This window comes from Opisthocomus hoazin, chromosome 13 (assembly GCF_030867145.1).
Source record: "Opisthocomus hoazin isolate bOpiHoa1 chromosome 13, bOpiHoa1.hap1, whole genome shotgun sequence".
Lineage (NCBI taxonomy): Eukaryota > Metazoa > Chordata > Aves > Opisthocomiformes > Opisthocomidae > Opisthocomus > Opisthocomus hoazin.
Window position 1 is genome coordinate 19360839 of NC_134426.1, and position 70228 is coordinate 19431066.

At 45.1% G+C, this 70228-nt stretch overlaps 3 protein-coding genes and 1 long non-coding RNA gene across 7 annotated transcripts in view; 3 read left to right on the forward strand and 1 right to left on the reverse strand.

Moving 5' to 3' along the window:
* The first annotated feature begins 19284 nt into the window (after nt 1–19284).
* On the forward strand, nt 19285–39296 carry UBE2L3 (ubiquitin conjugating enzyme E2 L3). The gene is made up of 4 exons (XM_075434773.1): nt 19285–19380; nt 27901–27996; nt 32044–32230; nt 36484–39296. The coding sequence occupies exons 1-4, from the start codon at nt 19354–19356 to the stop codon at nt 36636–36638; spliced, it is 465 nt and encodes a 154-aa protein (XP_075290888.1). The 5' UTR covers nt 19285–19353; the 3' UTR covers nt 36639–39296.
* Nucleotides 39297–40370: 1074 nt separating this feature from the next.
* Nucleotides 40371–55350, reverse strand: YDJC (YdjC chitooligosaccharide deacetylase homolog). Of its 2 annotated transcripts, none has more exons than XM_075434889.1 (6): nt 55266–55350; nt 54623–54795; nt 45877–46036; nt 45019–45118; nt 43869–44046; nt 40371–41840 (listed from the first exon to the last, which is right to left on the reverse strand). In XM_075434889.1, the coding sequence occupies exons 2-6, from the start codon at nt 54778–54780 to the stop codon at nt 41510–41512; spliced, it is 927 nt and encodes a 308-aa protein (XP_075291004.1). In that variant the 5' UTR covers nt 54781–54795; nt 55266–55350; the 3' UTR covers nt 40371–41509. The 2 variants fall into 2 exon arrangements, with proteins under 2 accessions (XP_075291004.1, XP_075291005.1); XM_075434890.1 differs by lacking the exon at nt 55266–55350 and adding an exon at nt 54927–55040.
* Nucleotides 55351–55714: 364 nt separating this feature from the next.
* Nucleotides 55715–58806, forward strand: LOC142363039 (uncharacterized). 3 transcript variants are annotated; one of them, XR_012765441.1, is made up of 4 exons: nt 55715–55901; nt 56373–56566; nt 56746–56916; nt 57593–58806. It is a non-coding gene; the product is annotated as an uncharacterized LOC142363039 (long non-coding RNA). The 3 variants fall into 3 exon arrangements; XR_012765442.1 differs by having other exon boundaries at nt 55718–55901; nt 56483–56566; XR_012765440.1 differs by having other exon boundaries at nt 55720–56566.
* A 10062-nt stretch (nt 58807–68868) lies between these two features.
* Nucleotides 68869–70228, forward strand: part of SDF2L1 (stromal cell derived factor 2 like 1) — a 7128-nt gene continuing 5768 nt past the window's right edge. Inside the window, exons 1-2 of the mRNA XM_075434868.1 lie at nt 68869–69076; nt 69878–70074. Coding sequence (XP_075290983.1) covers nt 68908–69076; nt 69878–70074 — 366 coding nt within the window. The 5' untranslated portion in view covers nt 68869–68907. The remainder of the gene's footprint in view (nt 69077–69877; nt 70075–70228) is intronic.

Sequence of the window (70228 nt, forward strand, 5' to 3'; positions counted from 1 at the left end):
CAAGGTTAACATCTTCTTTCTCAGTTCTTTAAAATCTTGTGCCTCCTTCCCCAAAGGAAAGAAATGTCAATACATGAAAGCGGAAGAGAAGTTAATGCAACATTCAGGTTGCAGAGCCAGAGATTTTGGAAATGCTGAGGTAAGATGCCTGTATCAGTGCTAACTCAGCCACATTGCACACAGAGAGTATAGCAGCCTTGCTTTATTGGGCACATGCATAGATTAATGCAATTACCTTTATTAAAATATATCCCAAAGTATTGCTTGTTACTAATCTGTCAAATTGTAGATGTGGTCGATGACTGCACCGTGGTAGCATCTGTAAGCAGCCACATAGCACAGTGCTCAGGACTGCCGTTCTCTCAGTCATGGGACCTATAGATTGACTTGTATGTGTCTGAACTAGCTGCAAGCCCAGTGGCACTTGCTGGTTGGCAAAGGAGATTTTAGCTGAGAAAATGCTTTTATTAATATAAAAAATTAATGCATAATGTCAAATATTTCACACTCAAGCCGATACTGGCAAAAAGCCAGAAATACTCTGGTTTCGCTTGGGGTGTGAATATATTTGATCATCTGTAATTCAGAAGCTTTTATTTCAAAGGAAAGAGACAGTGTGTTGCAATAGACTTTGTAGTGATAAACATCAGCTGTGCCACTTCTCTCCCAAAAGGGGTTTCCCACAGTTCTACAGTAATATACAGTTCAAAAGGCTGCACTGAGATTTATACAGCTATATATTCAAAAAATGGCATACAAGTCGCTTTGCTCGGCTAAAGTGGATTTGACTTGCAGCCTTCACAGTTCTGCACAACTGGAAAAGCAGCCACAGGTCCAGGGTGCCAGCAGACCCGAGTGATTCGTGGACGTGGGCAGCTGGGTCACTCAAATTTGTACAAGCAGTTAATCTAGCAAGTCCTCAGTTGTGTGACTAGATATTCTGGAAGCTTTCAAAAGTATTTGGCCAGGAGATCCAGCCAGGTTGGAATAAAAGGACAGATATTTATTTAAATCAAGAGAATCAGAGCAGCTGACGGCAGCAGTGAACTTGGCCCTCTCCGCGCATATATTATTGTTATAAACTGCTCTTACATTGTCCAAAGAGCATCTCTTTCTTCCTTTAGATTCTATTTCTGTCTATCCTATCCTATCCTATCCTATCCTATCATATCCTATCATATCCTGTCCTTACTCCATTTCAAGCCTCACCCAAGTTCTAACTCACTGGTATAGCAATAGCTTTTGCTTGTGAATGTCCTTTGAATGCCCCAAAATGCTTTCTCTGGAGACAGTAGGAAAATTTCCACTGATTTTATTAGGGACACTGTTGGGCCCTGAATGATGGGAATTCATGCCAAAAGATTCATTCTATAATAACCTTAGCAAGTGTGTTTGTGTTTGAAGCCTCTGGATGAAGCGCCATGTCTTGAAGTCATTGACCAGTTTGCACTTGTTCAGAGATCAATGGAAGCTTTGACCAAGTAAGAACTGAGGACTGCTGGTGTTGGCCCTACGATGCATAGTCCAAACATAATATACCTGCTCTGTATTCGAAAATGCAAACCTGTCATTTTCTTGCAAACAAAAATTTTTCACAACTTTAAAAGCATATGGATATAATAAAAGTATTTCATTAAAATCCATTACTGACCTGAAAGTTATTCTTGGTCCTGCACAGTTTAAGTCTTCAGTAATGGGGTTTTCTCCTATCAGCAACCACTGTTTACCTTGCTTTTTACAGGGTTCTGCAGAAATTGAGACAATTACAAAGAAAAATAACTTTATAGACTTGCCTGCATTTTCAGCTTTGTATAAAGAATATACATTGATCCATTAATGTTCTGCATATCTTCTATTGTTTAAAGATTTACCCTTACAGATAAATGCAGTATCTGGCTGCATCATTTACAGACTTCCCATCCAATTTTAACTGTGTGCCCTGAAGGACCTGGAGGTGCAAGAATTTGGGAACCATATGGAAATGTTAGATTAGTTAAATGGATTGGAATTAGTAGCAGTAAGTTTCAATGGCAAATGTGTGAATTCAAGCACGAGTAAACAAAAGCATGCACCTAGATTTTCAGTCTGTAGATTTTCAGACATTGGAACGTGTAGAAGAGCAACAGAAGTTTTGTTATTGAAGAACTTCCCAAGAATTTCATACATAAAAGACAAGACATAAAACAGGACTGCATAACATCTGACCCATGAGCTTATGTAGCCTGCCAAGAACTTTCTTTGACCCGTCACAATGCTCTAGTAAACAGACTTCTCTGGACTGCCTTCTTACACTTACCATAGTACACAGCTGGAACGAAGCTGAGCCTGCTCAGGGCGGCACACATGGAGATTTGCTACCCCTCAGCCATATAATTAACTTTAAAATCGAGAATACTTATTCCTCTTGGTTACTTGCAGCAACACTTCACTTCTCCATCAGATAAATGCACAGGAATGTAGTGGGTAAGTAGCTGGATGGCATGGTGTCATCTATCACAGACTGGATGTGGCTGCCGAAAACACATATGGAAATCGAGCGTGATTGCTCTGCTCAGCTTAGCACTTGTGAGACTTGAGCCAGATTGCTGTATCTGGTTCTGGACTCTGCAGTTTGAAAAGAGCAAAACTGGGGAGAGAGGTGGGGGAGAGAGAAAGAGAGTGAGAGCTAAAGCGAGAAGAGGTTAGGAAACATGACCTGGGAATAAAGGTTGAAAGAACTGTCTTGTTAATTTGGAAGAGTAATGAGGGAGGCTACAAGTCTCCAAAAATGTAAGTGGCGTTCTTATTTTGTGTTTTAAAATATCAATCAGTCACTCCTTATGATCACTAACACAGAATAAGAAATGGTTGGTTAATTTGCAGCAGGGGGTATTAGGTTAAATAGTAGGGCTTCATTTCTGAGTGTGCAGATAGCACACTGAGCAGTGGAACAAGTTATCAGGAGAGGATGTGGAATCCCAGAAAGGGAAAATTTTTAAATTAAACCAGTCATTTTCCAGGTCTGAGCTAACTAGTATTTTTATTATCCTGTTTTCCCCACTCTCTTTCTCTGTCTGTTTGTACAGGTAGGTGTGATATGGAAAACCCCTTCTTGCGTCTCAAGAATCACCACTGATCAGAGCTTACAGAGAGCTCAGGTCGTTGATATCTTGAGGATCCATCCAGCCCAAAGTTCTTAGAAGCCTTTGAAAAATGCCCAGACAGAAGTACTTGTGATTCACAGGATGGCATAGATGGAAGAATCAACAGAGGTCTGCAGAAAATTTGATGATTGGTTAGTACTCAAATAGTTATTTAAACTGTACTGTTGGGAAGACTGAAGTTTCACGACCAAATCTAGCCCCCAAAAAATTAAAGGAAAATCTTGGTGAGACTACAATTTGAATACATATAGCTGCCATTGCTTTTCCTCTCAAGAAAGAAGAGAAAGAGCAAAAACAAATAAACAAACCCAAACTGCTGCCTTGAGCCTGAATTTAGACACAGTCCTTTCTATGATATGCAGAAGATAAACACAATCTCATTTTTATGTATCTGTCTTTGTCTGCTGAAACTGGTGAGGTCTTCGTGGCTTATTAATGGGCTTCCTGAAAGTGGCCTCAGCTTGCATGGACTACCCCACAGTAGCTAGAAATGAGTTAATCAAATATCCCCAAGTGATCTAGAATGAGAACAAATTTCTTCAGACACAACAAACGTAAATACTAGTCATAGTTTAAATATTAAAAACACTTTGGAAATTCAGAGGTTTTGAATGTAGGTATCATCCACCACAAATCTTTATTCAAGTATTTAATGTTAAGAAATAACCAGTTAATTGTGGGAGTTTTAAAAGCTGTTTCACATCCATTGTAGAATTCCTGTAAAGAGGCATGGGGGAGAATAGGTGAGTCAGCACAGCAAGAAGCCATTCCAAAGTGTCCAAATTCCAGGGAGAAATGTTTCAGGTTAGTTTCTCTTTGGTAAACAAATAGTAATGCACTGAATCTACCATGAATAACACAGTTAAACTATTTTTCACTTTTTGGCTCTCAGGTTTATTGATTTCATTCTCTGGGTTCTTTTCAGTTTACATGTGTAGGGTTTGATATCCAGAAAAGCTGAGCATCGCCAGCAGAGAGCGGGATGTGAAGCACTTCACAGTTTTCATCTTCATTTATTTTCAGATGTTGCCGTCTTTCCATTTCACTTGAGACAGCATCCAGCAGAATTCCTATTCTTTCAGAGATTTTGAAAAGCTTGCTGATGCTCCAGTGTCCTGTTTTCTAACATTGTAAATGAAGCCTGTCATGAAAACTCCAAAGCAATGAGACAGCTGATGTTCGAAATTGTGCTTAGAAAAAGACGTTTTAGAAACACGTGTCACCCCCAAAACCACAGGGAGCAATGCTTTCTCTGCAGTTGGCAGAAAAATGAGATTATTTTATGAGTGTCAGTGTTATGCCATTCCACTCCTAGATGCACTCATATCTATTGGCTTGGTTGCTTTATTCTGATTATGCCCTTTCAGAATCATAAAGATATCATATTTACAACACATGCATGCCATCACTTGAAAGCATACGCAGTGATGTTGGGAATAATGTATAAAATGGTTATTGCCATAAAACTGAGCTTATTCCCACTCCTCAGTAACAAGCGTTGTAAAAAGTACTTTCAAAAAGCAGTCTATCAGTCAGCTCTCCTTTCACAGTGACTCTGAACATTTGAAGTCAATAATTGAAATAAAAATGAAATTTCTTACAAAATTTATTTTACAAAAGAAGTTTGGCATTTTTATTCACAGTATCTTTGATTTCCAGAGCTGTTTTTACTAAAAGGCATTCAGACAAATACCAAAACCCTAATATTGCAGGATAAATCATATTGGGCACAGATGAGTAATGCACAAGGATTAAAACAAATTTGCCACTGTTCCAGGCACTGAGGAAGAATCCTGGTCTGACTGAACTTGCAAGTAACAGGCCCCTGGATTTCAGTGAGACAATAATTTGATCCATGCGATTGCTTCTGTCTCTTTCTTTGATATTGCTGTAATTGCCGCCTCTTCTTTAATCCAAAACAACTGAGATGATAGAAAGGAAAAGCCACATATGTTTTTATAAGAAAAGGACAATACATAATGTTAAAAAAATGTTTCATCAAAGGTGCAACCATTTAATATGCAAAACTGATACTAGAGAGGTGACAAATTCAAGTTCTTCATGTTTTTATTTAAGATCTTTCAAGTATTCATTTGCCAGGAATACTTGTTTAAATTCTTTAATGTATTCAGTTCGTCATATTCGGTTCTCTTTTATGTCCACTTCTCATGAATCACTTGACAGATGGGCTGCTACAAGCACATCCCTTTGGGGAAAGTAAATTTTAAGTCATAATAAGAACATAAGACCTGCCATACTGGATCAGAGCAAAGGTCTATCTAGTCCATAGCCTGATTCTAGCAGTAGCCAAGAGCAGTATATTAGATTTTAACGGTAACGGCTTTGATCTTTCAGTGAGTATTGAGTTGGTGACTAAGCAGAAAATGAAAAGAAATCCCAAGAGCAGAGTATTCCAAAACTCAGAAGAAACAGCAAGTGGAACCGTTTCTGCCTGTGCGTCAAGCCCATCTCCATGTCTCCGCCTCGCGAGAAGCAGGTCTCAGGCTGATCACCCTCACGGGGAGCACGGGAGTTGCTCAAGCTGGAACAGAGCGTTGTGTGCCAACGGCAGTCATTTGTTTTGTTCTCTTGCCCAGCTAGAAACAACTGCTTTGGGGTACTATGGCCAGTTTTTCTGTTGCAAAATGCAAGTATGTAATTAAACTGTAGCAACATGAATGAACTATGGAGGGAAAAGAAACTGCTGGAGAAGTGAAGAACGCAGAGCAGGCACCAGGAGGTCCGTGGGGGTGCAGTCTGAGTGCTAGCAGTGGTGAGCAGTTCTGCCAAATGGCATAGTTTGGGTTTAGAGATCTGGGCTTGCACATAGTACACCGGCAATACCTAAAACCTGTTCTGCTCTTGTTTAGAGTAAGAGCTCTATTTGTTCCAGTGAGCCTGTAGTTAACAGTTCTCAGGGTTTAGCTCATCTTTTTAATTGCTGCTGTCTCAATTAAATTGCATCTGTGATAACAACAACCCTCCTGGAGACCCAACAGGAACTTGAAACACATTGTGACTAAATTAAATAATTGCGTAAATTATAAAGTTTACATCTACTGGTTATTGCATAAAAAACTACATACAGAGCACATACGTTTTTTTGTAACCTTCCTGCTTTAAGAAATCTTAGAAACAAAGGTGTTTAGCCTGCCAAAAATCTACAAAGATCGCTGATAATTTGTTAATTGGCATTAGGTTCATTAAGTCTATGCACTTCATTATGTGATTAATTCAGAGGCAGGTTTGTAATCAGTGATGAAATGTTTAAGATTCTTCTGCTCTGGCCTCCACAACCTCCTGCAGCTCATTAGAAAAGCTAATCAGATTGAATTTTCCACCATGCTGTTTATTGTAGCCCTAATGGAAGACAATCACTTTAAAATTACACACTTGGCAGGTAATTTCTAACAGCTATAAGCTATAGAAGCTCTCTTCTCCCTGGGCTCTTTGTCTTCCTTTACTAGGGTAAGGTAAGTAGTGGTGATTTCTGTTAGAATTTGGGGGACTATTTTGCAATATTGAATGTCATGTAAATGCTGCTGAAAAGATGTTTTTGTCTTTACTGTGTTTCTTGTCACCTGGGAGCCCTTTTGGAGATCATCAGTAACATGTGATGAGTTTGTTTTGAAACTTAGATGGGTTTCCTACTTTGCGATTTGATTATTCAAAGTATTAAGAACTTTCTTCATGTGTTCTTATCTTGGGATGAATAGTATTAGTAAAAAAGCTAGGACAACTTTTGGTCCTCATGTTTCACAGATCATTTATAAGCTCTGTTGTGCTGGAGCTTTCTGAACTAGGTTGCTAGTCTGATCTGAAGGAAAATCATGACAACATTTAGTGATGAAGAAACAGAAATGAAGGTGACCTAAAAAATATAGAGTATTCTTAAGTTTTTAATAATTGAATTTCTGTGAATTATGAGAAGTGACAGTAGAAGTTGATATTCATCTCTCGTGCTAGCAATACTCCCACTACTTCTCATCTGTTTTTCTGAAGGGTAGCTGAATTGGGGAATGCAGCAGGGACAGTCAACAACTAGGTGAGAAACACTGTTATTCCCTCTATTTTAGAAAAGACCCTTTCAGTAAAGTGAGTGCAAGGAACCACAGACTGGGAGACAGATCCAAGATGGCACAACAATTCTTTAGGCCAGCTCTACTGTATTCACCATCATGTGGCCAGAAGTCCACTTGTGGTTCAACTGTCATATCTGTTAATCGTTTCCTTGACACATGAAAGGACGAGTGTTCCTGTAGCTGGATGGGCACCCATGGAGACTTGGGCTGAATGCATTTGTCCCCTAGCATTTAACCAAAAATTAACCCGTTCTATAATGGCGGATGCCTGCATTTTGACTGGGGACATGCTTTTGGCTATGTGGTGGAGGAATAAGCAACATAAGGAATGATTTCCTTTAGTGATTCATCATAAGATCATCCCAGACTAAACCTTCCCTGAAAAACCACGTTCATCACATCTTTACCCACGGGCAATAAGGGGTGAAGACATATCCATAGAACACTATGAAGAAGGTGCAAAACTAATACAGATGAATCTTTTTGTCAACCAGCATGTTCTAAATGTGCCAGCCTCAAGGGCTGGATCTTGCTTTTGGGGTCTGCCTTCTTGTCACAGGCCTTACTTGATCAATAAGCAGCAAGTTGCTAATGCCAGCCCTACTTCCTCCTCCTATGTGCCTGTGACAACTGGAATAGCAAGCACTGGCTGTGCTTGGGTCATAAGAATGAAATGTGCTGTGCAGGAAAGGTCGGGGTAAAAGTCATAGCAAAATATATCCCCTTCAGGTGGATGACACTCCTGCTTTTGATTCGTTAGAATAACATCAGGGGTTTTGAAATACTGAAATCTAAGAAAACTAGACTTGGCTCAATGTTATGTTGTTCCACGGGGTCTGCTCCATCGCATATGTGCAGAGGTAACCCAGCTAAGAACAGAAGAGCATTGCAAGCCTTGCTGGGGAAGGGCACCTATCGGTGCATCTCCAGCCAGTGTCAGATTTGCTCCAAAAGAGGATTTCTTGCCGTGAGGCAAGCACGAGTGTTCACGATCCATTTTACGGGATTGCCTTGTAGATGACCCTGTGGAGTCCTCTGTGTGTGTCTGGCAGAGCCACTCATCCACCAGTCATTTTTCGTACCTGCGTGCTCGAAGGGCTGAGTTTCACCCATGTCTGAGCCCATGCTCAGAAGCTCACAGCCTGTACAGCAAGCGAATTGAGTTTTGAGGGTGCAGGTATAGGCAAAGCCTCAGCTTAGGAGTCTGAACCATTTTGTCTGACTTTGTGCAGGAAGTGTGGTTCCTAAGAGATGATGCCTTTCTTCAACACTGATTTATTGAAAACTACATTCAGCATTCTGGTTCATTCTATTACCCCTCAGCAGTTCCTCAGTTTAAAAGCTGAGTGTCAATGAAATACACCTTTAATATAAAACTGGGGTTTTATGGTCCTATTTAAACATAGAAATTAGACACAGAAATAATAATCAGTCATCTAATGCCCCCTCCCTGTGAACATGCAGTTGCTTTTGTAGTATTTTTAGTCCTTTTTACTAGTCTGGCTTCACGCATCTTGAGGAAATTTCAGTTGTTTTAATTAAAAGCAACACCTCCTGGGGTGTAAGACATGCCAGTTATCCTCTGAACACCCTTGAAGTCCTTTGCCAAATGATATCATCTTTGTCCTTCATCTGCCTAATCTTTCAGTGAATTTACAGGTCACGTGTGGATGGTGATGTCCAGGACAACTGTACTTAGTGGTATTTATGATGCCACAGGGAAGCCCAGTCTTGCATCTATTACTATGTTACTTTCTGATTCAGCCTGGCTCAGCACCACTCGGTGTGATCTCTGGCTAATGAGCCAGGATGCGCCTTCCACAAGGGCAGGCGGCCCAGTTCATGCCGAATACCCGACAGAATGGAGCCTGGCTCACTTTCCTGCTAGTTGCTGCAGGCTGGTATCTAATCTGGTTTGTGGCTGATGGTCCATAAGGTTATGGCTGATCCAGGCTTTCAGCAGCTGTGCAGTGCCCTCCTCTCTTCCCAGCGGGTGCTGCTAAACATGTCAGCTTCCCCAGAAACCACGCAGAAGTCACCTCCAAGTTGTCCCTGATACTGCCCCCACTTTTCTTCACCCATGACTTCACCATGCCTGTCTTCAGGACCCTTGCTAGCTCTAGACTACTACATGATTCCTTTATCTGTTGTTCCCCAAACTTCTGTCTATACAACTAGGACAAGGGGTGACGGCTTCAAGCTGAAAGAGGGGAGATTTAGATTAGACGTAAGGAAGAAATTCTTTACTCTGAGGGTGGCAGGGCACTGGAACAGGTTGCCCAGAGAAGCTGTGGCTGCCCCCTCTCTGGCAGTGTTCAAGGCCAGGCTGGACGGGGCTTTGAGCAACCTGGTCTGGTGGAAGATGTCCCTGCTTATGGCAGAGGGGTTGGAACTGGATGGTCTGTAAGGTCCCTTCCAACCCAAACCATTCTGTGATTCTAAGCAGAGAAACAGACTTTTGATAGTTCCTTCAACCTATTGTGGTAAAAGAACATGTCTCTACACCTTTTTTCAATTAGAGCAGTGAGATTTAAACTGTTTTCAGTCACAATGAAACATATTTTATAGCAGCAAAGGCAAGTATCAAAGTATTTTAAGGATTGGAAACAATCTCTCTAGAATTTATTTGCTGTAAAATCTTCACTTTTGCTTTTAAGTGCCTTGAGTCTTGTAATCTGGTCCCTTTCATTATCTCCAGGTTTAGATATTTCTTTGTAACATTGCAGGCATTAAAAAAGCAAACAGACCAACCATGCAAAAAACCCCACCCACCCACTGAAACAAACAACGAAACAGAAACAATTTAACCTTTTAAGTAAGTAACATTTCTGTAACGAAAGTTTCCTAAATAGACGTGTCTGAGGAATGAATGCTAGCAAGTCAAGTTTGGCTCAAAACTGAGGCTTGCTTTTCACCAAGCTTTTCCGAGCTGGAGGCAGATGTGCAGGTGTGTGAACTCAGAGGAAGAACAATCACTGCTCCTGGAGTAGAGATTCGGTCACTGCTCCGGTTATCGGAGCCGTGAGAAATACAGAAAGCCGTGTGGCCAGGGATGAAGAGCAGGGTTCTGGGGGGAGCTCCCTTGGAAACCCGCCGGGGGCACGGCTGGAGCCCTTCGGGGCGGGAGCGGAGCCCAGCCCGGACCCCGCAGCCCCCAGCGCGGGGCCGTGCCGCCGGCCGCGCACGCGTTCCGCGGGCTCTGCTGCCCCCTGGCGGCTTCGGGCGGGCGCTGGGCGCGGGGCTCCGCCCGGGCAGCGCTGCCCCAGCAGCAAGGGTGGGTTTTTGTTTTCTTTGTTTTTCCTCCTTGTAGAAATCTGGAAAATGACGAGTGTCGGGAAGGAATGCCGTTTCTGCCAGTCCCAGGGCGGAGCCGGTAGGTTAGAGCAGGGAGTGAGCAGTAAGACAGAAAAGCAGTCTTACGCCAGTAGAAGGTGAAGTTTTCTGTACTCATACCTGCCTGTGAATTAGAAACAATTACAAACTGAAAAGATTAAAAAAGCATATTCTAAATTACTGATGGATCTTTAGGTACTTGTACAGGCAGGACAAAAGTCAGAACAGTTTCTGGGACAGTGTTAGCTTGTGCCATGTAATTGGCCCATGACTGTCCCAGCATCCAGGAGGTGCAAACTCTTGTATCCCCAGAAATCAGCAGTATCCACACGACACCTGTCACCTTACATCCGCAAAATCCCCCTCTCATCAAAGCGATTCATTTATGAGTTAGCCATGGAACTATATACAATACAAGGGCAAAATAACTTCAATAGGGTTTTCCAAGTTTGTCCTTCATTGAACAGTGGTTTTAAAAGCAAATTCTACTGCAATCAAGGCTTACTTAAAACAAGCTATCATCTCTACATCCATGTTTTCAAAAACAAACAAACAAAAATCTAAAAATTCGTATCTGAAGACAAACAATTAAATAGGTACAGAAGCCTACACTATAAAACAATATAAACAATGCTATAAGAAAAACGGTAAACCTTCCACTGGTCTAAACAAATACCCATCTTAAATAAAGTTCTTCAAATTTAAATATATGAATATTCACTTATTTAAAAATATTCCACAGGTAGTTTAGCTGTGAGCCACCCTTTACAGCATGTATAGTCAGAGCCAATCATGCACTAGAAATAAGGCAAGTATTTATATACAAAAAAATTTGAAGTTAACAGGTAAAATAATGTAACATTTCAAGCAAACAAATCTATACAGGGAAAAATATTTAATCAGTTACAGAAGACAAAAACATTTTTATTATGAAGTGCACAAAAGGTGACTGATCCTGGATGTAACTTGGTGTGGGGACACTTCTGCACATGGGTGGGATCGCTGCGAAACTGGATCCTCAGTACTAGCAGAGCAGAATCCTTTCTTTTAAAATCTGTGCTAAGGAAAACTCTTTCTTGAGTATATGCAGTCCTTGCAGTGTGTAAAGTTATTAAATTAATGTCTTAGCTGAAGAATGTTTTTGGCAGTCACTCATCTGTGCAGTATCGATTGACAGAGATATTTATGGTACAAATGTCTGTATTTAGATCTAGAGATAGAACGGAATTGGTATATTAATGCTGCACTTTAGAAGTCAATGAAAAATTTCTTAATTCAATTGAAACAGAAAATGGTGCGCTAGTTTGATTTTCTAAATACAGATATGTGCTATACACACATCTAATGGGGGAAGAGACGTCTGTGTGCTAACAAAGTCAAAGAAAGTTCTATTTTGTGGGTTTTTTAAATTAAATAACACATTTCCTAAGTTTCATCCAGATGAAATGAAATTTAGTGAGAACAACTATGTGAGATTTTCGTCTACTGATTGAAGAAAGGACTGTCTTTCACAATATTAAACTCTCAGATACAGCACCAGTGTACTTCCAGTGTTGGAGATGCCACTTCTGTCTCTCTCTCCACTGATGCAGACAGCAGCTGTATTCCTTTGGGAGATCCTCCAGCACTGACTGTCCCTGATAGTCAGCTGATAAGCAAAATGTCCACTGATGGCCAGGCTCCACCTGAACGTCAAGCGGAGCATGAGGTAGTTGTGCAGATGGAGTAACAAATCTCTTTGTTGCTGAATTTTGCTCCTGCTTCTCTTGGTTAATGTGCCATTTCATGTCTTTCGGCCACACTTTCACTTTTTCTTCTTGCTGAGTTTTGGGTTGCAGACTTTGGAAAGTAGACCAGTAGAACTCTGCCTTTGCTGCATCATAGTCTCTTTCATTAAGATAGACAGCATGTGAATAATTGCTGGTTGGTATCCAAGTGACCTCTGTTTGAAATAGGAATGATGCTGCTAAGTTTCAAACATTTTGGAGCTATTGGAAGTCTACCCCTACTAGGACAGTATGCTGCCTCTCATCTAAATTTCCTTTTTCTATTATGTTCAAGTCTTCAATCGCTGCTTGAGTCTCTGAGCTAAATCTCACATTCTGGCTATAGAAACTACATTTATGTTGTAGTTCTGCACCTCCTCCCACACAGCGAGCACAAGCGGAGGCCCCTGACCAATAATAATACTTCTTGCAAATTGTTTGATTAGAGTGAGATTTCTTGGATAAGGTACTGCTGCATGATTAAGAGGAATCTCCGTGTCTCCTAGTGTATCGGCCAACACAATGACACAGATTCCTTTGTCAAGACCACCCCCTTTTCCTCCATTGCGAATGCTTCTGCTGCAAAATCTCACATGGTGATCTGCATTCTGCCAGAGCTCACTTGGCTCTGGAGGCTCATTTGTTGTCATGTCATCCTTTGAAACTTCTCTCACATTAGAGAGGACCTGTCCTCCTCTGCCATCAGTCAGCTCTCCCTCAAAGAAACCATCCTCATCCATGTCTCAAAAGATATTCCAGTAGTTAGAGGAAGCTCTTCTTCAGGGTGCTTGTTAGGACTATCAAAAGGGTCACAGCTATGTCAAGCTAAGAATACTCTAAATTTTGCAGGCGGTTGTCTTGGAGACTCTAGGATTAAGGAACATTTCTCTGTTACCGATTCCTGTGTCTCATTTAGTGTCCTCATCTGAAAGAAGTCAAGAGCTGGTTGCCTTGCAAGCGGTCTCGTGTATTGCCAGGATCTTTCTTCCAGTTGCTTGGCAGTGGAAGCAGTTCAGCATTCTTCTGCTTGAAGAATTGCCTCCTGCCACACTGCCAGAGACCTTCCCTTCCTCAGAAGGCAGGTCTCATTCTGAAGGACGTTGCATAGCCTCTCCAGGCCCTTCAGGGTGCTCTGGGGGTGGCTGTCCATGCTGTCCTGCTGCCCGCACGCTGCCCTCTCCCACAGACCCGCTGCTGTCTGCCCTTGCTTCTGGCAGAGACTGGGCCACGCAGCACCATACCTGTACCCACAGTCTCTGGCAGAAACTCTGTGCTGTTCCCTTCCTCCTGGAGGTGAGCATCTTTTAAACCCTTGCAGGTTTCCTACTGCTCTGTACTGTAGCCTGGGAGGGGGAAAAGGCAGTATTTTCTGTAGCACTGACTGGGAAGACTGACTTTTTCTTTTTTTTTTTTTTTCTTTCCTTCCTCTTTCCTTTGCTTATTAAATTGTCTTTATCTTGACCCAAGAGCTTTCTCACTTTTGCTTTTCCTATTCTTTCCACCGTCCTGCTGGGGAGGGAGGGAGCAGCCATGCAGGTCCTTAGCTGCTGCCTAGGGCCAAGCCTCAGCAACAGTGTCTTCAGGCCCAGTGCCCACCAGGGACAGAACCAGCGCAGAGGGAGAGCAGAGGTGGGATGTGATGAATCTTTAACAAGTCCAGGTAGTGCTGGGTAGTGCCCGAGTATGGGAGTCTTCGTGAGCCTGGATATTAAATTTAGCCCAGTATTGGTGAACTACTGGATCTGCTGTTGTCTCAACCCAGATAATTGTACTACTGATTAGTATTTGTTACTGTGTGCTCATTTAGAGATTAACAATTTATCTGAGGAGCCGATGGTCTGCTGTTTGTCACTGTATCCTGAACTGTAACTCAGCAGGGTCACCTGAAACCCTTACGTCGAGACTGCCCTTCCAGCCCCCCAAACTAAGGCAGGGGTGCTGCTACCTGCCTGGCCTCAGCGTGCAGAGAAGGCCCCAAGATAGCTGCCGTAACATGCAATTCAATGGTCTTCCAAGAAATCACACACATTTATCAGCTGTCTTATCTCCTGGGTTGTTCTGAGAGGGATGCACCACTGGCTTCTCAGGTTCTTTCAGTGAGAGATGGTCTTTTTCAATGTCATTGTTTCTAGCTCCACGAGACCCTGTCTCTGGTTCAGGCTGATGGAAGCTAATGCAGCATGAAGAGAAAACTCACATACTTGCAGCGTAAAGTTCATAGTACAGTTGCTGTAATACTTTGTACATTCCCCTCGCCATCTGTACATCAGTTTCCAGGAGCACACTTAAACATTTGCTGTTGAAACACAGTGTAATTTGGCAATGATTTTATTAAAGCTATTTTTAAATGTTTTCCTACCAAAAACAATCACACAGTTATAAGAGAATGTTTTTCGAATTGTTTCATAGCTCTGAGGAACTTTGGAGATGCTGGGCCCAGGTGAGCAGAATTGCTCAGCATTCTGAGCTGAGCTCTCACCTGCTGAGCAATTCTCCGTATTTGCTCTGCTTTGTGCCTGCTTGTGCCGTGCTGACCAGGGCCTGGGTGCAGGCTCACCCGCTCTTTCATGCTGCTGTGTTTCATTACAAGGCAGCTAAAACACAGTGACACGCATGACTTTTCTACATAAGCAAATTCCTACATAGTCCATTAGGAGTTATGTGATCACTGATGGAGGGGGTAGCAGTTCACAGTTAGGAATGAAACAAATCAGTCATGAGCTGGTATATCCATGGGAATAAAAAAGCTGGAGAAACTGCTAGGGCTTGTGCAGTGTTGACTTGAGCTGGGGTTTGATACGTGTTTACTGTTAGGACAAAGGAAAGGAACAGAACTCCCTTTTTGTTCTTTTTCTTTTTTTTCTTTTCCCTTGGAGACAAAAGGGACTTAATGTATTTAGGTTTTCATAAACAGTTAAGAAATACTGCATTCAAGGGGAAAGGAGCCTGCGTAGGACAGAATCGCTTTAATAAAGTACATGACATAAAATGCAGGAAGAAGAAAATGAGTTTATAATTCTATACTGGATAGTTACCTGATAGAACAAATGTCAGATAATCATGATACATAATTAATTGCTTTAAAATGCTTGTCATTAGACATCTAAGAAACTGAAGGAACAAGAAAACCTATATAAAAACTTGTTGGCAATTTTACGAGGATATAGAATGAAGGATTGTCAACAAAAAATAAATTAAGCCTGTCTTCATTCTTTTTTTATACATTTTACCTTTAACGGGTTCAATGGAGAGGCATATAATGTTTTAAGGCATTTATTATTTTTATAACTTTTTATCTTAATTGCTCCTAGAGATGAGTTCTGGCCTTGTGGATTACAGGTAGATCCCTTTAACGTGTTTTGAATCAATTAGAATTTGTTTGAAATCTGAACTCTGTCTACATTCTGCAAATGAGCATATCCAAGGAAACCCGAACATGAGGAGTGTGCTGTTGGACCAGAACCGAGGTCCGTCTAGCCCCCTGCTCTCTCTCTGTCCATGGCAGTAAGGGATGCTCTGTTTAGGGACCAGCATGCAAGCCCAGTCTGTTCATCTCGTACTCCCAAGCATCTTTAATTATGAGTGGGCATCAATAAGAGATGTTAAATGATGATTCCATGGCTCTGTTTTATCTGTTTATAGATCTGTTACCCAGTTTGACTGGTTTCTTTTTGAACCTGCTGACTATTGCCTTTACTACAGCCTGTGGTAGGGAGTTCCAGGCATTAATTACCTGCTGTGAAAAAAGGTACTGTCTGTGGCTGTTAGTAATGCCCAATTAGTCTCACTGTGTCTACCTTCATTCTAGTATTGTAAGATCTGATAAATAACAACTTGTATTCACCCTAGCCACTGCCTTTATGATTTTGTAAGCCCTGTTCGTATCTTTTCTCAGCCTGCTCCTATGCAGGTGGAAGAGCCCCAGCCATTTTAGTCTTTCTTAATATGGCACTATTCCACCCTCTTGATCATTGTGCCTGCCCTCCTCTTTAGCTTCCCTAATTCCATTGTATTCTTCTTGAGGTGTATAGACCTGTTCATCTTGTAAGCAAGATATGGGGGTGCCAAGGTTTCATACAGCAACAAAATCATTCTTATACTCTTTCCTCCTCCCCTTCAGTTTTCATGAGTCGTTTTGTTTTCTTTGAAATGGCCATGTCATAACAGTAAATAAGCAAGGAGAATTTTTTTCTAAAGTTTTCAAGGCTTGGGCTGTGTTGTGGCTCAACAGTTCAACTTCAAAAAAAAAGAAACTGTGTAAACAGACTTTCTGAACAAGTGCGTTCCTTAGAACAGTGGAAATGTGTATTCTGGACACTCTTTGTGGTCAAGTAAAATAATGGATACAACCTGGAAACTGCACCAAACAACAGGTTAAAAAATGCAGAACCATCTGCAAAATTCAGTATAACTAATGGCCTGGGTCCTGTTGCTAACAGGAGAGTGAGAGGCATAATTGATGAAAATCTGTCTGAAAGGAAATTCCTGCTGCTTGTTCAAGACTGTACGACAGCATGTCACGACTGCCAGCAACCGGCATGCAGGCAAGAGCCAGCAATGAGTAGGGTTGGACAGCCCTGGGTCATAAACGAGATATGCCTCAGTGTTAGCATCATAGGATCTGCCCTGGATCCCATCCGAAACGAGACGCTGGAAGGATCCAGGATACTGGCAGCAGGTAGTGAAATGTGCCTAGTTCTGTGTAAACTTCTGAAACACCCTGCTGTAATAAAGGATTTCAACATTCAGTGGCAATTTGTGAGGACAGCTACACTCCACAAGGATTTCTTAAGAACTGGCTGGGTTATTGTCAGTTGTAGTGTGAGTGGTATTTTTTCTTGTCAAAGGAAATGCGGATTATCTTATAATTGTCACAGATACCTCTGACACTGTCTTACAAGTTATAAAATTCATGGATTAAAATTACAGATAGTAAATTCAGAATTCCCTGTGGTGCTTCTAGTACTGTCTTTTGTGCGTGGTGGCTGTGTCTCAGTGAAGGTATAGGCAAGGGCCTGAATAGCTGTATTTTGAGGGGAAAAAAATGTTTAGCGAATACTCAAAGACATATGGTGGTCTTGGAAAATTATGTAGTCAAATAAAAATGAGTTGAAGATATGAATAGGGTTTTGGCAAATAAAGAAGTCAAGATAACATCTGAAGCAGCTTGTTTTTCATATTTGTAGACATCTGGAAAATAAGTTGTAAGAACCGTTCTTCCAAGTTACCATGGTATAACATTTAGGTATTTCTACATTTCAGAAGCATATAATCTGAACTAGCCCTTTTATCAGATGACAACATTTTTAAATCTTCACCACCAGCATCCCATTTCAGCAGCACATCACAAATCTTCAGAGTCTCTGCAGCTTCTGTTTTCACATACTGCGTACCTGCCTGGCACGTGTGTAACTTTTCCAGCCAGTCAGCAAGCATCCTTGCTTTGCATCTGTCTGCTTCTTCACCGGGATGGGCTGCCTTTCTTGTTTTCAGTTTCCTCTGCCTCCGTTTTCCTTGAGTAAAATGGATGCTATAACCTTTAAATATCTAATAGAATAAAGTTATCATAATATTAAACATCTTTGAAGATCATAATATAATTATTTACGAACCATTTAATAATACCCATATGAAGTAGGTGAGTATTAAGTAGGTTCCTGTAGGTGCTCTATAGCTTACTTCACTAACAAATGTTAATTGAGTTTTGGAGCAAGAAGAATTATATTAATGCAAAATACTGATTATCAAATAGCTCTTCAGGGAATAATTTTAAGATAGCGCACTAGAATCTTGTGCTTCATAATTAGCAAGTTTTGTTGCATTTTTATGAGTTTTTGAAAGCCTGTTGTAATAACCACAAGATTTCTTTTTTTGGGTTGTTTCAGTCTGTAAAGCTTTTTTTTACAGCTTAGAACTTTTTCAGGTGACAAAAGTAGCTTTTCCATAGAACAAGTGTTGGATCAAGTGAGGACATCAACTGACATGTGGGAAGGGGAAAGGGGGAAATAAGGCCGCTCCTCAATAGAGCAGATCTTGGAGTAATTCCTGAGTACGCTGAGTCACCAGAGAATGTTTTAGGGAGCAAGTCAGGTGCCTGGACACAGATGTTTGGTGGCATTTTTTATGTCATACAGCATAGTACCCCACGTCCCACGACGTCTCTGCTAGCCCTGTGCCTTGGCTGCCCTGTGGCACCTGCGACGGCCCCGGGCACCGGTGGTCGGACATCCGAGCGGCTCCCACAGCGGCTGCTGGAGGCCAGCTGGGCAGGATCAGAGCTGGGCAGCAGTTGCATTTAGAGCTCCGTTACAGAGCTAAAAAGCACATGGCAAATTACAGTTTTGATTAATACTGACAGCGATGCTATCTCCTCTTCCCCAGCTCTCCTTTCTCCAGGAGGCCACGGTGGGCTGGAAGCTCGGGGGCGAGGCTGGGTTGAACTGGGCACGGCAAGGCCAGCCATGGGCCCGAGAAGTGGGCTCGGGTGCCTGGGCTGGAACCAGAGACTCCCTCTCCTCTCTTCTCACGGACTCTTTGAAGAAACTAAGAAATAAAGGTTGCGAAGGGCTCTAAACGTAATGTGGGCTTATTTGACGAAACCCATAGCTGAGGGTCGTTGTCTTTTTTCCCCCCAAGGAGGACGATACCGAACTTGGGGTGAGGCACGGTAAATAAAAAAGCACACCGGCGTTTTCAAGCACTGATCGATGATTCTAAACCACCCTCGGCCAAGGGAGGGAGGAGGGAGCAGCAGCCCCCGGCCCGCAGGGCGGGCTCCGGCCGCCGCCGCATGCTTCCCGCGCCCTCTCCCCGCGGGATGAGGTCGCGCGCCCCGCACCGGCGCTGCCCGAGCCGCTGAGCTACAGCACCGGCCCGGCGCGGGCAGCGCCGTGAGGGCCCGCTCCCCCCCCAGCCCCGGCGCTGCGAACCGAGCCGAGCCCGCCCCCGCCCGCCGCCCCAGGAAGCGCAGGGCTCCGGCGCCCGGCCCGCCGCCGCCGTGCATTGTGGGGCGGCAGCAGCAGAGCCAAGATGGCGGCCAGCAGGAGGCTGATGAAGGTAACAGGCAGCGCCGCGCCGGGAAGGGCCGGCCGGCGGGCGGGCGGGCGCGGGCATCGCCCCTCGGCCCCGGCGGCCCTCCGGGTGCTGGGGGTCGGCTCGCCGGCCGCGGCCTGGCGGGAGCGGCCTGCTCCCCGCGGGGGCACCCCGGGCTGGAGCGACCGGAACGGGAGCAGCCGGCACCTAGGCCGCGGCCGTGAGGGGCCTCGCTGTCTCCCGCGCCGCCGCCCTGGGCTCCGGCAGCGCTGCGCGGCCCCCGTGGCCGCCCGGGGCTGGGCGGGGGAGCTCGGCGGGCGCCGCGGGCCGGGCCGGGCCGGCCCCCTCCCTCGGGGGGCTCCCGCGGTGACTAAGCAAAGAGGAAGGACCGTGGGGGGGGAAACGCCGCTGCCGGGGCGCCTCGGCCCCCGCCCGGGACCGGGGCCATCCCTGGGCGGCGTGAGGGGTCGGGCCGCTGCCGGCGGTGCCGCGGCGCGGTCCCCGGGCCTGCCCGCGGGGAGGGCTCGGCGGGCGGCGGGGACGCGGCCTGCCGGGGTGGGGGGGTGTTCTCCGCTCCCTCCGCGGTTTCCGGGGTCAGGAGCCTTCCCCAGACGCCCAGGGGTGAAATAATTTCGTTTTCGTTGTTTTGGAGAGCGACCTCTTCCTTGTATGAGTAAGAGGTTTGCCGCGCTGAAATGTGGACCTGGGTTCAGAAGTTTCCTGTCGCTGCAGACGTGGTGATGTTTTTGTCTCTGTTCTGGTTGCTCTGAAGCATGGCTGTACGTGCAAACTCGGCTTCAGCTGGGTTTTAACCAGGAGCGCGCGTAGTACGCTGTGACGTACTGCTCGGGACTGTGTTCCTCATCATTTTGCTGGAGAAGTAAGGTACTTCTGAGAAAGAAAGTGATAACCATTACCCCCAAAGCATACAAGTTTATTTTATGTGTTGTGTATAATTGTCAGTTAACATCGCAGACTGTATGCGGTGGGATTTGCCTAGGACATGCGTACATAGCGACATAAAACTTAGTCGTCTGTAAAATGCTATGGTAATACCCTACAGTATTTGCATGCAAAGTGCCTGTAACATAAATCAATGGACTTTACCAGCTAGTCCTGTGAAACACAGGGGAAAGACCCTGTTAACTGTTTTAATCTTATTAAAAAACCTGTGGGGTGCAACATAACCACACACTAGGATTTGACAAGTACGTGGGCCATTCTGTTAATCTTTTAATATCAGTTTTAGAGCTGGCTTCCAGGACATGGACCTCTAATAGGGCTGGGATTTCACTAGGGCACATAGATGGCAGGCTTTGAAGTTGCATTTCGTTAATTGCACAGATATATTATTAACCATTAGAACTTGGTCATTTTTGAAGAAACCAATAGCAGAGCAGTGCTTTCATAAGGCTAGTTTTGTTGTTTTAAATGTGCTATGGAGTGATTAAACATTGAATGGTAGATGCATTGTGTGTGGAGTCATTCATATATGTTAAATCAGTAGACATAAACCTTTGATTGTCCTTAAGGATCCTGATGAGACTGGATTCATTTTTTTATTTCTTTTTCTTGATAGCTGGTATGTTTTGTCACAGCTTTAGTATCATAATCAATATGTCTTGGTTCATACTCAGATAAGGTTCCCCTTAGTTTCAGATAGTAAACAACCATTTAATTTAATCTTTTCGTAAGGCAGCTCTTCTGCCTGTTCTGAAAAAATCCATTAATTGTTCAAAAGCACATCACTGCTACTCTGGTAGGAAAAAAATACATTTCCAATTATTTTTTTCTTTTTAAATTTAAAATGGAACATAAAAATCTGAAGGCCAGAAAAATTGTTCTTAGTATCTGTAGTGCCTCTTGCTTTTCAGCTCCCCCACCTCAGTTCCTCTATACTTCTAAAGTGTTAGTACTTTAATCTTTCACTAAGATGTCATAAAAGTGGTTTTTGACAACGTGACCTCCTTCTAGAAAAGCAGTGTGGCAGTTGCTTTTCAGAGGGAGTGGTGTAGGAAGGAAGGAAGTATCGATAGCTCCCTTCTTACATTTTTACTTTCATTTTTATTGCATGATGTTTGTGGGTTGTGCGTGTTGTGTGCGGGTTTGGTGCCAGCTCGAGAGCTGTGAGATGCTTTGTCACGATTTGTAGAGGCTATTAAGTAAGCAGCTACCTTCGTGCCTGTTGGAGAGTCGAGTCAGCCCAAATGCCTTTGAGTTCTGCCATTCATCTCAGTAGGAGCAAAGTAGAGCTCTGGTACAGATGATGTAATCTGGATTACTGCAGCATGATATTTGGAAGGTACAAACTCGCATGTGTGTCAACCTAATACCATTATTTTAAGTTCCAAATTCACAGATCCACTTTAAAAAGTCTTTCACTGTTGGGAGTTTTGCAATACAGAAGAGTCGGTGTTGTGTCTTTCTTGGGGTCGCAGAATGAGGAGTGATTATAACTGAGGGAAACAAAAGGTTTTCAGTGTGTCACTCATGTTTAAAATAATTTAGGATAAGCATTAACTGTATTTGCCTTGAGCTAAATGTCGAGTTTGTCTTTGGTAATTGAGAATAAACTTTGAACCTTTTATAGGTCACATAAAGCAATTCCCATTTCCTTAAGGTCTTGCCAATGTTTTGAAGTACTGCATTTTTTCTGGACTCGTGTCATGCATCATAGTTATTCATATTAATCACAGTGGCTCAAAGAGACGGAATGTAGTAAATTCGTAATAAGACACTGTCTACCTGTTGACAACTGGGAGTATGGGTGTAGTTTCCGCTTTCCAGGTGGAAATGGGTGTCCTTTTCATATTGTGGAAGCCATTTGTATCTTCAATTTGCAAACCTCCTTGTGAAAGAAGTATTACGAATTTTGTCATTGTACTTGTACAGTTCGATTTTAAACATGAAATCAAGTTATAACAAGAAGATGGTCTTGTTTTCTCAGGCTCTGAGTGAATTACGTTTCCTCGGCCAGGACCTTATTTATGGCCTGTTTTTGCAGGCCTGTTATTCAGATAGTCTAACTGAAGTTTTCTCTACTGATTTACAAAAAATCAGCAGAGGTGTGCCCATCTAGGAGCACACCTAGGTTCGCAAAAATGTGAAGTAAACACAGCTAATGAATCATACTCCAGCAACATGTGAGGTGAAGTGTTGATCTGTGAGCCACCATTACACCTCTTCAGAGAGCCACAGCTGTCAGATCTTGACTCCTCATGAAATGTGAGAGGTGGAATAAAGCAGCCTTTGTCAAGGATATATTGTTGCAGACAGTTTCTCAGGGTAAAAACAGGCAAATATGGAGTAATGATATTTAGGAAAGGATCCAAGGCTTCTGTTTTAAGGGAGCTACTTTGCTTCACGACCCTTTCTCGTAAAAAGCAAATTGTCTCCAAACATGTGTGATAGGGAACATAGATTTGCAAGAGACATGCCAGAGATTTCAATGAGACGCTTTGCACAGTTGCCACCCACTAGTGTAAAACAAGCCGTCTTCCGTGCGAGATCCGCAGCTGAATGCTGTGTGGTGAGGTAGTGGGTAGTTGCAAAGGGAAGGCTATTTTGGTGCTGGATAGCCATAGTACTTACTTGGTGGTGTAGTAACACGTGGTACTGAGATGCACCTTCAACAGGCGGCTTCAGGTAGGGTTTGAGAAGGCTGTCGTGTCCTCAGTGTGGAGCTGCTTCTGTTTCCTGGTGTTCAGATGTTCAGAAGTATCTTTAGTGTTAAAAACTGAAAATGGATTTAAGGAGTAAATAACACGTCACATATGAAGTGAGGTATGTAGACAGTTGTTTTAATCTTACTGTTTTTACTCTGCTTCCATAATTGCATAGTGAAACATTTATCCCACTGTTGAACTCCATGATAAAATACAAACACAAGGTCACACCCAGGCACTTGCTGTAGATGGCCTGCAATCTCCAGTATGCTGTGGTCTTGTAAACACCATAACCCTTCCAAATAAAGGGGTTGTAAACTACTTTGATATTTGAAAAACAATTCTAAATTGATCCAAACACTGGCTATCAGTAACAAGGGAAATGTGGTTTTGAGCAATGCATGATTGTCCTTACAGGGAAGTGAGAATACTGATTCATTTTCCTTTTTTGAAACTGAGAATTGACAAAAGGATTTTTAATCAAATGAAAGTAGTTTTGCTGTTAAGTAGCATTACTCAGTGAATAAAAGGCATGTGAGTATACAGGGTTGTAATGTTGCAGTGGAAACTTAATAATAGTTCATAGAAGAGCTAGAATTTTGTTGTGTTTTTTGGTTGGGTTTGTAGTGTTTTGGGGTTTGTTCGTTTGTTTGTTTTCTATTAAATTTGATTTTAAGGTGTCCTAACACTTGTCTGTACTGTATAAGATTCAGAAAGTAAACCTGGCCAGTTCCTTGTCAGTGTCTTGGAGCCTGTTGAACTTTGTCACACTTCTCTTAGATAATACATTTATGAACAGGTAAGCATAAATTGTAAACAGTAGAGAAACACGATTTAGTATTATTTCAGTAGACTTTTGTTTTTCTTTGTGCATATAATAGCATTTTGGGCTTGATGCAGAAATGTCAGTGTGAGCTCTTACACTTATTGCCATATTCTTGAACTGCACTCTTACAAGTGATTGTCTTCACTGCATTTTCCTGTCTGGCTTGGGATTTTTTTAGAGACATCCCAAAACTTGAAAGATGTGTGGGCAAACAGTTGCAGGGCTTTTAAAAGACTTAGTACATTTTAAGTTGATGCCACTAACTTTTCTTTTTTATTTCAAACGTGTAATTTTTGTTTTGAACAGCGCAAATGATTACACAATATTGAAAATCAAAATTTTAACTCCTTATTGATTATACATGAGTAGTATGTGTTTTTGTGACTACCTTCAGCATTGTACTTGAAGACCAGATTCTACTTGTGAAACAGTATTTTCTCCATTTCATGTGCTCTGTATAAGACTTTCTTTAAACATATCCAAACTACAAACATCACATCTCAAGAGAGCCTTGTGAAATAAAAAGATGTTCTATTTTACAAGTGGGAAAACCACTGCAGCAAGGTCACGTGCAAGGTTGATAACAGAGTGGGGAATGGAAGACTGATTAAAATTTGTACGGTAGTCTTCTAACCTTTAGTTACACTCCTCCTGTACTCCCTTAATTATGTTACTTGACAAAATTAAGGGGTGGAGGACAACAAAAGGAATTAATCTATTTACTGTCTGCCTAGACTCAGAAGTATTATTGTGAAATAGATATCTGGACTATATCCTTTTACCTCATAAAGTAATTTTTGTCCCTTTGGAATTGCTCAAGCCCATATTAAATGCAGTATTAACTTTTAATCAGTGCTGTTTGAAAGTATTTAGTAGCTCATTCACTTTAACAGTACTTTTATACAGTAGTTGTGTCTGCCTCTGTAGCTCTGAGGCAATTACATCTTTATTATGGGTTTTGGCAGTTGCCAGAAAAAAAACCAAAACAACCCACACACCCCCTTAAATTGTGCATGCTGAATCTCTTACTGATGCAGGAAGGCACAAAAACCCTAAAAGCCTGACTTTCGAGTTCAGTGTTACATTGTATTTGTGCGGATAGGAGAATGAAAAACCCACCTATTCGTAAATAAGCCTAGCAGGGATTCAATTAATATGGAGTGGTGTATGAAGTCCTAAACACTTCTAGTATAAGAAGAGTAATTTCTTTTGTAAATTGGAACCCGTCTTGAGCAGCAAGTCCTCCGCTAAGGTAGGCTTGATTCTCCAAGACCTTTGCAGCCATGCCTGTGTGTGCCGAAAAGAATTGCCCGCTTTATCCCCATCTGTTCCCCTTGTTGGTTGTCAGTCACCGCAGGACCCAAGGCGGCAGAAGGAGAAGCACGCGATATAGTCCTGGTACACTGCAGTAATTTACCACTCTTTGATTTTGAAAGTGAATTCCTGCAAAGGCTTCACATGTCAGTTTAAGGAGGAAGACATCCTGAATCATTTTCTACTAGTTTTTTAGTGTCTTTTAGGCTGTTTAATTCCCTCTCTCGTGTGGTGAACTTGAGGAAAAACAGGGACCGATTTGCTTTTTTTAAAAAAAAAAAAATTTCTTTGCTTTTGGATAAAGTTTTACAATTTTGTAGTAATCTCTGTACTGGATTCTGACATTTTTTGGTTCAGCATCCAATTTTTTAACCTGAATCTAATTATATGATGTAGGTGTTTAATATTCCAGTAATGTGAAGCCATGCTTTTCTAATTTGTTTTATTACCTTGATAACATACCTAAATTGTAGTCATAGTCCTCCCTTTCTGTGTCTGGGCAGTTGTTCTCAGGGCCAGGAGCAGCGTAATGCTATCATCTGAACCTGTGATAAAAGCTTCTGCAGGGAAGCTGCACTCCCACTGGGACATTACAGGGGAGACTTCTGTCGTATGCGTGATGTTTTTACTATAGTAGCTAGAAAATTGTCTAAACCCATTTTCCTCTCCTTGTTTTGGAGTGAAGGCACTTGTGATGATGTTTATTCATGCTTAAATACGTACTGGTTAATTAGCTTATTTTGTTCCCAATGTTTGATGTGTGACATCTAGTGTGGAATGGGATTTATCCTTTTTATGTGCTGCGGAGTAGTGGTTTGCCAGGACTTGGCAGTTTTGTACGTGTAGAGCGTGAGCTGTTCAAAACCCTGTTCGGAGTGAGTTGCTCTCCTGACCCTGGCAGGGAAGAGCCGTTCTGGTACCAGTCGGACGCCGCCGGAGCTGCTGCTTTGTGCACTGAGCCAGCTCGACAGCGCGCTGTGGATGTGCAGGTTCAATGCTTGTAAAGGATCTCGCAAAGCTGAGATAATAAAGATTATTTTCTTTTGAATATTTTGGGTTGCTATGTATCCCTGTAAAGGTGCTTCATGGGATTATTTTTATGTGATTTTTATATGTGTTCCTGCTTTCAGGAAATACGATAATCCTCTTAGCCTTTTTTAGAAAACAGCCCAAACTGTCTGTGATACTGCATAAATCAAGCAGCAGTGGAATTTCAGGATTAATCCACAGGCCCAGACTAAATAGTCGGTGTTAGTGTCATGCAGACTGTGTTGGGCATCAATTCAATATCCAGGACTCCAAGGTTAAACTTGGGTATTCTGAGTACTCTCTTGCTTTCATAGGTGCAGTGGGTGAGAATGTAAATGTTCGTCTTCTCATGTGTGGCTGTCATGTGATTTTTGCTTCATGTGCATTTGGAAATCTCATTTTCCCTTTGGGTTTGCATTTTATCATGATGCTAAGTTTATGCAAGAGATTACTGCGCATATTAAATCTCTGCCAGTCAGATGCAGAAAGGTTTGATCTAAGATGAACACAGAGCTATTTTAGGGGGAAAAAAAACCTGGACAGTACAGCACTTGTACCAGGAAAACTGATCTTTTTTGTTTTTCGTGTATAGTGCCTTTGCTTGTACTTGATGTTTTTATGCTAATAATATTCAGTCTGGTTTTGCAAATACGCTAGCACCCAGCAAAGAACTGTGTGCTGGCAGGGGGCACCAGTGTTGCTATATAAGCAACATTTTTCCTAGCTTGTGTAGACACACAGGCATGTGCTTCAGTTTTGAAAGCACTGGGAAAGTTTTGTGGTTTACTGTGGATGACTTTTGAATTTGAATTCAGTTAAATTCTCTTTAAAGATACAACTTCTAAATTCAACAGCAAAGGGCTATAATTGTTAGGGGAAAATGTGGAACCTTGAGGTGTGGTTTTTTTTTCTTTTGGTCTTATGAAATAGTCCAGGAAGCAGTTGCTACACTAGGGCTTATACATTATTTTAAATACAAAATGCCTGAATACTTGTTTTGGTGATACCTAGATCACTAGCTGATCAAAAATTGTTTGACTGGTGCAGAAAGGTACCTTGTTCAAGAGCAGTAACAGCTATAAAGAGAGGTATCTTAATATATTCTGTTAACTTTGAGGTACTAAATGGAGATAAAGCTGTTCAAGTTATTGGTCTAAATAAGGCTAGTTTGGCTTAGATTGATATTTTTCTGTGTCTGCATCAATTTAAGTTGGTAATGCAGGAACTTGTTAGTTTTAAGTTAAAACAGTTGGCCTGTTGAGTGACTTTATCTGTGTTTAAAACTGTTTTCAAGTAATTCTTCCAAATCATTATTTTCCTTCAGACAAGTCCTAAGATGCCCTTTATTTCTGTGCTTTGCAGAGTTACTAGGAGTCTGTTACCAAAGCTACTGATTTGCATTTGAGATATGAAAACATGCACTTTTTAAATACTTCCACATAATTGTATCTGTAATGATGTTAATAGCAAGGCATTTTTGTCTTTTCCTGATATACCAAAAATAATGGGGTTTTTTTAATACCTTGTCTCAGAGAATTTTACTTCTTACAGGTGCAAAATTTTCTTTCTTATTTGTGTGGGTTGCCACCACTCTAACCTCAGGCTTCTTTAACATTAAAGAAACCCGCATTGACCTCTAAGCATTTTGAAAAATAAATATGAGCATCTTGCTTAATACTGTTATTAACTTACACTTTGCTTGATTTTCAGGAGCTTGAAGAAATCCGCAAATGTGGAATGAAAAACTTCCGTAATATCCAGGTTGATGAAGCTAATTTATTGACCTGGCAAGGGCTTATTGTTCCTGTGAGTATAGACTATTCCTTATTCTAATGAGCTTTAAAATAAAATCGGAGTTATTTGTATCTCGTAAATCCACGGTTTAGTAGTGCTGCTAGCGACCGTTAGATAATTTTTGCACCCTGACAAGAATCTGTTTTATGGTTATAAAACCTGGCTTTCAGAGTTGCGGGTTTGTGCAGGAGCTAGTCATTTATAAATATAACGTAAGTTTATGTAGATTATACTGCAGCATCTTAAACATGCTCTGAGCGGTTGAAGTGTGGTCCCAGATTTAATTCTTGTCTCTCTTCAGACATCTTGTGTAATCTTGGGCAAATGGTGTAACTTCCTGTCTCATTTTGTTCAAGTGTCTTCTGTGTTTTGTTTTGTCAAAGTTTGATAATGTTAGTAGGTGTTTCTTATAACTAGTGTGAATTAAAATCCATATGTAATCAAAAGGTGTTCTAGACTTCTGATCAATACCTGCCTGGATGCCTCATCATTGCAGGCCCGGTCTGACGCATGGCTGCAGCTGGCAAGGGCTGGGGACTCAGTGGTGGCACTGGGTTACTTGGGAGAGGTGTTGGGAGGGAGAAGCAAATGAAGTTTGTAGTTTACAACATTAAGCTAAAAGTACAAAATCTACATTATCATAGGAAAAAGCCTGAGGTATTGAATATTTTGTTTATTCCTGAGTATATATATTTTTAAATCCACTAGATTTACTTCTAGGATAAAGTATTGAGTATTGGGAAAAGTTTGAAGCAAGGAAAAGGTTTGGATTTTCAGAATTTTCAGAGCTCTTTAAAAGAATGTCTCTTTATGTAGGCATTAATTATTGCCACCCCCCCACCACCACTTTAATTTTATAAAACTCTACTGTGTTTCAAGAGAAAGTTTAATAGAAGTAGATAACCACTGTATTAGTCAAATAGAGAGGGATTTATTACTGAGGGAAAGCAGGAAATCTAGTGTGTTGAATTCCTTGGTTGAAGTCACTTTGAATTTCACCCTCTTTGTTTCCCACTGCCATGGCCCATGAGTCATGTGAGCTGCTTTTGAGTCTGCAGCAATAGAGGCTGTGCCATTAGGGCATCAGTTGTGCTTTTCCTTGGGTGCTAAGGAAAAGGGCCCCTGACCAGAGTAAATCTGTCTTTTTGTAAGACTTTGGAACATCTCTTTAGCACTTTCTCTGCTTTGTTGGTTGGAGACTGTTCCCGAGTTCAGATCATACAGGCTGAGATAATGGCTAGGCCTTTGCACTTTAGATACTGTAGAATACGTTTAGTTTATTGTTTACTTATGTTCCTGCAAGTAATTTCTTTGAGTGGTTGAGGCTACTCTTGCAAATAAAGCAAGCAGGATTTGACATTAAAATTTGACAGAGCTGACAAACAATATACTTTAATAAGCCACTCTGATATTTGTGGTTCGTGTCTAACAGTTTACTGCTTGATAATACTTTGAAGCAGTATAAGGTTGGTAAATAGGAGTAGTAAAGCAAAGCACCAAAATGCTTGTTTATTCCTGTTAAAATCTGCACTATGTGGTGTACAGCACCAAAATGCTTGTTTATTCCTGTTAAAATCAGCACTATGTGGTGTACAGCGTCTATTTTTAACAGTTTTTGCTCACCAGAGTATGAGCTTAGAGTTTGTTTTGCGAAGGTTCACAACGTCACAAGTGTTTAAACATTGCTGCAGTGAACGGGGCTGCATACCTGTGTTTTGCTTTATAATGTACCCTTTTCCAAGGGAAATAGCCTTAAATTCATTACTGGTATGGTTAAGAGGGAATTTTGTCATGAAATTATTGTAATAATGAATAAAGCGGTGTGTGTTTAAAGAGTAGTATGGTTATTTTGAGGATACACTAGAGAAGGTGCTTTAGTCTTAGCATAATTTTTTTAGCTATTGCAATGCTGGAGTTGACTTAAAAGTGTAATACACAAGCTGGTTGCAAGTTTAACTTTTTTGCTGAGTTTTTGCTTTTGAAGTTCTACTATTTCTAGTATTTCTATTGCAAGTTCTGCTATTTCCATTTTAGAAAATGTTCTTGCTTAGGATTTAAAGACATATTACTCAAACTTTAGTAGGACTAACCAGTTACTGGTTATTAAACTCTATAACTAGACATTGTTTTAGTCAGCTTCTTAATGAAGGTGTGAAAGATACAAAGGTTAATACTTTTAGCAGTGTTCATGCAGAATTACTGTGAAAGATACTGCTTTAAAAGTCTTCCTTGTATGTAGTGTATTTTCTTCTTCAGAAAAACTGTTAGTTTTCAAGGGTGTTTGCTCAATTGAGAAGCAGTTTAAAGATAGCTTGTCAACTTCTTTTCTTGTTCTTAACTGTAGAATAAGATAGTTGATGTACTGTATGTTGAAAATGTACACTATTTGTTTGATTTCAACATCAAAATGAGACTATCTACCCCAGGCTCCTTGCTCTTGTAAGAGGTGTTATTGGTGTACCATGAATTTCATTTCAGTTAATCAAAACAGTTTGCTGTGGATAAACTTTGGCAGAGCAAAAATACTCCAGGTGAATGTGAGTTGTGTTTGTCATTTCTGTTTAGTATTTGTAATTCAGACTCTCTCCCTTGTCAGTGTCAAAATAAATACAACAAATTATTGAAAATTAATTGCTTGAATATTCTGTGTTTTGTCTATTTAAAACATGAGCAACCCTTTACATACGCGTTCAGTTCAGTATATTGGTGAGTTATAGTGAAGAACTGTTCTGACTGACAGTCAAGCAGAAAATGGGCGTTTTTAAGCCAGATCAGTTTCCGTCCCAGTTCACTGAACGGCCTCACAAATTACAGCATGCGATGGAGGTACAAACAAGTGAGCCGTGGGGGGAGAGGGCACTAGCTGCTCATGTTGTCACCACCACCAAAAAGTTATTTGTTAAACTTCCAAAGCTTTTAGGATTGCTTGGATCGAGAGTGATTTTAAAGCCACTCTATTTACCTCTTCCCATGACTGCAAAAATTCTGCTGTTCTTCCTAGAAACACACAACCAGACTTCTCCATATGGAGAATAAATGTTTTCTGTTGAGTAATATTTTAATAGAGCACTCCCCACCCCCAAATATTAGTAAACCTTGTTAAACTTCTGGAGTGGGTTTGATTGCAGGGAATGGTCTGGTTGCTAATGAAGAATGTGTGTGATGATACTTTACACCAACTGGAGACTCTCATCCTTTTATTCTTGTTCCCAGAGTATTTGCAAAGGCTTCATGCTGTAGTTACTGTTTTCAGTGCAGAGTGGTATTTTCGTAAGCTTTTAAATGTAGCAGTGGTTTATTTTTTCTTCTGCAGTTAGTATTTGAAGCAGTATCAATAGTCTAACAGGTTTTTTTAAATGAAATTCTGGGTCTTGGTTTTTCTGTTTCAGCATAAAGAACTATGTTGCTTACTTCATGGTTCTGTCATCACGCTCCTTCAAAAATGATCTGATAAGAGTGTGTGCTAAAACTGCATACGAATTCAGAATGTTCTCATCAGCAGACGCAGTGAATATCTATTTTTAGTACCAATGAATGCTCAGCAGATTTTTGTGTAGTCAGCACAAAAACGTCTTGGAACATACAGGGGAATCTGACAAATCAAATTTCTTTGCTGTTTGTACTACTGTGTTCTGAGACACCTAAAATAACTAGGTTTAGTGAAACCATTTTTCCTTGTCAGGCTTCCTGTTTGTATCTCAGAAAGGGTTTACAATGGTTTTTGAAGTACAAAGTTGGGAGTAAAGCTACTTGTTAGGTAGGACCTTGAGCTTGGAGTAAATGGGATTGGATGCTTTCTTACTAGTAGAAATGTCTGCCAACTTCAGAGCAATGGTAATCTGCTTTTTCCAGGGTGAATACAAATGTTGTAGAGGTTGCATTGCCTCTCTCTCAGCAAACAGGCTTTGATGTTTCCTGACACACAGATATGGCAGTAAGTGTTGGAAAAAGGTGCCTTTAAAAGACATCATTTGATAGATCGAAGTCTGGAGTGTGGTTTTTCTTCATTGTAGCCGTTGGAACATGCCAGATTCTTGACATTCTGCCTTCTTGTTGCAGGACAATCCTCCGTATGATAAAGGAGCCTTCAGAATCGAAATCAACTTCCCAGCAGAATATCCATTCAAACCTCCTAAGATTACATTTAAAACAAAGATCTATCACCCTAACATCGATGAAAAGGGGCAGGTTTGTCTGCCAGTAATTAGTGCTGAAAACTGGAAGCCAGCAACCAAAACTGACCAAGGTAGGACTCCATGTGAAGAAGGAACTGGGTATCAAGAAACTTCGTGCTGTGTTTAAATGTAGAGCTAATAGCGTTTCAGCTTGTCAGCTGGTCACTGCTCTTACGGTATATTAATTGTCATACAGTTTGTGTCATGAATCGCGTGTTGTGAGCACAGTGTGCGGCTCTTTTGGAATCTCATTTTGCTATTGGAACGAAAGGTAATGACACTGGCACATGGCGTGTCCACCTCCAGGAAACCACCGGATTCTCCATGACTGAGGAGTTTATTAAGGTTGTGTCCTCGACACACTTGAAAATTCTGGTGGTAGTTTGTGGGGGGGTTATTTTGTGTTTCTTTTTAAACTGACTTTATAATCCAGAGGTGTTCGGTATGTTCCTGGATGTTTGAAAGAAGGAGTCTAAAACCTCAAGGCCTTGAATATTTTACAATCTCTGCCATGTGGTTCAGTGATTTGAATATATGGTTTGAAATATCTAGGGAGTCATAAACAACCTGAAATCATAACACAAATTAACTCTTGGTTCTTAAAAGATCACTGCTGTGAGGCTTACTGTGTAGAGTGCCTTTGGATAAGAATTTAAATATTTTAAGGAAAAGTTTCATCAAGTTCTGTGGCAGACTGAGAGTGTTATCTGAGTATTTTTTTTCTGTTGTTGTTGCTTTCATTAGTTGTTCGGGTGAGAATTTCATGTTTTCTGGCAGGTAATGATTAGCTTAATATTAAGCATTTATTATTGTACATACAGAAAGAGCAAGCATCCTTGCAAGAACTACATATTTTTTAATAATATAAATTCAAATCAGTAGCAGTTTAGTCCAGTGCTTCAGTGGCACTGAAGTATCTTGCTCTGTAGGAGAACGTATTTCTTTTCCTCTTTAAGGTTGTTTTCACTTAAACTGTGTTCCTGATAGTAAACAACGCTGTACTTGAGATCTCTTTTCTCTATGTACTTCTGTGTGCTAATAAAACTACTTACAGTTTGCATGATCTTACCCCAAAGGCAAAATGGAGAAATTCCTGTAGTTCTTTCAGAAAAGATCGAGCAGTTGAATGTTGGGGGAAAGCGGAGGTGGCAGCAGGAAAAACCTGTTAAATAGATGGGTGAAAATCTTATGGTTTGTTGTTGGTTTATGCCAGGTGATACAGGACAGAGATCCTTGGGAGAGATGAAATGGAAGCAGTATGTGGAAGGTTTCTGTTAATGCCTTAGCAGTTGTCTTAATCTTGCAAACTTTCTCTGGTTAACTAAAGGAAAAACGTGTTGTCTCTACCCATTGAAACGCAAGTTGATATTAGTTGGAACTATTGAACCAGTCGTTTGCATGTGCAGGAAATAGCGTCTCCCTGAGACGTAGCAATTCTCTCTTTTTCTGAGAGAGTAAAAACTATGCTAAAATCAGAATTTGGAACAAACCCTGGGTACCATAATATGGCAGATCTCTCATTTTCTGCTGTTTTGTGGTCTTTTGTTTGTCTTTTTCACTCTTTCATCAAGAAGTCTTTTTAGTTTCAGTGTCTGTTGTTACTACATCATGGTATGAACCTGCAACAATGTTATTACAGCCCTGCTTAAGTGTCTGTTCCTTTTTCTCTGGAACTCTTCTTGTTACTGAAAAACAAACTTCAGTCTATTTGCTGCTTGAGCCTTCCTCAAGGATATAACGCAGCATCGTTAGTGCAATATCAAAGTGATTGGTTTTGATCAGTCATGTGTCAGGAAAGTGGAGAGATTAGGTTTATCATAAATCATTAACTCACCTTTCATGTACTAAACATGCATCTTAGTGCTGTACTTTTTATTAATTTATGCTTAATATTAAAACAGACCATTGTGACAGTAGAATTTCTAAATGCTGTGGATACTGAGGCAATTCCTGTTATGACAGTCCTCATTTTTTCTGGCTTGTGTGTTAAATAACCTTAATAACACAATAACACTTCCTTTGTAGTGTTTTAGCATGTTTTACTGAGTGAAAAGGGATTGTCACCTGCAGTATTGATGCTAGTTTCATAAGTAGTCATTGATATGATGACAGTTGTCATAAGTCCAGGACTGGTGAGTTCCTGTGAAGTAAGCTAGTACCAGGCCTATGTTCTTTAGATGGCTTGTTCAGTTTAAATTCTGATTTGTGGTAAGAAATGTTCCTGCATAGCAATACAGTGACAAGCGTATTTCTGGGTTTTTTTGAAGTATGTTCCCCATTCCTGTCAGGTAAGGGTGGAAAAGAGTATGAGCATGCAAAGACTGATGCTCTGAAAGAAGCCACTCTCGTATTCTAGCACCTACTGGAGCGATAAGTATTGTTAGAACTTACACTGCGGAACTAGGGAGAATCCAGTTCAACTGCTAAGTAGCAGTTTCAGAACAAGCAACAGGCTCTGATTTTTCACGCGGTGCGTAGCTGAGCTGAGGAGCTCCCTGCCGCTGGATGGTGGAGGTGTCAGTGTTTTCCGTGGGTTCGGGAGGCGGCAGCTGGCTGTAGTGTGCAATGTGGGAATTTAACAGAGTTTTGTTACACTTGCTTTAAAAACGCCCTCGGGGTGCTGCTTTGTATTACTCTGGGTAGCACAAACATACCTCAGACAAAGTATTATTAATATAATAATTACCCTCAGGGTGAAGAAGTTCTTCCTCATGCTCAGACGGAACTTCCTCTGCTTCAGTTTGTGCCCGTTGCCCCTTGTCCTGTCACTGGGCACCACTGAAAAGAGTCTGGCCCCATCCTCCTGACACCGACCCTTAAGATATTTGTAGGCATTTCTAAGGTCCCCTCTCAGCCTTCTCTTCTTCAGGCTGAACAAGCCCAGCTCCCTCAGCGTTTCCTCATAGGACAGATGCTCCAGTTCCCTCATCATCCTCGTAGCCCTCCACTGGATTCTCTCCAGTAGTTCCTCGACTTTCTTGAACTGGGGAGCCCAGAACTGGACACAGTACTCCAGATGGGGCCTCACTAGGGCAGGGTAGAGGAGAACCTCCCTCAACTTGCTGGCCCCACTCTTCTTAATGCACCCCAGGAGACCATTGGCCTTCTTGGCAGCTCATGGTCAACTTGTCATCCACCAGGACACCCAGGTCCCTCTCCACAGAGCTGCTCTCCAGCAGGTCAGCCCCAGCCTGTACTGGTGCATGGGGTTGTTCCTCCCCAGGTGCAGGACCCTGCACTTGCCCTTGTTGAACTTCATCAGGTTCCTCTCTGCCCAACTTTCCAGCCTGTCAAGGTCTCGCTGAATGGCAGCACAGCCTTCTGATGTATCTACCACTCCTCCCAGTTTTGTGTCATCAGCAAACTTGCTGAGAGTACACTCCGTCCCTTCATCCAGGTCACTGATGAAGAAGTTGAACAAGACTGGGCCCAGTACTGACCCCTGGGGGACACCACTAGCTGCAGGCCTCCAACCAGACTCTGTGCCGCTGATCACAGCCCTCTGGGCTCTGCCGTTCAGCCCATTCTCCATCCACCTCCCCGTCCGCTCATCCAGCCCACCCTTCCCAAGCTTCCTCGTGAGGATCTTATGGGAGACAGTGTCAGAAGCCTTGCTGAAGCCGAGTAGACAACATGCACTGCTCTCTCCTCACCTACCCAGCTGGTCCTGCCATTGTGTGAATGTCGTTTCCTTTGAAAGCGATAGGGGAACGCTGATGAAGCGGCTGTTAACAGTGGGGTGAAAAGCATCTTGCAGTTCTCACCAATTTGTTTGCCCGGTGTATCTCTGCTAGAGGGTGTATTTGGCAGCATAGACTAAGGGGAAGAACTGTCTTCTGTTTGTAGGGGAAGGAAGAGTCATAGAAAAAGAAAGCTGGAAAAAATGGTTTCCAAAAGCAGGCCCAGTTACAGTTGCATCATTGTGACAGGTGTTAGGAAAAAATCTTTCGTGACGGAATTCCCTCTTTACCCAATCCCTTTTAGATGAACTTGTCTGTGAAACTTAGTTTCTTTCTTAGCCATAGGAGGGTATTTCAGATAGGATGCCAGTTACACGGGAAATAATTTGTAGTGCATTTTGATCTCTATTCAAGCTGATTTTGTTTACAAATACGATTTTCTGGTGTTCATTCATGGTCATTGAGCTAAATCTTGGCATATTGCTATAGCTTATTCATGCTCTGGTTTTGAAAAGACGGAGATTTATAGGGAAGTCTTTAAATGCAGTTAAAGCTCTTTTCTTACTGGGGAATTTTGCTTACTTTTTGGTTTGTAAAAAATTAACCATCTTAGTATCTGACAGTATTTATACTTCTTTTGACAGTAATCCAGTCCCTCATAGCACTGGTGAATGATCCACAGCCCGAGCATCCCCTTCGGGCTGACCTAGCTGAAGAATACTCTAAGGACCGTAAAAAATTCTGTAAGAACGCTGAAGAGTTTACAAAGAAATATGGTGAAAAGCGACCAGTGGACTAAAATCTGACACAAGTGATGTCAGCAACGTATGCTAGAAGATCGGAGCAGTGCATTTGAGACACCCCACAAAGCAGGACTCTATGGAAAATTGACAAGTGCCACCTTTTGGTGTTAACTTGTGGCTGTTACTAACTTTCTACAGTTTTCTTAATCAAAAGTGGGCTAGGTAACCTGTAAAGAAAGGATTAAAATTTAAGATGTTCTAGTTCTGCTTTCTTTGTTTAAAAATCACTGCTTCAATATACTTTAAAGTATGCTGTTTTCTTTTTCTTGTCAGAATTTATCAAAAATATCTAGACTTATATTCTGCCCTTAAATTGAAAAGGTTGTGGCTGTCATTTCTTATTTTTCCTTGCAGTTCCCACTATCTTGAGTTCATTTAATTCTTCATTGAATTTTATCCCCCTCCCCAAACTGATGTCTTAGAAAAAATATCCCAGTTCTGGCAGAAAACGATTGAGTGTTTGGCAGTTTTGTTTACTTTTCTTTCTAAATGTTGCACTGTGCTTTGTGGGACTTGTTGCAAGTTCCCCTTAACTTCAGTTTGTAACATAATAAACAAAAACCAAACCAACTCCACAAAAACAATCAGAAATAATGTCCAGGTCTTATGTAAATCTGGCTGATGTTACCACAAAATGTTTATTAAACGGGGAAACCCAAGTTTTTGTGTGTGTCATTGAATTAAATTATGGCTTATGTCCTGCTTTTGGAAATCTCTGGGGAAAAAAAAAATCTGTAGCAAGCGAGTAGTGGAATGTGATTATAAACTTCTTTCACTTCTATTCTTAATAGCTATGCAGAGCAGCTGGGGAAACGTGCACAGAACAACACGACGACCAGTTTAGAAGAGTTTCAGAAATTGGGGACCAAGAGGTACCAAAGTGATAAACTGGGTTTTTTCCATTAAAATTTGATATTTTGGAAACGTTAATTTTGAATTCAAGTGCTAACTCTGACAGCACTGCTAGTCGTCTCGGAACAGAGTGTGTAAGAGCCGTCTGTGCGCTGTGGGCTGGCACTCGTGCCCCTTCCCTGCCCAGCTGCTGTGCAGTTCTTACCGACCGTGGGGGGAGAACAGGACTAAGCAATAACCTGTCGCGGCGTACGCTTCCCCACTGCTGCTCCCGCGCTTCGGAAGCACGCAGGTTGGATGATTTAATGAGTACTGCGAGTATCATTCTATCATTCTAACTTCACGAGGCAGAGCTGTTTTCCCGTTGCTCCAGGGCACACCTGCGCATGCTGAAGGAAGCCCATTCTGTTCAGAACTGAGCATCCTTTACTGTCTCTGCTCCTTTTCTCCTGCCTGCCTGTCTTTTTTCCCCAGTCTGCAGTGTGATCGTAGCTCCACAGTCAAACTGCCATACAGTCAAACTGCCAGCTCTTCCCTGCCTGTCGAACTTGGGTATGTTGTTGAGTACACAGATTATCTCCAGAAATCCGTAGGTATCTGGGAGCACATATCATTCTGATGTGCAGGAAGTGGAGGCAGAAAGTCCCTCGCACCCAGATGGTTGTCTGTACTCCGAAATTCATTTTTAATACAGGCTCTGCCTTTGCAACCTTTCAGAACTAGTGTGTCAGCGGTAGGTCTCTTTTGGTTTTAATGTCTTGTATATTTGCTATTTCTTCAGTCATCCCTCTCATCCGGCTTTAATTTCCGATTTAGCGTAAACAATGACAGCCCTGTACCTCACCTCTGTTGGAAGTAAATTTTTTTTATAAGTTAGGGAGCTAAGAAATTTTATGTTTAAGTGTTCTTAGACAGATTCTTTGGCAGGTAAATAAAGTTAAACCACATTCACCTTATTTGCGGAAACTTACATTTCCTAAGTGTTTTCATGCTTGTGAGAGCACTGTCTAGTACCAAATTTTCACATTTTTGTGTCTTCGTTTGCAGAAAGTTGGTACTGATTTTGTTTCATTCACGCTCACACGGATTCATAATAAAATAATGCCAAATTATCTGTCAAACTGAAGTGTGTAACTTCTGCATCACGTGAGTCACTGTACCTTTGGATCATGTCTGTTGGCATGGCAACTTGCCATTCTCTGAATTTTCTTTTTATTTAAAACTATAGCACTAGTTTGCTGCCCTCCTTACTACTAACAAGTAGAACCTTCTGGTTGTAAGCCTCTCAGGTCGAAGACTGCATTGATCGGAATCGGTGTGACTGGGAGGCCAGTGGAGGGGAACCAGAAGGGCTGTGTGACTGAGGAACTCCGGCCAATTCGTACGGGCCTACCGCAGCGCTGCACCAGCTGTTCCGATGGCATCTGCTGAGGTCACAGAGAAGACAGAGATTGCTGTCCCTTCTCTTGGTGTGTTCGTCGTAGTTCAATTCCTAAATGATGAGATGTGTAACCTGAGGGACAGCTTTGTCTGTAGGCAGCCCTCTGAAGAGAGACAGAGGTCAGACACGGTATTGTACGGTTGAAGTCTGAGAACAAACAAATCAAAGTACGAAGTCCTATGTTAACTCAGGAAATCAAGCTCTTGTTCTCTCTGGTTCCCTAAGCCATGCTGAATTCTAAATGTGCAGTTTAATATCCAAAATAAAAACAACATACTGGTGTAACTACACCCAGGAGTACTGGTATAGGCTTTCTGCAATTCCATTCTGCTACCCTAATAAAAATTGCTCTCAAAGGTTCTGTGGCATGGTTTTATTTTCAGAGAGATTTGGGGTTTAGACTTCTTTCTTGTTGAAGTATCCTGGTACAATGACATTTGTAGGCAGTGGTCTGAATGTGTTTTTAATTTGAACTCGGTGTTGTCTTTAAAGCTTTCATAGATCCCCTGACAAACTTCCTTCCCTATTGCGGTACATTTTACGCAATTGAAAGGTTCCCTATCTAGAAGTCTTTCAGTAGTCCTTTAGTCAGTTCTCCATTTAAAACTCCATTGAATTTAAAAGAAAATTCGGGGTTTAATGCTGTCCGTTTAAAAATATGGAATTTGCAAAACGTATTTTTTGTCTGCAATGTGGAACTAACTCAGGTAAGACTGCCGTTGTGTCTGCGGTGTTCAGGTAGCAGAAAGCACACACAGCCATTGACAGGGTGTAACGTCCTGACGATTGTGAGCAGAGCAGATTCATTGGCTAGCGGGTGGAGCCATTTAAGTGTTAAATATAAGGTTAAAAAAAAAATCTGTCAAAATAAGGTCACATTACATAAAAAGCTGAGCTCTGGTATTAAATAACCGGTGTTGCTGTCAGGCTTTTCCCTGCATGGGACTGCAGGATCGTCGGGCACTAGATGGCACTCCCGGGTCTGGCTCTGCTCGGAACTCCAGCTGCTGTCCGCAGGTCTGACACCTCTTGGGGGTTCTATTCTGTCACCCACAGCAGGAGCGTCGCTGTCACACACCGGCGGGACGAGCTGCCGACATCCCTGCATTCCCAAAGGGAACGGCTGCTCTCATCAGCTCGGCTGGGTGGTGTAGCACTTGCACAGGGCAGCAAATGGGTTTTTTTAAAACCAAACCTGTCATTTATCAAATTAATTCTGTCACAATAATTTAGGAAAGAACCTGGGGAAATATTTTGTAAAGCATCGTTGATATTATTTTTCATATTTGTATGGAACAAAACCTTCCTCAGATGTTTTATAGGGAAGGTCAGACAGAAAGAGCAGTGAGAGCGGAGGTGAGCCGGTGCAGTTGGCTCTCCAGCTGTAACTAAAGCCAAAAGCCTCCAGAAGCATTACAATAGAAAAAGGCCTGAGTTTATTTTTCACTTCAAATATTGATGATCATATTGAAATTTTTAATATTTAAAAAATTGGTTAAACAAAAATTACTACATTAAAGAGACCACTTTTGCACAGAAAATAAGCATAAACTATCAAAAATATTTTTTTCCCACATGAAAGTTACACGAGTGACAGGGCTACAGTTAATGCACTTCAACGCATCGGTATTACTAGGGCTTGTTAAAGTCCAAACGCTTTGATGACAGGACTAAAAGTGGACAGACACAAGGACCGTCTCCACTTGAAAACTTGCTCAGAGTTGGTAGGCAGCCATCCCACGTTCCTCATGAGAGGCAGCAGGCAGTGCAGGAGCAGTTGCTGGTGGGCGCTCGTGTGCAGCAGTTACGGACACAGCAGATGGGTCAACAGTTGCTGTTCTTGCAAAGCCATCCAGAAAAAAAGAAAGCAAAGCCTCTCGGGGAGGGCTGTGGCTGATGTTACTTTTCTGCGGTGGCTTCATGACAAGAGGCAGTGTACATCAGGAGAGCTGGCGTTGCTGCAGACACCACCAGAGTAAACGGGTGACATGGCTGCTCTGAGGAGAGGAACGCTCTGCAGGAACGTGGCCCCGTGCCGCTCGCCATCGGTGAGCAGTGGAGTGGGGGTAAGGGACCACACTGAGTGCTTTAAAAAACCAAATGCTGAAGGGTGTGAGGCCTCCCCTGGGCCACCTACACTGAGCAGTTGGTGCAAAGCAGCACTTGCTCCCCAGCATGTTTCTTTTTTTGCATTTAAGTCCAAAAAGAGAAACAAGCAGAACCCTCAGGGTGCCAGTGTGCTCCTTTGTCTCGCAGCAAAACCTGTCTTCATGCTGCTCGCCATGGCCTGGGCAGGAACCCAGCCCTGGGAGCCGGGCTGGCCCTTGGCCGCTGCCGGAGCAGTGTGTGAGTGGGTGACGCAGAAGAGGTTCATCACATTCAGAGCAGGTGCTGTGGCCTAAAAGCCACCGGTCAGGGCTCTTCCCCAAGCAGCCTAATGCCATTCCCAGGCTGCGCACAGCTCCTGGCAGCTGTGCCAGGAAGTACTGCACTGATGACAGTGGTCTGGCTTCTCGGGACACGAGCAACCACCTGTCTTCATGAACAAAAGTACGTGTGTGTGTGCTTGTTTGCTTAAAGGTCTTTGAATGAACAAAGCTGAATGTTCCTGGTTTTGTAATGGCTTTGCAGCTCTGGCTTAATTAAGGTCTGGAGTTCGTGGAGGCGCTCCCAGGACTGTGAGAAATCGTCTGGTCCTTCCCCGCAGCCGCCAATGGGTGGGATGCTCGGGTACCCTGGGTGCACCATCAGTTCAATCGTTACCGTCCTGCCCTGTGGCGCCGGGTGTGCGGGCGAGGGCACCTTGGACGTGAACTCCGCGATGGCAGCATCGATGGCGCTCCAGATGCTACTGACAGACATGTTCTTGCCCATGGTGCTCAAACCTATGTAAATGTCTGGCCACCTGTAGCCAGAGGAGGGAACACCGATATTAATGCTAACGAGGTAGGTAGAAAAGCGTGCCTTACATCCAGGGGATCAGGAATCAAAATGGAGCAAAAACTTAAGATAAAAAGGGGGTGTGGGTATAAAATTTTTAGCTGTAAACAAAAGTAAAACCAGAACTACAAACCAGTAATGCTTTCTCTTTCCTTATTGAAACCAGGATACTATTTAAAGCAGCAGTTCTTAAGTCTGACAGAAAGTCCCAGCAGAGCCCCAGTCCTGCTGTTCTTATGCTGTGTGTTCTGTGTCACAGCACAAGGTTGATTGGCATCTGTGGGTTTACAGGTGCATTTTGTTGGCACAGAAGGGAAGAGGAGAGCTAAACTGAGAAATACCATGCTATCAGAATAACTTTGTATTGCTGGGCCAATTAAAACCTGACTAATAACCCGCTCTCAGTAATAACCCTCAGCTAAATGGAAACAAAAAAATGACTGAAATGAAATGCAAATCACCCTGCTAACAAATGGTGCTGCTACAATGTATCAAAAATCTGCAATCAAGAAAAAACACTGGACAAAACCCTACAGCTAAGAGGACACCAGCTAGCAGCTGTTTCTTCCATAGCTTCAAGACCATTCTCTGTTCAGGCCTGGCTGCCAACCTCAGTTCTTCTAGCGTGGCACGTACCAGCCTGGGAGGGCTGTGCGAGTGTCCGTGAGGGCAGCATGAGACGGTTTTTGGAAGAAACCAAGGCTGGAGTCTCTACTGCATGATCAAGGAAGAGCCCAGCTGAACATTCAGCTCTCTTGAGAAGAGTTTGCAGGACTTCAGAAAAAAATAGCTTAACTTTTTTTAACTGTAAACTGACTAAATGTGCTCCTGCCTTAGTGCTGTGCAGTAAGCGCACTCCTGCTCAGTCCAGTCTCATAAGCTGACGTGGCGTGGTGCCTCTCTGCACAGACACTGAAACGGAGCTGCAGAGCTGGGTTCCTGTGACTTCAGCTGCCCACACTCTTCTTTTCCTGGGTCCCGGCGGTGGCGCCACATCCTCCCTGCGCCCCTGGAGAGGGGATCACTGGACCAGCGGCTTCTTGGAGGTAGGATCGACACCAGCCCTGCCCCTTCGGTCGTGTGGGGAGCCCTGCAGCATGTGAGGCTCCCACTGAACTCCCCTGCACTAGCCCCGGTGTGAACCTGCCCCAAGAGGAGGGTTACTGACGCCTGATGAACTGCTCTGTGAGTTGCTGTGCCCGTCCCTCCCTCAGAAACGGGCTGCTCGAGTGCAGCCCGTGCGCTCTGGCTGGAGAGCGCACAGTGAAATGCCAGCCTGCTGCGAGTGTTTGGAACAATCGATACAAAAAAAAAAAAATCCAAGAAAAGAACTCTTTCAGTAGACTGAGAAAGTAATGAAATGTGCCCCAAAGGACAGGTGACTGCAAGGGTCTCAAATGAAATGTCTTTAATCCATAAAGCACTGTTTAAGCTTTTAAGAAAAGTATGTTACTGGGGGGAGGACTGAGCTTTGGGTTTGGCCCCTGAGATGCCGGACACTGACAAGACTGTTTGCTTAGAGCAGTGATCACCTGCTGTGGCACTGCAAGCTCTCTGAGCTTCTTGCCTCCCCTTAACAGCAAACACTTGTTTCTAATTAGTCTCTTTCCTGCTACTTAAAACCCCTTCTCCACTATTCCAGGGAGATGAAAAGTTACTTCTTGAAAACTTTCCCTAGAGCATACTTTTAAAATTCCAGTGTTGTTACAGCACTTCAGCCTCCTGCCGTCAGGATGCCAGAGTAATGCAGCTTCACTAGGAAGGCTGAGAACCATACCCTGAAAAGAACAATCCCCTTCAGGTGAGAAGCGAGTCATCTCTGTTCGAACAAAGCCTCTTGCTAAGCCCTAGTGCCCCAGCACTTCTGTGCTCCTCCTGAACCTTCCCCAAAGAGGAAAGAGAAAGGCAGTGTTCTATTCTGGAAAGATGCTATCAGGAACTGATAAGATCTTAAAGCTTCACTACAAAAAGGATGAGTAGCGCCTTTTCTTACCTTATTCCATGCCTTGTAAATACATCCACTGTGTTAAAAGAATCTTCTTCTACTCCCAGATAAAAGTCCATCAGGGATGGTGGAATCCAGTCACAATTATGAAGGCCTGGCTCTATAGGCACACGTGTGTGCTTAATCCCATATTCCTCTAGCACCTCTGCAAATACGTGCCTGACCTCTGCAAGTAAAAACAGAGGCACTGTAGTCAGGAGTCAGATAACCAACCAGCTCGTCGTGTTCCCTGCAAGCTGTTAGCACAGAGACATCTTTCCCTGTTTAAGAAAATGTAATCCCATTTGGCTTATCTTCTGCTGAAATGGTTTTCTTCACCTGGGAGTACCCTTCTACACTGGAAACATTACTCCCCCAGCATCTGCTGTAGGTGCCTTGTCTTCCCTTCAGCAGTGAGCATTTAGTCCAGCAATCCCTTCTAAGTTAGTGACTCTGGTCCTAGAGTGCACCAGAGGTGACTGCACCGTCAGGAACAAGTTCTTCATCAAGTCCCTGCACAGCCAGGTTTGTTGTGAGGGTAAACTACCAAGAGCTGTGTCATCCAGAGGCAGCTGAGTGCTGGAGTGGGGAAATCTGGATTTCTTTGCTCACTTAGTTGTCCATCTCTGTATCACAATGACCTTATTGGCAAAACAGGGACAAAAGATACTTGCTCATCTCTGTAGAGCACCCCGAGACCTGCAGACAGAGATCGGTGTGGAAACACAACTGACAGGATGGAGTTCTTGTAGCATCTAAAAGAGCTACCAGCTTTCCCAAACTCCAGCATTCCAGTTTAAACTGGCCAGTCTGCTGCTGGCCCTGCTCTGCTTCCTTCACTACGGGTGGGAGCGCAGAATTAGGACGCTGAGGTGAATTGCCAGTCCTTGGAGGAAAAGGTGTAACATGGGCCACTTGTGCCATTAATCCCCTTGTGCTGCTACAGGAAGACCCAAGTCACCAAGCAGCCGATTTGGGCCTGGGCAGAACTGTCTCCCCACAGCCCGGGTGGGAACATGCAAACTGCAACTGCAGAGCAGGTGTCTTACGGTGGGGTTAGTGCCCAAACAGGGAGCCGTGGCAAGGGAAGGCCACTCCGAGCTGACTCGCCAACTCTCTCACCTGCTTGGCACTGGGAAGAGCAGGACTCCCTTCTTACCTGGGAGGACGTGGATGTGCTGGTGCCCGTCCATGTGAGGAGGTAGGTGACCTGTCAGCTCATGGAACAGCTCCACCTGGGCCTTTAGCTCCTGCTTCACCTGCGCAACAGAGGAGGCTCAGAGCAAGACGTGTCAGCAGGCTGAGATCAGGGGAGTGCAAGGGGGGGCTGCTGGAGACCTTGCTGGCCAGTACTGGGGACCTGGCCCTGAGAGGCACAAAGTGCTATGAAGTATAAACGGACGTGCAGTGCTGCTGGGCTGGCCCAAACCTCCCCTAGGCATGGGTCTCTATGGTAGCGGTCATGTGGATGGTGCCGATACTGGGATCTTCTAAAATACACAGGATATTTCTGTAAGCATTTCCCTTTAAAATGAGTGGGGAAATGGGTGCTCATATCCATAGGCAGTTTCAGTCCCCTGAACATGTTCATCCCTGCTTGTGGGGCAAAACCAGCCGTCTCCCTAGAGAACAAAAGTTGCTCACAAGGTGATGAAAAGCCTGCTGCCTACTTAGCACTGTGCTGGCCTTCTCCCTTTACTGATCTCTAGGTTCTTTGCAAATACCTGTTCCAACGCCTCTTCCGCCCTGTCAGATGAGTAGTTAACAGGACATTAGCGTATGCAGGCACTGAAGCAGGGAGGAATGAGTTCTCAAAGGCTGCGGAGCCTTTGGCAGAACTAAGCCCAGGACCCAGCAAGCCAGCTCCAGCTGCCCAGGCAACACAGTCAAGATTCATCTCTAAGCTTACTCACAGCTGGGACCTGGGAAAGATCTTCAGCTGTTACCTGCTGGGATAAGCACAGGCTGATCTGTACCAGGCAAGCAAGTTGCATGGTTGTATGTGGCTTTCTCCTACCTCTGACATACTCAGGAGACCTTTTGATAGAGCTGTTCTGAATCCCATTTTCCCATGGAAGAATCCATCTTGGTTGAGCAGAGAGGAGTTTGTCTTGAGCACCTCACACACAGGAGAGCCCTCGGAGAGGTTGGCATGCAGGCCTATAGGGATGTTGTATCTGTAACAGGGATGAAACATCTGTGAAGCTTTGCACCTCTACCTCATTTACTGCGGCCAAAGGGGAAGATGTCAGTGAAAGATCTAGACTGATGTAAAAAGTGGTGGTGTACTCACTGGAGTGCATCTTCGTATCTCTGCTCTTCTAGAAAGGAACGCAGAAGGACACTAACCAGAGCGGAGTATCTCCGGGTAACAACCCTGTGCAGTCTGCCAAGAGCCGGTCTGTGGGACTCCCCCAGCTCCATTCCCATCCTGACTCACGTGGAGAGAGCAGCCACGAGGTATCTCAGACTAAATGCTCTAACAGCAGTAAATGTTATAACTGCATGCTACCAGTAACTGCCCTGCTGTTCCTAATGACTAACAGAGAAATGTGGACCTTGAAAGCCTTTTCTAAAGCGCTTCATTAGCCCTTGCTAGGTATTCCCTCGAGTTGTTTACCCTAGTAAAGATGCTACATTTATGAGACATTTGAGTTTCACTTGACAACTTCTAAAGCTGCCCTTAAGTCATATATAAACAGTGCCCAAGGCAGCTGTTACGGCAACAGCATAGGCTACAAGTGTAAATACTCTCTGAGTTTAAGGGTTTCCTGGTCCAAGAGGCTGCAGCTGTGGCCAGGTTTCTGTCTGCTGGTGCAGATGATCACTCACTGAGTGACAAGGCTAAGCTGCACAAAGTAGCATCCCTCTGGCACACACGAAAGATCACTGCAGGGAGGTCAGCAGTGTAAGTGTAGAGCCTTGCTAAGGAACCACAAGGGTCCAGTTGGTTAACCACTTGCACTCTGCAACATTTAAAAAACCCAAAACCATAAAAAACACAGACAAACTACGGAGCTAGTGTGTCTGCAGAGCTGCTTTCAGCCATGGGGCTTTGCAGAGTGCTGGTGTTTCCTTCTTTGTCTGTGCTGTGGATTCCCCTACGAAAAAAATGGGACCTGTGAGTGCTCAGATTCGTTCTGAGTTTCATTAGCACTTCTGGAATCCTCAGAATCAGCGATCAAAATGATTCTTTGAACCTTTTTCCAAGCCAGCCCCTGGCCTCTGGTTGACTCAGTAAGCAAATGACAGAACTGCAATACTCCTTCTGGGCTGCCCAGTCTGAGTCGTGCTGCAGAGTTGATTTCAAGACAACAAGTCTGTGATGCTTTAAATCCTTCCTGGAACTTCTGCTGAAACTGGGCGTGGTCTGTCCCTGTTACGGTGCTTGTACCACAGAGAGGAAAACAAAAGCAATTTCCATTTACACAGAGTGTGCCAAAAAGCAGATCTTCCCCTGCTGTCTGCTGCCTTGAAGCTGACTAGTGAAGCACCAAGTTACTGAGGACAGCAGGATTGTGGACGGATTGGACCAAGTCAGACTCACTTAGCTCCTTCGGATCCTAAGGCTTTGGCCCTTGCAGGACTGAAAGTCCTTTTTCCTGGCTCCTCCACGTCTCGTGCTCCAGGTGGATGGTGCAGTCTGTTGCTAAATACTGCTCCTTCTCAAAGACATAAACGTTATGAGTCAAGTTGTATGGACAGCCCCATGAGACAAAATGAGTCCATGTCTTTCTAGTCCACTGTGTCATTAGGGAGCTTGAATGTTTGCTTAATGGAGCAAAACAGCTTGTGGAGAAAAAGGTCCTCTCTGGCTTTTCTGATTTGATGGTTTCTTTGCATCGGGGCCTGACTGTATAATTGATGATAAATGTTCATCTGGCTTTCATATATGGCGCCTGAGCACATGACATGCACACACTAATGCCTTGCTAATACAAGAAGGGGAAGGTGCTGTCACTGGGAGTGGGGACCCTTCAGCAGGCAGCTGATGGCAGGGCAGGAGGCAGCTATGGTGCAGAAGGGGTGCTGCAGCAGGAAGGCTTCCCCTCCATCCTACAACCTGCTTTGTAACCTGCACAAGCCCAAAGGCAGAGGGGGAGCCTGTGGTTTTGTTCTGTTTTGTTTTTTTTTTTTTAGAAATCCATCCCAGATTCTTTATCATGTCTGTGGGAAGCTCTGACTGCATCAGCTGATAGCATTATTTGTACCACAGCCACTGCTGTCTGCAAGAAAAAGGATTTGTGTGTTACCATGAATCAGCAGATGGAAGACTTTTTTTGGCTGAGCACTCTACTTCTCATGTGTTGTGGGAGGGAAAGAAATGAACAGCTGAGCCTTTCAGTGTTGTCTCCCAGGAGCATCGAATGAACTGCCCCCAGTTGTGCAATGCCTCAAATGCTGTGAGGGAAGCTATTTCCAGGAAAACGCAAGCCCCGCCGACAGGTGTGGGACACCAAGGAGCCAAGCACTGCACCGCATAATGTTAGAGCCGCTCCTCTGCCTGAGCTGAAACCAGCCCCAGAGCTGAGGAACGTGGAGAATGTGGAAGTGCAGAGAGAGCTGGCCTTATTCTCTCTGTAAGGGGAGACTCTGGCTGTAACATTAGAGCATGTTTCGGAGCTTTGGCTAACACCAGCTGAATATCTTAATAGTTTTCTCTTGGAGTTAGTCCTGGCTCGTTTGACAGACTGTCCATGCTGAGGCATCTAAAGAGGAACTGCTAGCATTTAACTGCTCTGGGATACAGGGACTGAAACCAAAACTCAAAACGCAGCATGAGAGAAACTTGTTCAGAAATATCCATCTGTGGGAGATGCACAGAAGCAGGCATGCTGGGAAAGCTGTAATGCTTTGGGAAGGAGGACAACACAGCGGGCACAGCGGAGTTCTGCTAGCTAGCATTTTCCTGTACCTAAATGTGTGTGTTTCCTCCGAATGCTCCTATCCAACACCAAATGTCCTGCTGCCCAGTGTTCATTCTTAACAGCCCCGACACTCCATGAGTATCTGAAGTCCTAAGTGCAATGAGATGAAAACATGAGCAAAACTTAAAGCATTATAGTAATTAGCTGGGCTGTACCTCGGGAGACAGGGTTCCACTCATGCTCTGTCCTGACCAGAGGCTTGGGCTTCAAGACTGAACCAACAGGCTTTTTTCCCCCACTGACCACTATACACACTGGACTAACTCTTGCTCCTGAGTACCTCTCACCACTGAAATGCAGCTTCTGCAACCAAAGAGCAATAGCAAGGCATGCTGTACTGTAAAAAAGGCAGGGAGAAAAGTCGAGTTATGGGAATATCCTGGAAGAGCCCCTTTTTCAGAGGGCAGATGATTCTTTCTGCTACATAAACATACTTTATAGTTGCCCTTGTTTTTTCAAAGACTGTAAAGTATCTGCTACTGTATTGGCTGAAACACTGAAGCAGAGACCAGCAGCTCAGGCAGCTTATATAGCGTGTGATGCCACACTGGGAATAGACCTCAGCTGTTGCGGGTTTGGTCTCCTACCCACTCCCCTGCCCAAGTCCTTTACAGATGGGACAGGCTGAGCCCTGCTGATCATTTTCAGTCAAGTCTAACTGCTAATTGCTAATTGCTCTGCCGAAGATCCAGAATAAAAGGACTGGCATTGAGCTTCAAGCAACAGCTTAGTTTCTGCAATAAAAGCACTGCAGTAACAGCTACCGTTGCCAAAACAAAATGATCTTAAGGAATCTGCTTGGTGCCTCTAAACTCATTTTGGTGGTTATTTTAAGCAGCAATGACCCTTCCACAATCTGTTTGGAGAGGCCCGCGTCTAGGTGTTTGCAAGCCTGTCCCACTGCCCTGGAGAATGCACAGACATGAAGCGGGATGTAGCACAAGGGTTCAGTTCACTCCTGATAAAGCCAAAGGACAGTGTCTACAAGCATGTGCTCCTACAGCGTAAAGGGCATTAGACTGGGCTGTCTGTGAGCTTGCTGAGAAGAGGTTCAGGCCAGTAGCTTCTGCAGCCACTAAGGTTAGGCCATTAGTGAGCTGTTTCCACTGAGAGAAAGTTGGCTGTTAAAGCCAGCCTGGCTCTGTGGTTCTCTGCTCAGCATCCCCTGCAGAGGTGGTGAAAAAAATAGGGAAAAAAAAAAAAAAAAAGGAGGAGATACCCATAAAACAAATGCTACAAGGGCCAACAAGGAATTCAAGTCTGGAAAGACAGCTCTGAGTCAGCAAGCCCAGACCAGTTATCAAATAGAGAGAGGAAATATCATCAGCTAAACTGCTTCCTTTTCAAGCCATTGCTTGTTTTGCCACACGAGTGCTCTGAACAAATGTCTCTGCTGAGGCAATGGGCTTTTGTGCGGTTGCAATCGCTGTTCATTCATATCCTTAGCAGTAAAAGGACCCTGGAGACTGTGACTATACTGAGTCACTCTTTAAAGTGCCCACCAGCTTTGCGCATTTCTGAGCTTGCTGGATGACCAACAGTGCCTTGGGTCCTGCCTGGCCACAGCATGGACTCTGTGCAGTCCCTGCATCCCTGGGAGCCCTTGTACTGGCTGTGGGGGTTATCTGATTTGCCAAGCACAGTCCCAGTTGCGTGCTGAAGGCTGCATTCTCTGGCGTAAGCACAGCACTTACCCTTTTCCTTGATGGGTAAACAGACCTCACCTTCAACATCCTGTTTGTATATCCAGAAAATTAATGGTTCATCAGGTTTCAGCCCAAGTGTGACACAGCTAAGAACCTCATGTAAATATCTGTATCTAGACATCCTCCTTCAGTAAATATCGAAGTGTCTGAAACCAGACAAAGCTTTGTGCAAAAGAGTACAACCCTCAGTTTCTCCATGTTGGCATTTGCATACTTTCCCACACAGACACTTCCACCCTTCAGCAAACTGAAGATCTAACTGTCTTTCATCAAATAGCATCTTGTCTTGCTCCATTACTGCTAAGGATTTTTTTCTGCTGGAAGAAACACTCCAAAGCCTCTGCAGTGTTAAGAACTGGTACTGCAACATAGCTTAGGGGCGTGACTTTCTTTTTCATTACAGGTTTGTATTAACTGAAGCTCCTGTGTCCATGATTACATCAGCAAGAAGTGCTTTTGCCAGTAAAGTCAGTATAATCTGGCATTCTAGTTTAAGGCCTCAGATTGGGCCCCACCCCTAATCCAAACACAGTTCAGCAGTGGAACTGTCTGCTATGTGATTAACAGTCAGATAAAAGCATGATGAGAAAGCATGAGAGACTCCTAGGTTAGTCAGATGTTGACTGGGAGGGTCAGAATTAAGTCACAATTTACACACACATTTTGCAATTAGTGTTGATGGGAAAGGAAGTGAAAACATAGACAGCAATTAAATGTGGTTTTGTTAGACTCTTATGTTAAATGTACCCAGATGTTGTGGGGGCTTCAGCTTTTGTGCAGCTGATGTTCAACATTTAAACTGCAAAAAAAACAGGAAGACTGAGGTTGTGTTCTAAAATATGTCACTCTTCATTAAGTATCTGGATATAATCATCTGGAAAAGGATCCTAACAGTCACAACTGAGCCAGTTGATAAAAGGGGGAAAAACATGGAGGCAAACAATCTTAGGTCTCTCTATTTCTGCTATCTCTATATTTCTAAGGAAAAATGAAGGGACCTGTTCATTTCAGGTAACAAAATAATCCTTCCAATCTCTGGGAGAGGCTATGGAACAATCACCAGGAAGACTGGCTGTCTTCAAGTTGGGCACTGGTAAGTAGAAAATCAAGATTATATTATATGGATAACCAGGAAGTTGTCGTCAGCCTATACCCTATACAGAGAAAAGTTTTGAGATACTGAAAAAAAAACCACAATGGAAGTCTGTTCTCCCACCTGCTGTTCTGGTTATGTATTGCTCTAGAAGTTGCTATCAATAGGTTTGGTCATTTGGTGATGAATCAGGCCTCTGCTGAAACGCCTCTTTTGCCTGAAGTGAGTGGGTCCCTTCTTTTAGCCCAGTCATGACAGGAAATAAGAAAAGCCCAAGATTCAGAACCTAGATGTTAGGGAAGGTGTATTATTTACTGCTTCGTTCTGCTGTTTTGCAATTAGTTTGTGTTAGAGCTGGTACAAAGATTTCCTGACTATCATCACGTCTCTGCCAAGGCTTCTAACCAAAACACAGGGCGACAGATGTATACCCAGAAGCCTACAGAATCACTGTGAAAATGAAGAGAATAATGAAATTCCAGAGGAACTCTATTCCTTTCTGAAGGATGCTGAGTCCTAACATTGCAAGGCAGCATGAGATGCTTAAGAAGAACTATCCTGCAGGAAAAGTTGTCTCATTACTAATTAGCTTTGCCTGTGTCCAATTAACTGAAAACCAAGTAAGAAGAAAGAGCTCAAGACCTGCAGTGATGAGCAACCATGTCATGGACAGTTAATCAAGAACCACACAGATAATCTCCACAAGCCACAGAAATAGTCCAGCACTTTGACAATCCTAGCACCATGGGTGCAAAAGACCAAATCCCACAACACTGGAATGCACCACAGGAAAGAACAAGGTACTTGCTTCAAGCCTCTTCCCTCAGCTGATCCGGTCTCCCTTCTTACACCACTGGTCAAGGCTGAAATGTCTGCTATGGTGTTGAGTGTATATGCATGTGTATATATACAGTAATTGCTTAGCTGGGTGTCTGTGGGGGGAAGACAAAGATGGGGAGAAAAAACAGGGCAGACTTTCATCCCATAAAACACAGAACATTGCAAAGCCTCAGTGTTCACAGTGGGATGGGAGACACCGCCAAGCAGGGGAAAGAGGGAATAACAGTGGCAAGGCAGTCAAGCAACAGTGATACTTTCCCATTTTTGCACCACAAGATGAGGAGGATTCAATGACATTTCTAGGAAGTCTGACCTATTAGACATCTGTGTCTAAAAAGAGTTTGCATGAACCTTTGCAATAGAGGAATAAATATCTTAGGGGTGACACAAGAGTTTGCTTACATGCACAGATGCCAATTAGGTGCGTGTATACTAGCAGCACCTGAAGTGGGACTTGCATTAAAACACGACCAACGCTTTTCCTCAAACCTGCAAATGCTTTCCCTCATGCGTGGGGAGAGCTGAATACAGCTGCAGAAAGTTACACAAATGAGGAATCGCAGAACCTAGGCCATTGATCTTTAGTGCTGACATATGTTCACAAACTCACCCTGCTTATATTCTCAGAAATAGATTTAAATCCATTCCATTCACATTTACAACTCAGAACTTCCCCCCAAAAGAATGAAATTGTAGCAGCAGGTTGCAGCTTCTGCTGTCACCTGCCCTCCAACCTGCCTTTTCACACCCATATCAGCTGTCAGCACAAGTGTCAGGACCTGGATTCAAAGGTGCTTTTTAAACCTCTGATTACATGGCCTACTTTCTGGCTATGGAAAGGAGGCCAGGTGGATGCTATATTTAAAAGCCTGCTAAAGAGCATGGCTAAAACAGCTGACAACATCACCAGAGCATTGAGGCTTAAATGGTTTCATGGTTCCTCTGTGCCTGAGAGAAGTGCTGGCTTTATGTTTTATTTGTTTCATTTACTAACAGGATTTTTAGGCATCTCAACAGTTTTGTGTCCTTCTGCCTCTCATCCCAGAGGCAGTTCCTCTTGCAAGGTTTGGGTGTAATCTCTAACCTTTTTAACAGAAGACCAGTTGCCACTAACACCACACCGTGGCTTTCCTGTACCACCCAACACCGAAGAACCTACCAGCTCCAAGCAATTTCCAAGCACCCCTAAAATCACAGCCAAATTGGGGAGAGATGCTCCAGGAGAACAAGGACAGCATGGCTGTCATGAAATTGTCCCCTGCAGCAGCTGTATTTGAAGCATAAGGTCTTGCTTCTTCTAGTACCAGTACAGCTCCTTTCCTTTTCTGCTTTCTTAAATTGTTTCTCAACCCTGCTGCTCTCTTTCAGGATGTACTCCTGCCTCCGAGTGCCTGGCCATGCTGGAGCTGAAGTATTACCTGGGTTTTACCTGCTAAATACAAGTAATGCTTCCTATTGAAGGATTTGCTGGGCTACTCCATGTGAATGACACATAGCATCTGATTCGCTACAGAACCAACTGTGCCAGCAACCTCTGAAAAGAGTAAAGGTAAAAGTACAAGGTATTTTCCCTCTCTATGTATGCAGTTTTTACAAATGGATTTATCAAGCCTAGAATTAATAGAAATATTGAAGTGCTTTTTTAAAAGGTTTCTGCAATGGAAAAATCAAGTTTTCCACTGACCAAATTTGTAACTTAGCCCTCACAGAATCACACCTATTCCTGATCCTGGAATGAACCTGGCTGACCCTGTGTTCAGCCTGGCTGAAATGCACCAAATTAAATGAGATGTAAAGATCTGTGCTTTTACATTCTAATAGTTTTACAGGTAACAGCTTGGTCTGGGTCTACAGTGTGGACTTCCATTCTGATGGTGCATGTTTTAGAAGTATGGGAAAAGAAAGTCCGACAAACCCAAACTCTACTAGTCAAATTGTGTAAGTGGCTTTCTATCCCGTGGAAAAAAAAGGCGCAGTGCAGTAGCTAATATCAGAGAAAGGGTCATTCTGGGTATGGTTGGCAGGTCACTGGTTTTACCGCAAAGAGTCTTAGTAAATATGCCTGAAATCCAGTTTTCTTATACCAGCCTGGGTATGATACCATGTTTATAGTGGGGATACAAAATTTTCCAGGCTTGGCTTTCCATGGATAGCCTGTGCAGGCTGTCCACAAAGGAGCTCACGAAAGTGGCTTACCTCCTTGCCAGCTTGGCTGCCTCTGCTGCAGCAGTTCCGTTGACTAGAAGGGACACGTTAGACACGGCACCAGCCAGGAAACAGTCCACGATGCCTTGGTTTCTCCGAGGACAATAGCCAAAGTCATCTCCAGTTACTATGAGCTTCACTTGAAGCATCCTTAGAGGTCATCCCTAGCAAAGAAAAGTAAGGGAGGGGAAAATCGGAACAGCCCGCAGCCTGCGGATCCCAGGCAAGCAGGAAGAGACAGGCTGGGCGGGAGCGAACCCAGTCACGACTCGGCCCCGCACTGCCCCCCCCGCACCTCCGCCCATCGCCGCATCGCAGCTGACAAGGGGCTGGGTGTGCGTGCAGCCGCCGGGCCTCCGCCGCACTGCCTACTCCCCGGCGACAGCCCCGGAGCCCCCGTCTCTGCGGGAGCCAGGCCCGCCGGCGCTCTGCAGCAATGCCGGCGAGGGGTCAGGGGCTTCGCGGGGGCTCAAGTTCCCTTCCCCGCGGCGCCCGGTGGGACGGCACCGCAGCGAAGCACCCGAGGCAGCCCCGCGCCGCCGAGTTGTCACCGCGCCTGTCCCCGGGGAGAGCCGGGAAGGAGCGGCCTGCGGGGGCAGAGCGGGCCCGCCAGCCCCCCCGGCACCGTGCATACCTCCGCTCCCGCGCCCAGGGCCGCCGGCCGGTGCGGGCGGCTGTAGCCGCGCCCCCGGGAGGGATGCCGGCCCCGGGGGCGGAGCGCTGCCCGCGCCGCTCCGCCGCACATCCCCCCTCCCCCGGTGCTGCCGAGCAGCCCCGGCCGGGAGCTCACCCGCGGCCCCGCCGCAGAGCCCGGCGCCTCCGTAGCGCTGCCGGCACCGGAGCGCCCGCCCCGCCCCGCCGGCGGCCCCTGGCGGCCGCGGCCCGCACGGCACCGCGCGGCCCGGCCCGGCCGGAGAAGGCTGCCGGCCCGCGGGAGCCGGGCGGCGGCGGGGCTGCCGCGGGTGGGGTGCGCTGGCGCCGCGCGAGGCGCCGGGGCAGGGCCTGGGGTCCCCCCAGTGGCGGTGCCGCCGGCCCGCGGTGTGCGCCGCGCTAGGCAGCGCCGGGACCGGGCTTTCGGCGGCGGGCGCCGAGCGGAGCCTGGCGCCGGTAGCTGCCGGGGGGGGGGCAGTTCCGTCCGCGCTCTGTGGTCGCTTCAGCGCCGAGTCCGTCAGCCTAACGGTGCCGTGCGTACGGGATCCCTCCGTCCGCGACCGCCACAGCAGCGGCTTGCTCGGTTTCCCCACCTTGGTGTGCTGGCAGCGTGAACTGGGTGCGAGTCTGGAGTTCAGAAGACCCCGGTCGGGAGGCCCCCGCAGCTCCCCGGGCGGGCTGGGGAAGGGCAGGGGGGACAGCAGAGCCCCGGGCAGGGCAGCTTCTGCCGTTCAGTGCTCGGTGTAAGCCAGTTCTCCATCGGGCTGCAGGTGAAATCCCGTTGGTCCTGGCATTGAACTGCTGCTTTTTCTTACTGCAGAAAAGCTGTTCTCGGTCTACCAGAATGAAAGTGAAAGGACTGAGTAGCTTAGAAATGCTGAGCAGGACATACTATCAGCCTGCGTTTTGCACCTGTGGAAGAAGAAGATGAAGTTCTATCAAAGTAGACCTCACCCATTCTTGGTCCATGATGTTATCCCAGAATATTCACCCACTTCTGCTATTGCAGAAGAAACAACAAGCTGATGGTTGGGGCAAGGGGAGAGTGATAGTTCAGAAAGTGCTGGGGTAATGTGTCCATGGATTACAGGGGAGGTGTCTTGGTGGCTGCTGTTAACCTGTCCCAGGAAGCAGGGATCACACTGGGACTAGGACCCTTGCGTGGTTGATGCTGATTTCCATGTCTGAACCTGTGCCAAGGTGGAGGAAAGAAGGCAGGGGAAGAGAAGAAACCGCTGTCAGGCCAAGCACGGGCTGCTTGGAAGAGCAGCTGGGGTGGAACAGGTAGGAAAAGGCTTCAAGCGGTTGTTCCTGACTGACCATCCTGCTGCTTATTTCATGGCTAAGGCAAAGTCACTTGGGCTAACTTAGCTCTCTTCCATTGCAACCACAACCCTGTTCTCAGTTCTGGGCAGTCCTTGCGTAAAGAAACTAAAGTCTCCAGGTGTTCCCTCCTTCTGCAGGATTCAGTTCCTAAAAGACAGCCAGTGCACCCAAGCCCCAAAGCCAAGGTGATGACGTGCAGGCACAGAGACTGACTGTCCATCTCAGCAAAGGAAGAGCCATCAGCCTGGGGAGACGGAGAAGCACAGTTCAGCAGAGGGAATTCCACTGCTTTCACACCCGGAGCTGAGGTATGAAACATCTGTATGCAGGGACGTGAACAGCTGTGTAGCCAGTGGCTCTCCGTGTCCGTTTCCTCACCAGGAATGTGGAATCAGCAAACCGAGGCAGGTTGCAGCCCTGTTGATCTTTAGGCTCTCATCGATCGCAGTGCGTGTAGCAAACTGCTGCGGGACTTTGGGACGGGAATGCCTCTGCCTCCCACCTCAGACCGCTTCCAGCAGAAAAAATGTTTCCATTAGCCTGAGGGCACTTTGAGGGGCAGCTGGGATGTAAATTATTGTTTGTAACAGTATTTTGATACTTTGAAGGAGTAAAATAAAAGTAGAATGGGTGGTACCAATGTTGTTCATGGAAGAATTTGATTCCTAGTCTGTGCTCTCCCTGTCGGCCCTCAAACGGGCAGCATGGAGACTTCTGCTAGATTTAGAGCGGACACCAGCTGTCCAGCACTTTCTAGAGCTTACTCTTCCCTCACCTGTAAATGAACACTGTCTACAGGAACTCATGGTGAGAGCTGGAGACAGCCTTCTGCCCCCTTAGTGCCTCCTTTCTCTACTGAAAAATTATATGGAATGACATTCCAAACAAATCATGCTAAAATGCTGCAGAGAATTTGCTAAATCTTCATTCTAGCACTTCCTGTAAGCATTTCCATCATTTAATAGTTGTATGTCTCTGTTACAGAAAAGCTTTTGATGGTCTGTAAGGGTTTCCAATGCCCACGGCATTTCAGAGCGGATATTTGTGCAACAGCTACTTGCTTCCCCTCCTGGAAGATGAACCTCGCAGCCTGCCCACGTTCCCCCAAGGCTTCACTACTGACGAGGTCAGCACAACAGACGAGTCAGCACAACTCTGAAGTAATGTCATGAATCAAAACCAAGAACTTCCTGCCTTTGCCAATGCAAACTCTGGGGGTTTCTGCCTCTTTCTAGTACTGTCAATGCTGCTTGCCTCTGCACAGGTGAGAGGCACTGCGTAAGAACCTTAAACAAAGCTTGGCTTCTCAGCCTTCTTAACCCTAGTATACATTTAATGCAATTATCGGTAACATCCTCCTTAAATATTGAATGCGGTTCCTGGAGGTTTTTCTTTTCCAATTTCATCCCTGTTTATCCAGCTCTCCTTCCTGTGACTGGAAGCAAACACCCCCCAGCAAGCAAATCTTGCCACTGTGCCACATCCCCCTTGGATCCCAGCACAATGTTTCCTCTGCAGCCTGCATACCCCAGCTGGCTGCCAAAATAGCCCCTGCAGCCAACCCCCGCATAGTCTGGAGGAAAGTCGCTTACACATTCAACCTGGAGCTGAAAGGCAAGGCGGGCTTCCTCTGGCTTGTCTCTCTTCTGCAATGAAGACACGAATGAGAACATTGGCCAGCGTTTCTGGTGGAGCAGCATAAGCCAGGACGTACTAAGCACAGGCTGCATCTTCCCACTGAACTGAAACAAAACCCAGCCCTACCTTATCTCAGTCACAGAAACCAGCAGGAGTTCTCTCCATCTTCAAGTGGTTCATTGGTTTTGATCTTGAATTTTTTTCCCTGAAGTTTGAGTTACTCAGTAGTGGATTTAGAGGTTTCCTGTGTATCACAAAAGCATTTCCTAACAATTGATGCTTCCAACAAGCCATCTGGTGACATAAAAAATGTATTTTCTGTTTCTTGTTCGCTTGGCTGCAGTGAGTTAGTTAATTTGGGATTACAATGGTAGCACAGTAGGACTTGATTGTTTTTCCTTGCATGAAATTTTGTTGGAAGTGTGAATTGTAAACGATGTTTGAAGGAGTCAAAGTGAAATTCATTTTTAAAATGAAAGGATGAAATATTTTCTTCTGTTCCCCAGCCTCAAAGATTTACAAAACTTGGAAGTTCAGTGGCTTCTGTAGAAACACTTAAATTAAAGCCTTTTCATCCTTCTACTGAAGTTGGTTTTCAGAGGAAACAAGACACTTGTGTTCACGCTGTCGGCGCCCGTCTCAGTCTCCTCTTGGCGGCAGTGGGACGCCTTGGCCAATTCCAGCCTCCTTTGCAGCAGAGGTGGAGGTCCTGCAACGCGGCAGCACGGCGCGTGGCTCTGAGGCTGTGGCCCCCGGATGATCTGTAGCCCGGGTACAGAACTGGCTGGCTGGTCAGCCAGGGCAGGGGACGAAGGAGGGCACTGCAGTGGGACGTAGCGCAGAAAGGACAAGAAAATGAGCGGGCTTTTGCAGAGGTTGAGGGAGGTGACCAGCAAAAGTGCTGCAGGGACACGTGTTCATTAGCTGTTAATTTTCAGCGTCCGAGCGGAGTGACCCTGAATAGCAGTGAATAAACGTGACCGCGAGGAGAGCTGGACTGCAAGTGCCCGAGTTCCTAAAGCGCACAGGCATGACCCGCCTCGGCGGAGGCACAGACGCGGGTTTGCTCGGTCTTTCAGGCCACTCCCGTGCTGTGTGGGCCCAGGGCAGGGTGAGGGCAGTGCCCTGAGGCACCGGACGCAGGGTGAGGGTCCGAGACCCCCCCGGGCTGCCGGCCCGCCCGCACTACAGCTCCCGGCGTGCCGCGCGGCGGGGCGGGCGCGGTGCCGTCTGGGGGGGAGGCAGCCGGCACGGGGGCGCCATTTTGTGGCGAGGCAGAGGTTTCTCTGGTGGGGCAGCTGGCAGTAGCGGTGAAGAGAAGCCCGGAGCGGAGCAGCGTGCTCCCTTGCTCCTCCCGCCTCTGGCTGTGCGGGCTGCCCTGCCGACGTGGGCGTGCGTGGCAGCGACTGAGAGAGTCCCCGCTGTAGGGCTGGGCCTGGGCTGGGAGCAGGATGTGCAGCTGAGGGACGAAGCAGGGCGCTTCTGCTGCCGTCCTTTCCCGGGACACGCAGCCTGGACGGAATCTGGCAGGAGCAGTTCATGGGCCAGTCTGGGGGGTGCACAGCGGCAGGGCCTGCTGGGTGGGTCGGTTGCCCAGATCCCCACTGGGGTGAGGATGCAGCAGGTGGGTGCTGCCCGGAGGTAGCGCTCCTGAACCCTGGGCGTGAGCGCTGTGACCTGAGATGAAAGCAGCAAAGAGCATTGCTCCGCACTGATTCAAAACTAACAGTATAATGCCAGATGAATACACCAAAATCCTGTGATTAGTCCCCTTACTTGTGACTTGCAATTACCTTCCATCAAAAAAGGGCCGAAACCCCCAAACCCTAGGGTACGTGTGCTAAGAGTCGAAAGGCTGCCTGCACGCCACCGAAGACCAGCCAGGCGGTACAGTTGTCACCTGCCCTCTCCCTTTTTCTGCAGACATCTGCATTTACACCAGCACAAAACAATGTCAGTACCTTACAAGGTGCATGGTGCTAGCACGGTGGCTGGAAGTTAAAGGCAAAATTTGCCATCATGACGTTATATTAACGTGACCCTCGCATTAAATGATAGTGGCCTGTTAAAGTACAAAACTCAAATCCTCCCTGATGCAGACAGCTGGCCTCTGGTCTTCAGTGAGACTATGTATTGCTCATCGATAGCGAATTTTAATCCACATTCCTATTTTTCAGAGGGTTATTTTCTCTCTGCTGCATTTCCTTCAGACTGCCTAATGTGCAGTAAAAATTAATATTTGCATATGAACTAAGCTACAGCATCTGTGATTTCTGACTGGGTTTGAGATGATGTAAAGCCTGCCCATTGCTATTCCAGATACCTCTTCGCCTGATGTTCAGGTCTATTAAATATACAAAGATGCCTGGTCAAATAAAAGTTTTGGGACAGGGAACACTTCTGGTAGACAATTAAATGATGGATCCAAAATAGGTACTGTTTAACTGTAAGCATTAATAGCTTAACCTAGACTATCTGATTCCATTAACTCTTTGGTTGCATCGAAACTCAGGACTTCAGTTTGCCCTCTCTGGAAGTCATTATACTATCTGGAGCTCATTTCTTGGTATTTATGATAAATGTACCTGAAGGAAATTATCTCTAGGCAGAATAACACATCTATTGAGGTCAGAAAGGGGCAGATTTTATAAAAGATGCATAGATGTTCAGTGGAATTTTCCAAATTGCATGAATATTTACTTACCATTGAAACAGAGATGTCTAGAAGTTTTTCGAATCCCATTAAGCACAAAATTATTTTAAAAGCTACCTGAAATGATGTAACATACATTGCATTTTTATATTCTTATACAGAAATAGAAAGTTAGTCATCAAAAGTACAATTCCAATCCATGTCTACAAATTCAAAATAACTTCCTCAGTTTCAGTTTACACTCTCTAAGCAAGAGCAGAGTTAACCCTGAACATGATTTTGACAAATGTTTATCAGGAACCGTTAAAATGAATTAAAGATACCAAGGACAGGTCCTCATGTTACTGAAAAAAAAACCAAAACACAAAGCTGTATTTTACATATAAACTATTAATGCATAAAATTTTTAATCATTGTCTTTGATTTTTTTTTTTTTTGGACAGCTGGAAATAGTTTGCACCTCCTCTACTTCAAAGCCCACTGCTTCCTAAAGGGGTGGAGTGGGGAAGTAAAAAAACAGTAAAGTTGGGAGGATACAGGTTTTTCAGAAGTCGAGAGGAGACTGTTGAGTCTCCTGTTGAAAATGCAGTGAGACACACTTTTATCTAACTGTAAAACAATATTTTAAGATTCGCTTGGATTTATGTTTGTTCCTGTTACAAAGGTACACCTTGAGATGATGTTTGGCTTCAAAAAACTGAAGGGCAATGGCTTAAGGCTATCAGCACAAATTAATAGGGCTGAAGCAAGGAAATCTGAGGAGTTCTTACAAATCTCAAAAGCTTGCATGAGAAGTGGGGGACCAAAAGATTTTGCCTAAACAAAAAATGAGTATTGGCAAAGTAGAATGAACCAAGAAACCCATTAGCCAAAATACCCCTCCTCTGTCACAGAGGACAGAACTACTGCCTCCAAAATTCCCTGAAAGTCTGCCACGAGAAGTAGAAGACTCACTAAAGCAGGCTACTGCTGAACTGTTAAGAGAAACATCAACCTCTAAAAAATCTAGTGGTACAAATGATAGCCAGAGAGAACTACCTATTTTATCAGACATGGAAGAAGAGTTGGCTGTAGAACCAAGAGTATTCCTTGTCATCTCAACAGAGTTCACAGAATCACAGAATCACAGAATGGTAGGGGTTGGAAGGGACCTCTGTGGCTCATCTAGTCCAACCCCCCTCCCGAAGCAGGGTTGCCTACAGCAGGCTGCACAGGACCTTGTCCAGGTGGGTCTTAAATATCTCCAGAGAAGGAGACTCCACAACCTCCCTGGGCAGCCTGTTCCAGTGCTCCGTCATCCTCAGAGGGAAGAAGTTCTTCTTCATGTTCAGATGGAACTTCCTCTGCTTCAGTTTGTGCCCATTGCCCCTTGTCCTGTTGCTGGGCACCACTGAAAATTCTAGCCCCATACTCCTGACACCCACCCTTGAGATATTTATAAACATTTATTAGGTCCCCTCTCAGCCTTCTCTTCTTCAGGCTAAACAAGCCCAGCTCCCTCAGCCTCTCTTCATAGGACAGATGCTCCAGTCCCCTCATCATCCTCATAGCCCTCCGCTGGACTCTCTCCAGTAGCTCCTCATCTTTCTTGAACTGGGGAGCCCAGAACTGGACAGAGTACTCCAGATGGGGCCTCACTAGGGCAGTGTAGAGGGGAAGGAGAACCTCCCTCGACCTACTGGCCACACTCCTCTTGATGCATCCCAGGATCCCATTAGTTTTCTTGGCAGCCAGGGCACACTGCTGGCTCATGGTCAACCTGTCGTCCACCAGGACACCCAGGTCCCTCTCCGCAGAGCTGCTCTCCAGCAGGTCCGCCCCAAGCCTGTACTGGTGCATGGGGTTGTTCCTCCCCAGGTGCAGGACCCTGCACTTGCCCTCCCCATCAGGTTCCTCTCTGCCCAACTTTCCAGCCTGTCAAGGTCTCACTGAATGGCAGCACAGCCTTCTGATTTACCTACCACTCCTCCCAGTTTTGTGTCATCAGCAAACTTGTGAGGGTACATTCTAACTCTTCATCCAGGTCATTGATGAAGAAGTTAAACAAGACTGGGCCCAGTACTGACCCCTGGGGGACACCACTAGTTACAGGCCTCCAACTAGACTCAGCGCCGCTGATGACAACCCTCTGAGTTCTGCCATTCAGCCAGTTCTCAATCCACCTCACCGACCACTCATCCAGCCCACACTTCCTGAGCTTCCCTAGGAGGACATTATGGGAGACTGTGTCGAAAGCCTTGCTAAAGTCGAGGTAGACAACATCCACTGCTCTCCCCTCATCTACCCAGCCAGTCACACCATCGTAGAAAGCTATCAGATTGGTCAGGCATGATTTCCCCTTGGTGAATCCATGCTGACTACTCCTGATAACCTTCTTTTCCTCCACTTGCTTGATGATGACCTCCAGATAAGCTGCTCCATCACCTTTCCCGGGATGGAGGTGAGGCTGACTGACCTGTAGTTCCCTGGGTCCTCCTTCTTGCCCTTTTTGAAGATTGGAGTGACATTGGCCTTTGTCCAGTCCTCAGGCACCTCTCCTGTCCTCCAGGACCTCTCAAAGATGATGGAAGGTGGCTCAGCAATGACATCCGCCAGCTCCCTCAGCACTCGTGGGTGCATTCCATCAGGGCCCATGGATTTGTGGGCATCCAGATCGCTTAAGCAATCCCTCATGCAGTCCTCCTCAACCAGGGGAAAGTCATCCTCTCTGTAGGCTTCTTCTCTTACCTCCAGGGCCTGGGATTCTTGAGGGCCTGCCTTGGCACTGGAGACTGAAGAAAAGAAGGCATTCATTAGCTCTGCCTTCTCCGCATCCTCCGTTACCAGGACACCCGCCTCATTCAGCAGTGGCCCCACATTGTCCCTAGCCTTCCTTTTGCTGGTGATGTAGTTGAAGAAGCCCTTCTTGTTGTTTCTAACATCTCTTGCCAGATTCAATTCCAGGTGGGCCTTGGCCTTCCTCGTCGCATCTCTGCATGCTCTGACCACATTCCTGTATTCTTCCCAAGTGGCCTTCTCCTCTTTCCACATTCCATGTACCTTTCTCTTCCACCTGAGCTCCTCTAGAAGCTCCTTGTTCAACCATGCTGGTCTCCTGCCTCCTTTGCTAGATTTCTTGCTCAGGGGGATGCACGGCTCCTGAGAGTGGAGGAAGTGATGTTTAAACAGCGACTAGCACTCTTGGACCCCCCTGCCTTCGAGAGCCCTGGCCCACGGGATTCCTCCCAGTAGCTCCCTGAAGAGGCCAAAGTTAGCCCTCCTGAGGTCCAAGGTTTTGATCCTACTTATCACCCTGCTTCCTCCACACAGGATCCTGAACTCCACCATTTCATGGTCACTGCAGCCGAGTCTACCTCCAGCCTTCACATCCTCCACCAGTCCGTCCCTGTTTGTTAATACAAGGTCCAGCAGAGCGCCTTTCCTTGTTGGTTCCCCCACCACTTGCATCAGAAAGTTATCATCGATGCTCTGTAGGAACCTCCTGGATCGCGAATGCCTAGCTGTGTGGTCTTCCCAGCTGATGTCAGGGTGGTTGAAGTCCCCCATGAGAACCAGGGCCTGTGACCGTGAGGCTGCTTGCAGCTGCCTGTGGAAGGCCTCATCAACTTCCTCCTCCTGGTCAGGTGGCCTGTAGTACACACCCACAGTAATGTCACCCGTATGAGCCTGTTCCTTCTACAAAAGAGCTAGTGTTACCAATGAGGACATCAGGAACTCCTCAGCAATGTTACTACACATGAAAGTCGATCTGGCAGATCACTTACAGTAATTGTTGTTGTCTTCCAGCATCACTGAAAGCACCTGGAAAATCTCAGCTGATTGAATGGAAATAGACGCCAACTCTTTCAGAGCTCTGAGAGGAGATCCCATCTTCTTGAAGGACTAGCATCAGTCAGGAGGGTAGTTGAGAGATGCTAACAGTGTTACCGGACACAGATCTCCAGGACTCTGCAGAACTTTCAAGGAAGTCCCGTCTTCCTCAAAGACTAGAAACAGAAGACAGCAATAAAAAAATCATCAACTTTTCTCCTCCAGATGAAAAATTCTTCAATTTAATTATGTATATGTTAATAGTTTTTTTGTCAAATGCCTTCTGCTTATTTACTTACTCTGCTTATTCTTACATTATATTTATAGCTACTGAATCCAAAAATCTGAATAGCTGATTTTGGGTCTTTAATCCTTAAACGACTTGAGCTGAGTGATAAGAAACTCTGTAATTCTGTACATTTTTGGCAAGCCATCTGTTTTGTCATTTTGATTTCTCCCTGGGTGACAGCATTTTGTTGTTAACACTACTGTTTACTATTTGTATTATGCTTAGGGGTCACAGTTAGAAGAGCTCTGTTGTAAGGCATGCAAATGGATAGAAATGTTTGATCGAGGGGAAGTTTATAACCATCAGTTCATCAGTGAAGGAGAGAGAACCACCGAATATTTACAGGCCTGATTCTCTACTGTTACTCCCTTGATTTCAGTGCAGTTCATCCTTACTGATATCAGAGAAAGGGCCAGAGAAAAGTCAATGGAAAAGTTCATGGACTTATTTTTGTATTGGGTACTAATATCTTCAGAACTGTGCCCTATATATTTTGCCTAGGTTAATGACAGTCTGAGAAAGAATCCAGGTGATGTTAGTGCAGTGTTCTCCATAAATCAAGGGCTGTCTGTACCCAGAGATGCACCTGTGATTTTTTGGGTCCACATCACACCCAGGAGTTGCCTGCTATGCTACCTTAGTTGTCAGTCACTGCTTTTGTCATGCAAAGCAAACCAAGCTTAAAGTATGTTTAACAAAGGCCAATATAAAAAGAAGGAAAATCCTTTTCTATATTATGTTGCTTTGGGCCAGCATACACCCTCTGAAATTTTCTTGTGCCACAGATTTCTCATTTCTGTATGCTAAAAGCATTTGGCACTGCCAAATCCACTAAAACCTGTTTTTCAGGGAGGTCCAAGTTATACCTACAGGTGTACCTCAGTGGAAGTAGTAGGCGTTTTTCAAATCCTTGAAAATCAAGTGTGCACGAGGACTGCAGGGTTAAGTGATTGAGGGCAGATGGCATTCTAGTTACATTTTGCGTTCTCCCCTTTTACAGCACTGTTGAATTATTTTGTTCGTGTGCATAAACAAGAATCATAATGAGATTCCTATCAGAAAAGCTGATGTTTCCATTACCAGTGTGCACCATCACAGAATTTCTGTGGTAATTTTACCTGTAGCTTACAGCAGTCTGTTAGAAACAATAGTGGGCCCTGTAGCAATGAGGTGGCTGTTAATTGCCACGGGTGTTTGGCATTGATGGGGTTCTTTGTTGGCAACCGTTCTAACCCAATTATGTTTCTAAAGTAGGACTGAAAAGCATTGTAGGGAGCACCATGTAAATGGCACTAAATGCACTGAGACTGAGCGACCTCCCAGAAAGACAGACAGGTGCCAGCTAAAGCCCCATATGATTGATTTTCCACGGCTAAAATGGCAACCACAAACATCTGTTTTTGCCCCATTTATAACAACAGCAGCAAATGTGAGCTGTTGTCTTAGTTTGAACAGCAAGGCTTCTTAGAATGACATAGAAATATGGCATTTGACTCAATGGGTGATCTTTTGTTTTTCTGTGAGCAAACAGTTATACTTCCAGCAGTAGGAAATGAGTTTTTAGACCTCAGAAAACCCCTGGGTCTCTGTGTGTGTGTATGTACATGTGCGCGTATGTGACCGAGTTTAGTACTCGGGTTTGTTTAAATGCAGGCCTGACGTTTAAGTCAGAGATTTTTCTTAGATGTAGGTATAGCTATATAAAATGGGCCAAAGCCAGCAGAAAGAAAACTGACTGTTCAGTTGTGTGGTATCACATGGGTAGGAAAAAGCCTTGCAGATCCAGGACTGGTGGAAGAGACAGAGTCAGCTGAGCATCTTACTATGTTTCCACTACCCAGCAAGTCATCCTTTCTAAGTCATCATCTAACAGAAAGTGCAGTGTTGCGGTTCTTTGCTGTTGCACACGCAGAATACCATTGTTACAAAGACTTAAGCCCATGGCAGGTGCCCTTCTACCTGTTTCCTTGCTGCTAAGGTAAAAAGCTTTTGCTCTGTTAAATTACTTTGTATTCCTGGGAGTGTTACACGAGACTCACACCAGACAGTCTGTGATGTGACATACAAGTCAATCCAATGAGCAGTTTCAGAGGCAATAGCGAAGACTATGCAGGAGTTCCCGTGTCCCTTGTCCATGGTTGCTTTCTATTGATAAAGGAGACCTTTCTTTGAGGGGGGGAGGATTTCTTCTGCAAAACTATGGAATGGAGGACAGTATGTATTTTAATTCATGCAGCTGTCTTTTATACAGAGTAGAGCTTAATAATCTCTTGTTTTAAGAACTTCACAAAAGAGACTGAGTCACAGAAGGTGAGCTTCCAGATCCAAAAGATGTGATCGCTACAGCTTAAGAATACAGCAGCCATTTTTAGTTCTTGTATAGTTGTTTTGGTTTCGGCTGCCGCCGGCAACAAAAGCGCCACGCGGCCGCCCCTCCCCCCGCCGGCGTGCGGAGGAGAATGGAAAGAAAGAGGCAGAAACTGGTGGGTTGGGATAAGGGCAGTTTAACAGAACAGCAAACAGAGGGAAAACAGGAACAACAACGATACAAATAAGGAGAAAACACAACAACGAACTGCAGGACCCAGACAGCACCGGCGCCGCGTCCCCCCCAAGCCGCGAGTGCGTTCCCGCCGCACCGCCCCCCCCACCGGAACCCCGCGTGACGTCACATGGTATGGAATACCGGGCTCTGTTTGGCCAGGTGGGGTCAGCCCCCACCCCACCCCACCCCACCCCCCCGGCTGTGCCCCTTCCTGGATTCCGGTGAAAATTAACCCTGTTCTGGCCAAACCCAGGACAATAGTATTTATGCCCTATCATCAGAAGCTCTAGTATGATCCAGAAATGACTGGCCCAGTGGTGTACTATCATGCAGGACAGTTCACCACCACGAATTTCCTTTGTTTTTCAACATCATGTTGCATTTGTCTGTAAATCCCCAAAGCAGGGACATATTTACACAACTGTAAGAGCCAGAACTGCAGGGAGGAGCAGACCTAAACAAGCCACCTGCCAGCTCCGAGCCAGAAGCATCCTGAATGCAACAGCACAGGCTGATTGACTACTTGTGCCGATTCTGGCTCCACAAGGCTGCATCTAGACCATGACCCATACCTGGGCTGGTGACCTTAGAGCTGGTTTATGTCCGACAGTGCTCCCACTGTGAAGACATCAGTTCTCCCCCAGCTCTGATGACCACCCATCGGCCAGTCCTGCCTGCAGCATGGCTTCTCCCAAGGCCCTGAACGATCCCTCGGCGTGACCCGGCTCCTACTTCTGTTGCAGCCCAGGCTACCTGTGAGAGGCGCGGGCTGCTGTACCGAACTTGGCCTGCCCTCCCCGACATCAACCGCTCCTCAGCAGCAGCAGCAGCAGCAGCAGCAGCAGCAGCAGCAGCAGCAGCAGCAGCAACAACAACAACAACAACAACAACAACAACAACAACACCACCACCACCACCACCACCACCACCACCACCACACTCCCCGGGAGGGAGGCACAAGGGGGTGCGCGGGGCTATCGCCTGCTGGAGCCCCGCTGGCAGCGCCCTGGGCTCGCGTGCAAATGCAGCCGGGGGCGGAGGCGCGGACCGGGGATCGCCCGACGCGTCGCTGAGGTAACAGCGCCGCGGTCCTCCCTCGCGTCCTTGCCTGGGAGGTGCCACGCCGCTCGGTCTGATTGGTCGTCTTTCTCCCTTGGCCCAATGAGCTCCTCCCGCTTAGGGCTCCCGGCGGTGAGGTCACTTAGCCGTGGCCCAATGCGGAAGCGAGACCGAGCAGAGGGCGGGCGGGGATTGGCCGGCCGCGGTGCTGGCGCGGGGCGATTGGCTGGGCCCGCGGAGGGGGTGCGGAAGCGCGCTGCGCTGAGGGCGGCGGGGGGCGGCGGTGTTGGCTGGGCTGCGGCGCGATGCGGGACGGCTGTCGCCTCTTCCCGCTCCTGCTCCTAGCGCTGCTGCGCGGGCTGTGCCGCGGCAGGGAGCCGGCGCCGGGCGCCGTTACCTGCGGCTCGGTGCTGAAGCTGCTCAACACCCGCCACAGCGTGCGGCTGCACTCGCACGAGGTCAAGTACGGCTCCGGTGAGCAGGGCCGGGCCGGGGGGGCGCCGCGCCGAGGGGCCGGGGGGTGAGAAATGGCGCGCGGGGAGGCGTGAGGGGGGCTGGAAAAGGGCGGGAGGTGGGAACCGTTGCGGGGGCAGGCAGGGAGGTGGCTGCGAGGCGGGCAAGGAGGTGGCGGAGGACGAGGCGGTGCGAGAAGCAGGGAGATGGCCGGGGAGGCAGGCAGTGAGGGGTGGCAGGGAGGAGGGGGAGGAGGTTGCTGAGGTCCCCGGCGCAGAGGGAGCAGCAGGCCAGGGACGGGGTTGCGGGGTGCTCTGGAGACCTGGCAGCTCGGCCGGGAGAGGAGGGTGCTGAGGCCTGGGGTGCGGGAAGGTGCTGCAGCTGCGCTGCGCGGGTCCTGGAGCAGGGATGTGGCAGGGGTGCTTTGCCCTCGTCCCTGAGGTGAGCCCCGTGCTGTGTCCAGGGCCTCCGCTGCACCTTCCCAGCGTCTGTTCTGGCAGTGAGGGTGCTGGTGTCTTTGGGGACACAAAGAACTTGGCAGTATGTTTGGGGAAGGTGTAAATAGTATCTGTCATGAATCAGATTTTCTTCTCGTGTTCACCATGAGCTTTGACAGTTTGCATCCACTAACACATGCTGTGTTTAACTTCTTCAGTCTGAAAGATGATTTGGTACCTGCATTCCCATTGCAGTCAGTAAACGGGCTGTGAGAATTAAACATGAAGGCATGAGAACATTAAAGCAAATTTCCTAAGTTCTTTCGGGATTTTTTGAGCTGGGGAAGTGGGTTAAGTCTCCTGCCATTCAATTCTATTCAAACAGGAAGTGGGCAACAGTCAGTGACAGGAGTTGAAGCTTCGGATGATGCCAACAGTTACTGGCGGATTCGTGGGAAGAATGATGGCAGTTGCCAGCGCGGGACACCAGTGAAATGTGGGCAAGCTATACGACTTACCCATGTAAACACAGGAAAAAATTTACACACTCATCACTTCCCATCACCACTCTCCAATAACCAAGTGAGTTGTTTTAAATCTTAAGCTTTTGTGTAAGTAGTGCATGCTATTGACAATAGTCTCTCCAGTGTCTCATGTTTTTGAAGAATCATACTTGGGTGCCAGCTGCCAGAAAGAGTGTGTCTGCGCATATTCAGTTCAAGTATATGCTTTTCTG

Coding starts and splice junctions, on each gene's coding strand:
- UBE2L3 (XM_075434773.1), top strand. CDS start 19,354: ATGGCGGCCAGCAGGAGGCTGATGAAG. Junction 27,997..32,043: donor GGCAAGGGCTTATTGTTCCT/GTGAGTATAGAC, acceptor TTCTTGTTGCAG/GACAATCCTCCGTATGATAA. Junction 32,231..36,483: donor AGCAACCAAAACTGACCAAG/GTAGGACTCCAT, acceptor TTCTTTTGACAG/TAATCCAGTCCCTCATAGCA.
- YDJC (XM_075434889.1), bottom strand. CDS start 54,780: ATGCTTCAAGTGAAGCTCATAGTAACTGGAGATGACTTTGGCTATTGT. Junction 45,119..45,876: donor GTCTCCTGAGTATGTCAGAG/GTAGGAGAAAGC, acceptor TCTGTTGCGCAG/GTGAAGCAGGAGCTAAAGGC. Junction 44,047..45,018: donor GCACATCCACGTCCTCCCAG/GTAAGAAGGGAG, acceptor TTTTACTTGCAG/AGGTCAGGCACGTATTTGCA.